Raw genomic sequence first — 60,948 nt, 5'->3', positions numbered from 1 at the left:
TCCACAGGTGTATGTGGTGCCTTTGAGATAATCACGAAGGGAAACGAAACGCGCATAACTTGCTCCCTGGGTCAGTGGACACCTCATTCGCACTTTAAACTACGTGGTCTGTAAAGAAAGTAGAAACAGTAGTAAAGAAAGTAGAAACAACAGTTCCTTGGGAAGAAACGCGAACCCGTGGAATAAATCAGACACAGACGGCAGCAGAAACTATGGCCATCTTGGAGACATCCGAACGGCAGCCCCCAAAAGACGATGGACCGAAGGACACCGAGAGCACTGCGCCCTTAATTGGCAGCGACACAGATGGGAGCCGGGCGGGCGACAACAAACGGCGCTTCGGCTCTGCAATGCAAGTCCGCGAGCGGTCCCTCTCCAGAACAGGAGATGCCGGCCACAGTGCAAGTGTGGGGTTGAGGGATCTGGCCACATATCCATTCGCACGTGCAAAGGGAGGAGAAAGGGCGTGTTGTGAACATTGTGGCCGAAAAGGCGGGTGGACGAGACCAGTGCGAAAAGAGGAGTCGTCGGGAGAAGACATGTAACGTTTCCTGCATACAGCCAATGTTATCGTTATTCAGTTTTTGTCCCCGTGTGATTTGTCTGCTATTATTCGAACCCTAAAGTTTAAAGTTCAAGTTGTAGTATTATCGTTAAATTCAGAAGCTACTACATGGTGCCGAAACCCGGGATGGGGAGACAGCGGTAAAATCCGAACAGATCGCCAGCAGAAGCCAGCAGGAAACAGCAGAAGCACTGCCGACAGCCGACGTTCAACAACTGACTGCTCTGCTGCACAGACTCTAAGTAAGCAATGAAGAGCTACGAAAATTAAACGACGACTTGGAGGACCATCTACCAGAGGAAGCATTCGAGACAGAATTCACCGAGGCCATCGAATACGACGACCGGGCCTTAAATACCATCGGTCCATTCAAGACTCGGATAGCAGCTTCGCAATCGACTACGCCTGCAGTACACAGCACCAAAGCGACGCAAGCGTCGCTGCCGACACCAAGGCACAGTGGCATAAAGCTCCCGAAACTGCATCTAGAATCATTCAACGGTGATCTTGCCAATAGGCAGACTTTTTGGGAATGCTTCTGCGAGACGATGCATGAAAATCGGAGCTTATCGAAAGCGGAGAAGTTTCATTACTTAAAGAGCCTCCTCACCGGGCCCGCCTAAGAGGATTACAAGCAACAGACTATTACAGGCAACAGGCTATTATTCGAACCCTAAAGTTTAAAGTTCAAAGTTGTAGTATTAGCGTTGAATTCAGAAGCTACTACATGGTGGTAGTGACAGAGAGATGTGCTCTGCACGCATCAGCAGAAACGCGGTACTGGAGCAACAGCCCCCCGTCGTTCTTTGGGTAAATTTGAAATGAGGATTTCGGCCTTAGCTCGGTTGGCGTTGACAACGTTCCAGACTTCGATTATTTTGAGGTCTACGTCGCACAACTGACTTCATGGGTACTTGGACACCTTAATCACGCTTTAAGGTACATGCCGATGGCGTCCGCATTAAAAAAAAAAAGTGCTTTCGAATAATATTCCTTGCTGACCTATACCAAACCGCTGAACAAGTTTTTTATGCTCAAACATAAAATCGACTGAGAATGAGTAACTTTGCCAGCCTCCGGATCTACTTTTTCAGAGTTCAGTAAGCGTCAACTGGTGATTCTCCCGCTGTGCTCGTTTGAAGCGTTTAGCCCGAAAAAGTTCCATCAACTTGAATAAGATTTGAATAAATAACTCAAATCGCTAAACAGCTAGAAGAAACTGGCAGTGGTTTTATGCGCACTGTGACATGCCACGCGATAGCACCTCACTGAGTTTTAGCGCGCGTCATGCACACAAGACGACCGCACGGCGGAAGCGTTCAGCAACTATGCCTTTGACCGCTGCACTCTTCTGTAGGGCGACACCTAGCGCACTTGATGGTGCAAATGAGAGAGCTCACACGCTGTAGTGGTTGTCGTTGTTGTTGCGACTGAAGGAAGGATGGAAAGGAAAGTGCGCGGGCCTGCCGACTGGCTCGAGCTGAGCCACAACCGCTGCCACGTGCAGGCAGGGGAGAGTTGGAAGCTATGAGAGGAAAGAGTGAAAGGCTGCAGTGGGAAATATGTGCAAGGTACATAGATGACGTCCTTGCCGTGGCCTCGAGCTTTCACGACCACTTGAAAAGGCTTCGGACAGTGCTAGAGGCAGTCAAGTCATGCGGTCTCATAATGAAACCACAGAAGTGCCACTCTACCTACAAGGAACTGCTGTTTCTGGAACAGGATTTAAACAAGGGTGGAATTTTCCCAGACCAACAGAAAACAGGTGCTACTGCACAGTTTCCGCACCTAGCCGACAAGATAGCTGTGTGCAGATTCCTCGGACTGTGTGCGCATTACCCATGTTTTTTCATTAGCTTTCTGCGCAACCCGAACCTCTCAGAGAGTGCTAAAGTGAGAGGTACCATTTAAATGAAACGTCGAAAGCGGTAGCCTTGTAGGAACTACGGCTTTGTTTGGAATCCACTGCGGTGCTCGGATATTTTCTCGAAAATTCTGAGACTAAAATTTACACCGTCGAAAGAAGCGTCGGCCTCCAAAACATCGTCGTTTAGAAAAGCGACGGGGCAGGAACATGTAATGGCGTAGCCTACCTGTTTCCAACTAAACGTTCTCATTACTGACTGCAGAACGGCGTTTACGGCCCAGCTCACTCAAGCAAACCTACAATACAACGAAACTATCCAACGGAAGATGACTGTGTAAAAGCCACAAAATAACGGGCAGACGTCGGGCTTGTACAAAGTGATCGCCAGTATGCCAACAGTGTGCAAGGACGCCAAACGCAAAACCTGGGATTACATTTCCCACTACGTCGTCTTTCCGCACAATACAGTGGTGCAGGACACCTCCCAGATGGCATCGCTAAGGTTCATCCACGGAAGGGAGGCTAACGACCGTGCTCTACGCCGTCTGCAAAACGTAACCCATCAAGACAACCTCATCTTGGCTGCCTACCGACAACGCGAAGAAGCTAGACGGCTTGCCGGCTACGAAAAGAAGGCGAGGACCATATGCCGCCCAACACTACACCCTACGACGACTCGACGCAGAATATAAGCCAGAGTGACGGCGTTATTTCGGGACTAACAATATACATACTTCGAAGAATAGTTGAACTTGTCTATGAATGCGTTCCCGATAGCGCGACAGCATCGCAGCGGGGCCGCGCACGCGCTGATTTTGTGCGTGTTCGGCACCTCAAAACTATTACGGGCCTCATGTACATTATGTTTGGGTTTCACTAAGTCTCCTTATCTTCAACATGTCCCCCTATCTGCGTCCCCGGTGCTGACAGAGATAGCCTCGTGCCAGAAAGACGGGAATAGATATAGCTTGAGTTATTGATTTTGATTTATTGGGGTTTAACGTCCCAAAGCAACTCAGGCTATGAGGGACGCCGTAGTGAAGGGCTCCGGAAATTTCGACCACCTGGGGTTCTTTAACGTGCACTGACATCGCACAGCACACGGGCCTCTAGAATTTCGCCTCCATCAAAATTCGGCCGCCGCGACCGGCATCGAACCCGCGTCTTTCGGGCCAGTAGCCGGGCGCCGTAACCACTGAGCCACCGCGACGGGGCGAATAGATATAGCAAAGAAGCAGAACGGTTTATCAGGTAACCACATTGTTGTCTCTCTTCTGTGCCCTGCAGAGTTGCACTTCAAATCACCCAAAATGAGACACCACCAAGTACCTGTGGATCGTACACTAGACGTTAAAGCACTGCCGATGAACTTTGATGGTGGCGTCGAATGGCAATGAACATAAATTATTCTCATGCATTATTTCACAGCACCGTAAATACTGCGCATCATCATTCATTCCTTTTGAAGCACCAGAAAATCAACAAAATTCACAATGAAACAGGCCTTTTCGTAAAAACTACCAAGCGATCTTCCGAAAGTCCCACCTGACGCCTCAAATACCGGAATTTTAAGACAAGTTCTTGGCTGAATTAGACACCTAGAAACAACTGTATACTACCGTAGCAAAGTGACTTTAACCCCCAACCTTCACAGTATGATGCCAGCAGAGCAGTTCTCAATTAGAAGCTTTCATACGGAGTATCAGTGCTTAGTGTACTCCCGGCTCTTCGTCTCAGAAGACATCGTCTTTCCGAGGGTAACAGAGGCAAAACCTTTGGATAGCACTATGGGTGGTATAGAAAAAAACAAGCGCGTCCATGTAGCCGTCGAGAACGTAGCATGAGAATAAAAAATAGCCAATAACATCTATTTAACGCTGCTATTGGACGATCAACCGTACGCAACCAAGTCCCGAGGTTAAGAGACCTGCACATTCCAGCTATGGGTCGCCAGCTGAAGGTACAATTGCCTCTGCAATGAGGGGTCACTAAAAAATAAAAACGGCTTTTCTGCGGCCTTGCTGGGCTCCCGTTTTGCAGAAAGTACGGCGTCGTCGGCGACGTACGTCAGCGGAACTCCAGCGCCATCATCGTCGGAGGCGTAAGCGGAACCTCTGGATTGGTCGAAAAGATGGTTACGTCAACTGTGGAGCTGGGGATTTGAAAATTGATTCAGTGCATTAGATAACTTGTGATTAGAAGGCCGGATCATGACGCAAACGTCATTGGAACATGTAAACATATAAAGTAGATGAACTGCATTAAAAAAAAATTTAACCCCCATCCTGGGATTTCGAGTAAGATGCGCTACTTCTAGGCCACGTCTTTATGGCGAGAAATATGCTGTTTTTCGAATTAGGTGTACCTGACTAAATGTTTTTGAAATAGAAGCATTCGGCAGTAGCAGCAGTAGCACATCGGCGACGCTTGTCTTGGAGGGCGCTTGACGCTTTTCTTCCACTTCGCAGTTTTACGGCTGGGCCTCCGTTCGAGCTCAACCTTTGGCGCATGGCTCCACTGCGGCTGCGCTGCATCTGAAGAATTTCCAGCCGACACCGACGTAGGGTTTCGAAGATTGCGGATCGTATCTCCTTGTATCATCCAAGCAACCTGGCCTGCTCCCATTGGCCCCAGCAACCACGTTCCAACTACCGAGGTTTCTTCGGCGATACTGGGAATCATTGCTCCGCATTTACATTCGGCAGTAGCAGCTGCAGCACATCGACGAACCTTGTCTTAGAGGGCGCTTGACGCTTTCCTTCCACTTCGCAGGTTGGTGGCTTTGCTTCCTTTATTATTTTTTTATTGCATCTTCTGCTGCTGCTGGCGGGTGTAACTGCTTAGTGATAGCCATCCCTAATCATACGGCTCAAGACGAGCCGGACGCTTGTCTTTCCTGCCATGCTGCTATCCCGCCCAATGACCCATTTGTAAGCTGCATAGCGTGCGAATTCAACGACCATGTTGGAAAAACATGTTTAGGTTTAACAGCCAGAAGCTACAAAAGCAAAAAGGCTGATAGCAGCATTGCGCAGTGGAAATGTCGGACATGTGTAGTGGCGTTAGAGCGCACTTCTCGGCCGTCCAGCAATCGATGTCGTTCAAGTGGCTTCTTCCCTAATGGCCATCGTGAGAGATATCAAGAAAAGCTGTGCCTTCTGATGCCTTTAGTTGAGGCGATGAATGCACTTCCTGAGTTAAAGAAAATAGTTACTGATGTACAAGTGTCTGTCCAACACATGTCAGATAAGTATTATGAAGTGCTAAAGCGCCTAACGAAGCAGGATCGTGACGTAACAGACATTAAGGAGCGTCTTACAACATTGGAAAACTCCGGCAGTGCGAAGGAGATTTCTTATTTAAAGGATCAAGTGAACGAACTTGAACAGTATGGTAGACGGCAGAATCTAGAGATTCATGGGGTGAAATGGGAAGAAAATGAAAACCTGTTGCCTAAAATCAAAGAGTTGGCTGCTTTCCTTGGTCTTCGTTCAATTGTTGAAGACGGCTTTGATGGCATTCACGGTCTTTTCACAAAAAAATGACGAAAGGCTCCCATTCTAGTGCGGTTCGTTTCTCGGAAAATAAAAGATAACTGGAGGAAGCAATTGGTTGATAGTGAATCAGAAGTCCGCTTCTACGATGACCTTACCAGTCGAAACAAGCATCTTTAGTGGCTGGCACGCACAAGGGCACAGAAAATGGGTTATTGCTTCATGTGATGGTTCGTAAGGGCCCAGGAGAACCAATTTTGCGGATTTCATGCGAGGGAGATTTGTGCAATATCCAGGAAACTAAGCAGGTTGAAAGCGATGATTCGAAGGCGTGAGCGTCCATCAACTGAGCGTTCTTGTATTTATTTTACCTCTTCTAGCAGAATGGATTACGAAGCATTTTCAGAAAACCACAGTTACTACGCGATACATGAATTTAATGGTGCAGTAATGGGATTACCTTCCCATCCAAATAAGATATTTTCTTTGTTTTGTTTAAGCTCACAAATTCTTTGAAGCAAAGGGGATGCCTTTGACAATATCTGAATTTACTTTAGCATAAATTTGATATTTTAGCATTTACAGAAACCTGGTTCACTGATTAATCTGACGTTGTTCAATTTGAAGACTATGCTGATGTGTCTTTGTTCGGGGACAGCAATAAAGGGGGCGGTGTCTCTCTGTATTTTCGTGATGGCCTATCACACGCCTCCCACAGTGATTTTCCGTTGTTGATTGTGATTTTGAGGTACGTTGCTAAATGTTGTGGTGTTATTATAATTCTTGTTCATAGACCCCCGTCTGGTAAAGTTGAACACTTTTTTTCCTACCTTGGCAGTGTACTTCACTCGCTTACAGGACAGAGCCAATCTGTTGTCCTGTTGGGTGATTTTAACATAGATAAAATAACAGAGAATAAAGTTTCTAAGAATTTTGTTGGTATGATGTCTACCTACTGCTGTACAAATGTTATAAACCTGCCAACAAAAATTACCATACTTACCGGGACTGCTCTTCATCTATGTTTCACTGACTTCTTACCAAATGATGTCCTGTCGGGTGTGATGGCCTGCGACGTTAGCGACCATCTTCCATTTTTCATCCTTGCGCCATTTGAGTAGAACTTTTTCTAGTAGCGCAGCTAACACTTCCTATCGAAAAATTAATGACAAAGCTATAAAACGCTTTCGATGCATGATTTCAGAGGTGGACTGGTCACTTGTTTTTAATGAAGAGGATCCTAGTCACTGTTACGATGTCTTTGAAAAAAAATTTCAAAATGCCTATTATGGCGCCTTTCCTCTCGTCTGTCGCTCTAGCTACAAAAAGTCTAAAACACCGTGGTTTTTTTTTTACTTTTTTTAAACTCTACAAAAGATTAAGGCAAAAACATAACCGCTTTGGTTATTTTTTGAAGCACAAAGACATGAATATACTAAACTTATATAAAGCTGTAAGGAATAAGCGCAACACTGATCTAAAAACCGCAAAACAGGAATATTACACAAAAGCGTTCGCTAATAAATTTGCGCCTAATTTTTTCCTAATCAAACAAACCCGGCCAACTCCAGTAGCGATTGCGGTAGATGACTTTCCTGTCAGAGGTCGTTCCTTATCTGATATGTTTAAAGTACACTTCAAGACGTATGTATAAATCAGAAAGCGCAAACAACATGCACTGATTCAATGTCATATCTTAAAGGCTGTCCAAAACCTTCGGTATTTCTCTCCCTAACAACTACAGTCGAAATCTCTTAGTATATAATGTGTCTAAAAAATAATTGTTCCGTTGGAGCTGGTAACATTAAGGATGAGGTGGTGAAAGCTGTATCTGAGAATATCGCAGCTTTCTTGTCCATATATGCAACCAAATGCTCTAAGAAGGAAGGTTTCCACGTAAATGAAAGATAGCAAGAGTTTGTGTGATACATAAGACAGGAAGCTATAACGATCCTAATAATTATCGCCCAATATCCGTTTTGCCGGTCTTCGCAAAGATTGCAAAACAAGTCATCAATACCCGCCTTACTTCGTACTTCATTAAGACCGGGGCTATTGCGAAAGAACAATATTGATTTCAGAAAGGTAAATGTACGAAAAAAGCTTTACGTCACATAAAGGACAAAATATTCAACAATATAGAAAACTGAATTTTTACACTTGGGCTTTTTTAGACTTTAGAAAAGCCTTCGACTCGGTCTGTCACGAAATTTTACTACGCAAATTACAATTCTATGGGTTGCGAGGCTCCGCGCTTAGTCTTATTCAGAGCTACTTATCATCCAGATTACAATTCACAATGATCAACGACATACCTTCTAGCTGCGGCCTTATACGCACTGGTGTGCCACAAGGCTCAATGCTGGTTCCCATTCTATTCCTAGTTTACATAAATGGTATTGTTAATATTCTTCCTTGGTCGGAAATAGGTTTATACGATGACGACTTAAATATTTTCTTTAATGACGGGAGTTTACAAGCAATAGAATGTAGAGCAAATCTCTGGTTAGAAAACCTTACTTTATGGTTGCGGGCAAACAGGTTAGAATTAAACATCACGAAGACGAAGTATGCAATATTCAGAACTAAAAAGAAACTCATAGATGATGAGCCAATCATATTATAAAATCCAAATGTATTACAGCGAGTACAGTGAATAAAATTCCCTGCAGTTATATTTAATGAATACCTGCTCGGACTGACCATATTAATCAAGAAAATATCGCGATCAGTGGTCCTTCTAAACAAATTTAGGCTTCTATTACCAGTATGGCTCAAAAATCAACTTTATTTCAGATTAATTCATTCACATCTTCACTATTGTTCGCTAATATGGGGAGACTCAACACAGACTAATTTAAATGCTTTGTTTTTGCTTCAGAAAAGGGCCATATGAGCAACTGCTAATCTAGGTTGCTTAGATAGCACGAACCCGTGGTGGAACAGCTTGAAGCTATTGACAATTTTTCATTTAAAAATTCTTCCGCTAGCGCTTGAGACGTATAACAGAATTCTTCTTGAACCTCAGTTTTTTTTTGCAACAACAGAGCTACCACAAAACCCATATCACCTTCGGCACATGGCAATAAGAGCACCAAAAGCAAGAACAAATTGCGGGTTCCAAACGATTAGATACCAAATCACTACCTTTTTGAAAGAAAACAAATTTTCATGACCTCTGTAAATGCAGAAGTCGAAAAATATACAAGAGGAAAGTGATTGCAGTGTTCACTGCACGCCTTTCCGGTACATCCTGTGATATACTGTAAATTGATAACAGTTAACCTGATCATATTTTTTTCCTTGTATACCTCCCTGTAATCCAGCAGCATGAATTTCAACAACTCTGAAGGTGCTGAAACACTGCTGTGCAGTTTTTTTTTAACATGGCAGCAAGTGTCACGGTGACGGCTACATTTATTGTATTTGTTTCTATTGTACGTATCTGCCGAATGTAATTTGCTTACCCAAGGGAGGAAGGCCCTAGTCAGGCACCACGCCCTTTGGCCTCCTTCCTGAAAGAACTGCATACTACTTCACTTCACTTCGCTTTAATAACTTAAAGACCCTCGTTAGAGGGTATTACATAAGGGATCGGGCACAAAGAAATGGAAAACAGAATAAGTAACAGATAAGTTGTAAGTTATACAAATATAAGATTTTCACTGAGCAAGTACACGCGTGATTCTTTCGAGGAACAAAGATTGGCATGTGATAGCAGCAAGTTCTCAGGGAAGGACGTTTCAGTCGTTCGCAGTCCGGGGGAAGAATGATGAAGAAAATGTTGTGCTGCAGGTGCGAGGTCGTGACACTTGCTGGTTATGGCCGGTGCGGAGGGAGATGCGTGGTGGTGTTTGCGCATATGTAGGGTTCCTGTCGTAGCTCAGAGTAAAAAAACTTGTGAAACAAACATAAATTAGCAATGTAGCGGCGATGAGCAAGGGTAGGTAGGCTGGACTGTGATTTGAGGGATGATATGCTGATATGAAAAGAATACGATGAATGAATGAATCTAGATGCTCGGTATTGAACTGCTTCGTTATAATTACAGAGATATGCTTGTTTCGGAGACCAGATGGGAGATGCGTATTCTAATTTTGATCTGACTAATGATTGGTGGCAGTAGCAAAGTGACTGTAACACTCAACCTTCCCAGTATGATGCCAGCAGAGCAGTTCTCAATTAGAAGCTTTCATACGGAGCATCAGTTCTTCGCGTACTCTTGGCTCTTCGCCTTCATGACTCGTGTCAAATCACTTTCGGAACGGTGCTGCGCCCCGCTGCATGGAGGGCCGGAAAAAGTTACTCCAGGAATATGCTGCGCCGAGAATGGCTGGAGCTTGTAATACAGCCCCTGCAATTATCCGAATACAACTATTTCAAACCAACAAGGTGAACGAACGCGTAAAACTGTTTTCAAGAAGGACGCCTCCAAGTAATTTCGCTAGCGCTGATGTGTCTCTGGAATCTGCTATTTGAAGCTGTTCGCTTCTTGTGCTCTCTTCAGCGTTTTGAAAAGCCCTTATATAAGTTGCAATGTTTGCACAATGACTTCTTCACCAGTGATTAAGTCAAAGGAAATTTAGTGGACATCTTGAAATTTGCAGTGTCATTATGCAGATATGTAAAGATCCTACAAAAATCTAAGTATTACATACCAGGGAGTATTGATTTTTTTATCTAAGAGAAAAGTTTTGTAACACAGACGTGATATTTTGATATTTTGAAAGTTTTGTTTCGTCAAGATCATAATTCGTGACAAAAGGTAGTGCGCTGAAACAATTTCTCTTATCACTTCTGTGCACTCAGTTCTTAATGGCTTTGCCGCTGCCAGATGAGGTCGCTGGCAATTGGTACAAGTCCATTTTCGAGCCTTGCCTTCATGACTCCTGTCAAATCACTTTCGAAACGGTGCTGGGCCCCGCTGCATGGAGGGCCCGAAAGAGTGACCCGCAGACGAAGAAATATAATGCACAGCTACCAAGATACAAGCGCTACGAAGCATTCCGTCTGTAATGGATTCCGTGGTAGTGGTTTTGCTTTAAACCAATTTTGCAGTCAGCGATGCATTATGGAGAGAGCATAGCGGGGGCTTATACCGGATTCCAGAGGAGACACGACACAAGGCTCTCGTGTCTTGTGTCGCTTCTCCTTCATGTGTGTTGTCCCTCACTGTCCATTATATTATAGCTATAAGCGAACCAGCGCAGAATCAGGTCATCCTGTAAATCGGATTATCGGAGGCCGGCTGCGCAAGACTATACCTGGTCATATCCGTGTCACTGCGTGTGCGCAGGAGACGTCCGGTAATCCGGTATACGTTTCGGCTATGCTAAAGCTCAATTTGTACACCACAGGACGGTGGAAGTTAGATGCGGGATAAAGCTATGTATTGTAGAAGCCGCAAAAGAAAGACGGAACAGCCATATGTTTTGAAGGGGCTGCACAGTCTTAACTTCGAAGAGTTTTGAAGGACTAAGTATACCATAACCATCACTTGAACCTTTTCGCGTATTTTAGCGGAAGGTCTCGACTGCCAAGAGTTTCATCAAAGCCTGCACTCGGTGGATAGGTGCCCCCCGTAACTTTGCGCAGAGGCGTACTTGCCTGGGCAAGGGGGCATGCCCGTATTTTCTTGCGCCTCCTAGCAGGCCATACAAACGACGGCGTCTGCAGCAGCCTAACAGTGCCAGGTCGTCGATTTACGCGGGAGCAAATCCCAGAAATTGCTGGCATGGCGTCTTTTAATTTATCTGCTCCCGCGAGCCGCAGGTGGCTTCCGCCCTATGTGCGGTGCCTTCGCTCGCGCATTTCGACTTTTGCGTCCCGACAGACATCCAGCAATGGTGTGACCGCATTCCCAGCGCTGTCACGCTATCACATGCCACGCGATTGAGGTGGGAGATAATGATAAACCTTTAGCGATACGTGCGAAATTGCAGCCATGATTTTAAATTGGCTCTTTTGGACGCATGATTTTTTGTTAAAAATTTCAGCTCCGAGAAATCTGTAAGCAACTGATATATTTGAAATATGTCGTGTTAGAAGAATCGCGTGTTGAGCTTCAGATATTCCCGCAAATCTTAGTAATGATTACATGTTCATGCTCAAAGTCCCTGACACGCGGCTTTATCAGTTGCGACGCGAGACACACACAGGTTTATCTCGAATGATCGCATATACGCGCAACTGCTCCTAAGTTATTCGAGGTGATAGTAGTTAGTTTTGGCGCCCTATTTTCATGGTTCTTTGACAGCTCTAAATTCAGCGCGGCTGAAACCAGCGGTGATTCTCTGCTTCGACGACCACTAAGCGCGCTTGTTGATATATCGCCACCGCCGATTTGTTCAGTACTTTGGGCCGCTAGCCAGCCCCGAAAGTAGTTTCTTTTGTTAGCCTTTAATCGAGTTTGTAAATGCCGGACTGCCCCATAACTACGTGACAAAATCACGTTTGGTACACTTCAGCCTGGCAGCGATTGAGGTTTGCGAAATGGAACTTTCTCTCACATAAATTACTGTACACTGGTTTGGGCCACAACCACACAAACAAATATTCAAACACTGCTCCTTCTTCAAAAGAAAGCACTTCGTTGCATTGCAAATGTGTCCTATTTACATTCATCTGCACCATTGTTCACACGGTATAACATAATAAGCGTCGAAAAAATTTACGAGTTCCGTCTACTGTACTCATACTTATTTTCCGATGAAAAGTTTAAGAGCCTCATAAAATTCCTTTCGCATTTGCAGAAACAGAAAAGTGATTGTCGCACCCGTGGATCTGAGACATGGCTGATACCACGCAGACGTACAAATTATATGCTACAGTCGCTCACGCACAACTTGCCGTGCTTGCTTAACAAATTACTGTCAGCAAATTTTGACTTAAGCGCATGTAATAGAAAACAGACACGTGAAATTTTTTTCTCATCCCAGTTTTTTTGCAGCTAATCGTATTCAATGTATTTTCATTGCCTTTATGTTTTTCGTACTGTATACTTTCTTGTGCTGTGTTTTGATGTGTTTGGAATGTGTTTCGATGAGTCAATTTATGTGAAAGTGTTCAGATTTTGTGTTGGCTATATGCTGCCGCCTTGTACGGGCATCAGGCACCCTCAAGCTGCCAATGGCAGCTTTTCTGCCTCATGACCCCCAACGAGTCGTTGGAAATAAAGTTTTGAATTGAACTTTAGAAGTGTTGATCTGCAGAGGCTTTTTTCAGCTCACTCAGCGATTTCTAGAAACACATCTTTCCGCATTCTCTGCTGAGCTGTGAACAAATGTTGGTTGGTCCACTACGATGTCGCGGTTGCAAACTTTTTCATTTATACAAAATAATTATCAGTGTCGTGATCGCTTCGAACTAAAAACTGTCTATTCACCGTTAATTCGTTTTTTCTGCAAAAACAAACACCTGTTGAAAAGAAGTTTTATGCTCTTTATTCCTACACCCCCGAATATTGCAGCCTGAATATAATGCTTTCTTGTCAATATGCTTTACCTATTTGTGTCTTTAGTGAGATTTTCCGGCTGATATTCAAGTGCTGGGTCCGTGGTTTCTTTTCTTTCTTTATAGATGAGGTTCAACGCCTTCACGGGTCGCTTGCCACGAAGCTTCGTATATCTTGTCTCCGCAGTAGGCTTCTTGATACTCTTCTATATCATTAGTACACAGAGGTCAGAAGGATCGCCAAAGTGCTGCCATTGCTCAGGGGCTGAGCACTCATCTCAAGCATTACAAGGTAACTAATCTATAAATCACACTTCATAATTAGGCAGCAGTGTTCATTGTTTTAACGGAGAGCACCGGTAAACATCACCGGCTTAAAAAAAACGAAATCAATGAAACTCAAACTGCCGATAACAATACATGTCAATGTTAGCCATGGGCCGGTTCGGCCAAAAATTTTACTTCTCCTTTCTTTCCAAGACAGTTAAATGCAGCAGCAGCCATTGAGAAATTATGTTATCAGCGCATAGATTTTCCAGGCTGTTCTTGAGCATCCGCTCCCCTCATTGGGTCTTGTGTGAGCCGCTATCCCCGGCAATCGCACAAATAAAGGTAATGAAATCTGGCAATATTATTTCCTCAAAACCAACCACGGTTACGCGCTCATTTTCCCTCTTCCAACAGGCAGGGCCCGTTCGAAATGGCAGCCACATCACGAGTTCAAAAGGCGGCAAGGTTAGCTGCGACCGATGTGTGGTGCCTGCTGCCAGTTGCCTAAACACACTTAATGTAACCAGCAACGAAAACGGGAACACAAGAAGTACACAGTAAAGCGATGTGTGTTCACATTTCATCTTGTGTCCACGTTTGCGTTGCTCGTTTCATTATGGTCGGCCCACACTCAGCAGCCCGCATGGCTACCTTGTTGCCATCCGTCTCTAGGCACCAACTCTAAAGCTGTCGACTAGAGCTGCGGTCGATCGTAGAGCGGTGGTCATTCAGCCAGTGGCACTTCGAGCACGTCACTAGCCGTGCGGACGCGCACACAAACACACAGCTTTCATTCCTTCAGTGTGAAGGGTTCACCCAACACTCGCGCTTGACAGACCCTTTGCTGTCTTCGCGGCGGCATTTCAGGTTCGCAATTCAAGATTTTGCTTAGCCGAATCAGAATATGATCAGGGGAGGGAGAATAAGGAATTATTCAAGTGATTATCCCAAGGAACACCCTAAATTAGGCACCTGTTCGAACTCATTAAGTGTTCTGCAAGTATTGCCACATCGCAGCGAGCGTAAAAGATGTAAACGTGGTCACCAGTATCCCAGAGCGTTTCTTATCGAAGCGCTATGACTGCTTCAAGAGGCATCGTCACGATGAATGCATATGTAGCCATGTTCGTAGAACTGTGTCTTTGTTTTGTCGCGACCTTGCAACAAAGGAATCGCAACAGCATTTTCAACGAGCAGTTGTTTCTACTTTACAAGAGACAGTATCCTTTTAGCCGTGGCTTCCCACGCGCCATACCCAAGCTTCGCGGAGGAAAACGTCACACAGGTCTTACAAAGAAAATATGATGCCAACGACGCTGTACATAATTCTGCAGAGCTCTCTGCATGGCCGGCATCCCCCTAAAGATGACGGATTGATCGTTTGCGGAGCTGATGTGCCGCGTAGGCCCCGCTTTTCATACGGAACCTTAAGGTAACATGATGTACCGCAAGCAATTACCCGGTGTTTTTTTTTTTTCTGGGAGGATCTGCCTGCAGTAAATTTTTTGTGTGCTAGCCATTTCCCTGAGCTTCTATGAGACAACATAGCTGCGCAGGTTGAAATCAACGCTGCAGATAACTTTAGCAAAACCCTTCGCAAGGCTTGCATCCATCTGAACTCTGACGAATCTTTCGGGGGGGCAGTTCCGCAGCATGGTCCCGGTGCCGCCACGAGGCCTTCTGTTAACGTGATGTACCGCAATTTTTTCCGGTCGTTTTCGCAAAGCATCTGTCTGCAACGAGCCACAAGAGCTGTGCTACCACTCTGGCAACTGTCGTACTGGTATCTATATTTTAACCTGAGGCTCTCTAACAAAACACTTTATAGTAGATCCCCAGGTGCTTCATCTGTGTAATGCGGTTCCAATTGATGCCCTTATGCAAGACGTTCATGGTAGGGTTTTTGTGATGCGTTCCTCCTTTTCCCGGACCCGAAATCATGAATGCGAAAAATGCATGCAGACCTTCGGAGGCTGAATACTGCTAGTTCAGCGGCCACAGCAAACAGCTATGGTCGTAGGAGGCCTAGACTAAAGGCCCCTTTCAGTTCGGAGGGTGCAAAGCTCTTTACTGTATAAAGTTTACCGCCACCAACAAGGTGCCAACGGTCGTCACAAGACGGGAAAATGTGCCTTGCTATCCTTACGGAAGAACACAAGGTAAATGTTCTTCTTGGGTGAAAGATGGCACAATGGAATAGCCCAAGGTAAATGCTAGGTCCATGCAGTGAACATATGTGCATAGTTTCTACTGCTCAAAAATTCGCGTCAGATACATGGCGCCTAGCCTTCAAGAGCTTGCGTGCAGGAAGGGTAACGCGGGAAAGGAACTCAAGCAAGCAGATCGACATCATCATAGATTTTTTCATTAGTAGGTTGATACTCACGTCCAGTGACGTATCCTTCTGCACGTATATTTCAGCACCAATTAGGAGCTCAGCGACCATAGTGGGCTGTGCGTTTGAACGCGACAGTGTTAAAGGCTTCGTTATCCAGAAAATCGGTCGTCCGCGTTGTCGGCGTTGTGAGCGAAAAACAGTGTGGCGTACAGTGGCCACCTGCGCTACCCTAGGTGGGCCACCTAGGTCAGGTGACTTTACGGCGTCGTCGCAACCTTCCCATCGTATTGTGAGGCAACTGACAACCGTAACAGGTGGCTGTTCAATTAATTATTGACCGTGAGAGGTTGCTCGGCAAAAGCAACTTGGGTAACAGAAGCCCCACCGGTGGCAGCGCCTGCCATCCCAGGGCAGTGGCGCGTCACTTAACCGCTGCACCATAGCAAAAGGAGTGGCGTGAAGACACCCAGCGACGTATGAATGTAAAGGACAGAATGACCAATTCCGCATATATGGGCATTTAAACAGTGACGCTATCACGTCATACCCATAAGGCGGGGCTTACGTGGCCTCCAATTTGTGTTGAATTTCTCCAAGATAAGTGATTCCTACCTGAATGCAGTGAATCTCTGATTATTATCGAAGATATGAGCCGTGTCTTAAAGCCTCACAGAAATCTCTTGCAGGATCCATCGCAACAACTGTCCTGTTGTTTTTTTTCTTCGCAGTTCCTACGCACGCTAAACGAGCAAAGTTTCTGGTTCAAAATGCTCAAAATAGAAGTGGCTCCAGGTCCTCGGCCAAAGAAACTTCTGAACCAAAGGGAGGCGCCGTTTTGGACTCATCACTAGACGGTCCACTGCCAGTCGCTTTCCAAAGGGCCCTGGAAACGTATCCTGTCGTCCCGACTACCAGCGTTAGGATAGTGCTCATTGTCACCTACTACAGATCAGGATCTTCATTCTTTGGCGAACTCCTTTCTTCGGGTCCGAAGACCTACTTTCACTTCGAACCCCTACAGCCATTCGACGAAGCGGGTGGCATTGGACCGGGCAGAGAACAGCTCGCCTTCGCCCTTCTTGACGAGCTCGTTCGGTGCCGGATGTACAATGCGCCTTTGTTCACGCTCTGGCAGGAGAGCCGTTCAGAGTACGTGCACAACCGGTTCCTGGCGGACGTTTGTAGATCTGGACCATCGTGCTCATCCCCAGGCCACATCAGCGCTCTGTGCTCAAGGGCTGAAACTCAAGTTTTCAAGTTCACACGACTCTCCATCGCACAGGTATTTGCGGCATTATTGCACTTATACGAGGGGCCTTGACAGGGAGCTTGAGAAAATGAGTGAAAAGAACTATGTGGTAGTTCTATCCTGTTAGTAAAAATCATTTCTGCCTAATAAAGAGTCTTGACCATAGGATAGAAGGTAATGATGCGACTAATTCTAAGAGACCGAATGACAAGACTATGACTCAGAGAATAGGTTCGAGTTATTGATATCGTGACGAATTCATGGCTGATCATTCAGTGTGATGTGGCAAATCGGCATCAGCGCAGTGTCAGCAGCCAGGCCTCTGCGGGCTCTTCGCATTATCTGCGCTTTGCTTCCAGTTCAGCTGATCGCACCGCAGATCCATGGCCAATTCTTCCTCTCGCTGCCGCTTTCACCGCACATCTTCTCTAGCCGAGGGACCGGAAGCATTCATGACAAAGGGAAGCTCGAACAAGACCAAACGCAGCACGACCCACTAGGAGCTGTGCTGGTGCACAACGTTGACAGTCCGATTCAACGAACAAATCTTGTTGGCGCTTCCCTTCGCGTCTTATGCTCGCATGCTTCTGGTGCGAGCGCCATGCTACATCCCAGTAGTTCCCCGCAGCACTACCAAAGCAGCCAACAGTGCGCAGCTGATGTTCTGACGCTGCGGAATGTAGTGCCAGCCCAAAATGCGCATACGAGCAGATGGGATAGCGCGATTTAAACTGTGCATGTGTCAAACGCTATTTCATATCAAGCCCTAACGTGCGCTCGCGTTTTCCGAGTTCCGTTTTCCCTACGCGATTTTCCGAGTTCAGCTTGCTCGACTAGTGCGTGCTCTAAAACAGTTTCGAAAAAGGCGGCGCCCTTCGAAACACGAGCCTCGCCTCTGACTAAATTCGCAGCTGTTTGACGCCGGTTCCGGTACGTTCACTGGCAATAAATTGCGACCGCGCTTTCGATTCGTCTTATCACGCCTATAACAAATCATATCAGCTATAAACTTGCTTTAGTTTTTATTTCAAGTGCCGGTTTAAGAAGCAGTATTGGTTTGTTGACAAAAATGCTTGCCATTCTAGCGACCAGATGTTGCCACTAGGTTGAGCGTATCGTTGCGTCTCCGTTTGTATAGACGCTTTACAGCGCCGTATCATGGGGGCTGCCATCTTTGATCACGTGATCACGCTGCCATTACGCGCCTCCTGACTGCATGCTCGGCATATGCCTCGTCGGGACGGCTGCTGCGTCTGATGGTTCGTCTCTGACAGGCAGTGTTTCGGATGATACGGTTGTAAAGGAGTAGGAAGACGACATTATAGTCTGACCAAGCTTCGAAGGACACGTGAGAACCCTAATTTGATCACTTGAGGCGTGAAAACATGATCGGGCCTCATATCGCCAAGAGCCACTCAGCTCTTCCTCTTCTAGCTAAGGGATGGATGCTTGTCTTTGCATCCGCTGAAGGCTTTCGCTGAGTGTTTTTATTAGTATCTAAAACGGCAAGGATTAATGCTACTGCGAAAGCGCAGGTCGTTGTCGTATTATGTACATGCATGAAGACCCCGCTCTAAAACGCTGACATGGACATCGTATGCATTCGTTTCTGCTTGGGAAATCTAAAATATTCTGTACTGGTTTGTTAAACACAGAAAGGCCACGACAGAGAAATGTTAACTATCATGGTAACAGTACCATGCATCAAGCAGCCTTTAAGAGCTGGCGTGCAATCGTTTTGAAGGAGCCCGCAATATATTCCTTATAACGCGCACATGGCAACGCGTTCATACTACAGGAAGTTTACAATTATGTCAGCCTCACATATAAAATTGTCGTACGCTCCACTTCGTACGCGCACATATAAAATTGTCGTGCGCTCACATATAAATTGTCGTACGCTCGATTTCCAAACATGAAAATCCTCGAGGTCTCTTCGGTCGTAAGTAATCAGCTTCACTCTAAGCGCTGGCCTGCCGAGTCACTTTTAGTGACTGTCTCGCTTGCATCGCGAGGAAGCGACAACAGCCCAGAACAGCAGCCGTAACGCAAATGCATTATTCCGAATATGCTTCACGAAAACCGCGCTACTTGGAACGAAGTAAACAGTAGCACAGAGACGTCATGTAATACACGGACTGATGATAAGCGTTGTCGGGTCGCATGGCTGTGCACGGCACAATCTACAGTAGCGGTCCGTTGGAGCGTAAGTCGTCCTTCTTCTCCCTTCCTAATTCGGCCTCGGGAGCTCCTTTTACTAATGGCAGAACACCTTAACTTGTGAGCAATGTGGTCTCGCTACACACGCAGATGCAACTGCACAGCAGCTGAAAGCAGGAAGTGACGGTTTCGGCGGCAGAGCGGCTTGTTCATGCGGCTACGTTGTGCACTTACCCTCGAAGATTTTCGAAGATCTAAACCTTTCTATCTATGTTTGCTATCAAGCGCTGGCGGACGTGTTTGTTGCGTTCACCCCTTCGGAAAGGGAAAACGTGCGCGAACAGGGGCAGTACGGTCTTGTGCAGTTCGGTTCCGGTGAAGCTCGCAAACAATCGCACCACGCACCTTTAACTCTCTGTCACAATTGTTACAATCCACAACACAGCACGTTTTCCCTTTGCCTTTCCACATCTTCTTAGAAAGAACCCATTCGAGAGCCACCCGCGAAATTTTCACTTCTGTGTCGAGGCGTAAACGTCGGCAACTTACGAGGCGAATAATGGCGCCGTGTTCCGAGAGCGCCTGTGGCGCCATCTGGTCTCAAACGGAGGCAAACGGTCTATAGGCATAACTAATTTGCGAGCGTGACCAATGGCGTAAGGTACCCAAAAATGCTTGCCTTTAGCGTACGCAAGCGTGCATACGCTTATGGTACGTATACAGCGTCGGTTTATACTCGTTTCTAACCACGTATCCGTACGCCGCGAGCAGACGACACCTATAGGGGCGATGGAAATAAACGCGAACATATCGAAGCCTAGGCGCTCCGCTGATCGCACTTCTTTCCAACAAGCTTTTACTTCGGCGGAGCGAAATGACGCGAGAGTCATCCGTGATGCATTCTAGGACGACTCAAATCTCTTTTTTATGCGAAGCATATTAACGTAGGTTTCGGGCCTTCGCGCGACGCCCGGCGGTGGCCACCACTGACCTTCAAGTGACCTTCAAGTAGGTCACGTGACATGACGTCACGTGATGACGTCACACCGGCTGCAGATGGGGCCTCATATCGCGCCGTCGGTCGCCTCCCGGCGGTGGCTACCATTGACCTTGAAGTGAGATCACATGATGTGACGTCACGTGATGAAGTCACACCGGCTGCAGATGGGGCCTCATATTGCGCCGTCGGACGTCGCCCGGCGGAGGCCTCCACGCTTTGGTTCGCGCCGTCGCGCGCGACGCGGTGGCGGCGCCACCGTCGCTGCATCACGTGATATGTGACGTCACGCCAGGGATAAGGCGGCGCGCGCCCGCCGTCGCGTCAGTCTCTGTGCCCGCAACCGCGCCAGCGTCTTTGCGCCGGGCGTGGATGCGGTCAAGATGCCTCCAAACGCTAAGGACATGCTACGCATCCACTGGGCTTAACCTTGATAAGCCTCCAATTTTTTTTACTACCGAGGTAAAAGGGCGATTAAAAGTAATTAGAACAGCGGAACGTGTAGATGCCGCGTTGTTCACGTTTGCTTCCATCGCGATAGTACACTAATAGCCGCGGAGGAACTCGTTTAACGCGCTCTCCTTGATTGGCTGGAGAGGTCTCGGTTTTTGGCAGCGCTTCAAGTTAGTTAAGGGGTGGAGTATTGCTGAACTGAGCCATGCTAGGGGTACTGAGGTAGTGGCTGCGCACTGACGCCTCAGCGCTTGTCTTTAGCTAAACGTGCCCATAATGTTTTTGCATTAAAATAATTTGAAACGTGCATGATCCTGATAGCACCTCCTCAGCCATTCTCGTACCCACTGAATTTGCTAACAGTAACAATGACCTTTCCTCCTGGTTCGTACAGTATGTATTCCTTAATACCCACCGTACTCATTAAATGAATGTGGTTATTTAGATTTCACACTCTCAAAAATTTTAGTCCTTTCAGCAAAATTTCTTACATTCTCGCACAGCTCTTGCCCCCTTGCTGTTGCATAACGACTATTGCATAAACACACTACGAAGTGACATCGCAATGCCTCGTTATCCCCTCGAATACTGCGTATCTCTGAATCATTTTAATGGCGCAGGTGGTGGCCTGGATAAACCGGAACTCGGATATTGCGCAGCAAGTACAAGTGGTTCACCTCGTGCGGGACCCACGGGCGATCTACGCTTCTCGTCGGAACATCATTTGGTGCATGGAGGTCGGGGAATGTGGACGCGCAAAGGCTCTGTGTAAACAAATGCGTCAGGACCTTGACGCGTTTGAAAATCTTTCAGGTGAAAGGTGGCTGAACCGAAAGCATAGGGTTCGCTTCGAAGACGTGGCTGCTGACCCCCTTAACGAAACACAGACACTATTTTCCCGCCTCGGTTTAGATTACGGACCTTCCGTGACGTCTTTCGTGAAGGACCACACCGTTGCTAACAAACAGGACATGGAGGATCTGTACTCTACCAAGAGAAACACGAAGGATACCATCAGGAGCTGGACCAAGAAGTTGTCGAAGGAGGCCATTCGCTCGGTCGAGAGGTTCTGCGGCGACGTATTGAAAAGGCTAGGTTACGCTGTCACTGCCCAAAAAGAGCGGAGGAGGGAGTAAGGAATGCTCTTGTTTGAACTGTGATATATCCCTGAGTCTATAGGCTTTTAGATGACATTGTCAAGGTTCGCTCCTGGACGTTTTATTTCATGACAGGAAAAATATGACTCAATCTATGCCATGTGCCCATTGTCCACCTATCGTCACGATGTTTCAAGGTGTCCAGCCTGAGTTCGTTGTTATTTAGAATGTTAAACTGGGAGTTGTTATTAGACTGCTGTCCTAGCATCCTGCTTCCTACTCACGTTGTAGAGCGTGACCTAGCCATCTGGTGCAATCATTTCCTGTGCAGGTGTAGAAATCTATTTATTTATATGTATTCGCCTGAATAGATGGCCTGCCTTGGCTTTCAGCCATAACGGCTATGAATAGGACACATAGGGTCTACTACGTACAATGGTGGTCAAAAGAAACCAGGCCAGCATGCTTGAAATCGCAACCGCTGCTTTCTGGTGCAGTGCGCTGGAATCTCAGGGGCGCCTGCGGCCTCTAGCGGCAAGTGCGTGCGTTCTTCTTCCTTTCTTCCGCTCATTTATGAAGGCGCACAAAACCTAGAGCGGCATTCACCATAACTGCTGACATTATCGAATCCGCTTGGTTAGGGCAAATTTTTCAAAATAGGTTTTTTGACTTGTAAGAACGTGTTTTTTTCCAGCGTGCAGTGCAGCAGAATACTTATAGCTGAGACGTGCTCTCAAGTATAGTCTTGTAAGCAAAAATTCCATATTTCACTTTAAACTTTTACTGTCAGTCTCCTTATTTATTGATTCGTGTAGCCCACCGTAAATAATACCCATATTATTTTTAGAATTTCGAAAAAGCAGTTCACCTTCGGCCCTGTGGGCCAAAAAACTTCGCAGCTTAGACAAGTTACGTGAACTGAAGGGATCGCTTAGGCTGCCAGCTTTTTCTAAGCTCAGGTATTTAGGCGCATTGTAGAAGTTTGTTGGGCCAAAGCGCCGAGAGTAACATCCTTTTGAGGCAACAACAACAACTGAGTTTTCGAAATTGTAAACATTGATATGGATATTACGGGCAGGGTGGTGAACCGAAATTTTTTCATGTTCGGTTCGGGTTAGGGTTCACGGCTTTTGAGTTTGGTTCCGTGTTCAGTTCCGGGTTGCCTTCTCTGTTGATGTGGAAGACCTGTTTTGTTCAGTGGCGCGTCCTGAACTCTTTGCTACTGTTAAAGTATGCATTGATGAAAGCGGCGCTGTCTCTTTCCAAAATGCTGCTGGTATCAAGGTAGATAATTTTTCAGCCCTTTTACAATTTTATCTTAGCAGCACTTTTATCTCTTTTGAAGAGCAACCTTACTTGCAAAATAAAGGCATCTGCATCGGCTCTTGCATAGCCCCATTACTTTGCAACATCTTTTTATCATTTATCGATCGCTCTTTAAACGATCGTTTTAACCATACTAACAATGACAAGGTCCTAAACGTGTTCCGTTATGTGGACGACTTTTTAATTGTTTTAAACAAGCATCGAACTCTGCCGACTGAGACAACGGTGAATAGTATTTCAGATGATTTTAGACAACTCGGTAAAAGGCTAACTTTTACTTTTGAACCACCTAATAATGACATGCTGCAGTTTTCAGGTTTACAGTTAAAGCTTTTAGATGGACATGTTTGCTGGGCTTATTCCCCTCGTGCTCAAAAGGGTCTCCTGGCGTATAATTCTGCCACTCAAAGGTTGTGAAGAGGTTCATCGCAACCCTCTGCTTGGAGTCCTCGCTCCAGAAATCGTGCGTGCATGAGATGCAAGCTAGTTTTTATAATCAATTGGACAGGCTTGCTGAAGCCGGCTTCCCTGAGTCGGTCTTGCTCCCTGTGGCGGAAACGCTCCTGTAGATGAAGGCTGGAGCGTTGCAGAAATAAACCAGCGGGAAATGAGAGGCGTGTAGTGGTACCTTAGATGCACAAAGTCGCTCACGGCCTGAAGAAAGTGGCAAATCGGTTTAAAGTAGCGGTTGCATTCTCTGCCCCCCCCGCAAGCTTGCGCAGCTCAGCCGTCGCATAACTTGCGAAAGCCAAAAGATCGGCTGCCAGAAGAGGCATGGCCAGCGTTTCGTTAAGTGTTCCACCAACGTTGTCTGCGAAATTCCGTTGCCCTGCGGAAAATCCTATATTGGACAGACGGGACGATGCGTGAATGACCGACTTAGGAAGCACGCAAGATATATTGAAAATAATGAAGGCCAGCGACTTGTTTGAGCACTGTAGGGCTTGCACCAATTGTAAACCACGGTTCTGCGAGGTGAGGATTTTGGGCAGGGGTAGACATCAGACGGCTCGTGAAATTCTGGAAGCCTTTCATATCAAAAATGCTGGTCTGAGCTGTGTTAGTGGCACTTCTGTTTTCCTATGTGAAGCTGAGCAAAAACTTTTGTCGCGCATACTGTGATAAGACATAACTTCACCAGCGAAAGAACGAGACACGAGGAGAAGAACACAGGACAACGCTGGACTAACAACTGAAGTTTAATCAGGAAATGGCCAACCTAGGTCACCAGAAGACGCATGCGTATCAGACACACACACATTAAAAGAGCCATAGCTAACCTTTGCCTAGGGAATGCCTTGCAGAAGAGCTGCCCACATGCAGTGAATGAGAGCCCTCATCAGCAAGTACGTCGCCTTAGCGATGCGGGTTATCCGGATGACGTGCTGACTGCAGTTGGTGAGTCGATGCTGCAGAAGATTAAAAACTAGAACGCACGGGGGTCCGGAAGTGCTAGACTGAATGGGAGGAAAGTTGAAGTAGTGCGCTATCTTCACGGTGTGTCGCATAACCTGAAGAAAGTGGCACAACGGCACGGAGGGGAAGAAGCCAAGAGCTGCACTGTTAAGCATGCTAACAAGTTCGTTGCTTGTTCGACTCGGGTCGTTTACAAGATACCCCTGTCATGTGGTAGAGTGTACACGGGCCAAACTGGCAGATGTGTGAATGACCGGGCACGCGAACATAATAATTCTCTGAAAAATTCGTCAGATCAAAATACTCTCCCACGTCACTGAAGGAGTTGTAAAAAATGTGTTCCAGGTTTTAACAACATTTCTGCTATCGGAAAAGGGAAAAACAGGGAGGAGAGGGAAATCCTTGAGGCCTTTCATATTAGGCTGCAAGGCAGTGACACATGCATCAGTGCACCGTCCTTGCATCTCACTAGCAAGGAAGTTGATTTCCTAAGCAGAAGTGTGCGCGTGCAAGATTGATAGGCATATTATCTGTATTTTGTTGTTTGCCAGTGTTGGAGCGCGTATCCACTCCTCGGTGATCTGCCACTTATGTATCTGTTTGTTTTGTTTGGTGTGTCTGATACGCATGCGTCTTCTGGTGACCTAGGTTGGCCATTTCCAGATTAAACTTCAGTTGTTAGTCCAACGTTGTCCTGTGTTCTTCTTCTCCTCGTGTCTCGTTCTTTCGCTGGTGAAGTTATGTCTGATGTACACCAACTAGCCCACATGAGTACCTTGATACTGTGATAAGAACGATGCATGGTGTGTCAGGGTGTCTTGTAAGCGTGCGCATACGCTGGGAGGGCTATATATTTCGTATGCTGTCTGTTGATTAAAAATTTGGAGTAAGCGCCCGTGTTGTCGTTCTTGTGTTGTGTCCCCGTTGCGCTAAAAATCATTTATTATGTCGCGTTCAGCTCCAGTGCGACATTCCGTACCGGCTTGAACCGGTTCGGGCTGGACCAAGCCGGTTCGAACAGGTTCAGACTAAAAAAATTCTGGATATAGATGAGTTTAATTAGCCTTATCATGCTGTTTACTTTTCTATGTGACTTTGATATATAAAATAAAAAATGTAAAATTTGCTCAGTGCGAGATGTTTTCGTTTGCTCACTTTAATTTACTGTCCGGTGCGAAAACAAATTTACGGCAAGAGCCGGAAAATCCAATGAACACAAAATTCATTTTGAACAGCTACGAATACATTATATGGAACCCATGATATACAGAAAGAGAAAAGCTGCTGAATTTTCTATCTACAAAACTCACCAGCGTCAACAGTTTCGGTGACCCGTCGTGCGAGTAATAGGACTCCGAAACACGTGAGGCAAGAATTTTTTCTATGCATGAGTACTTAAGCGGGCGCCGTCAGGGCCGCCGGAAGCGCCTTTAACGCTACAGCATTTTCAGTTGCATGAGGCCATCTTTCGACAGCAGCACCCACTTGAGTCTGGCCGATTTCTCCGCCATGCAGGCTGGGGTGGTCGCCGCTGCAATACAGGCAGTGAGTAATCGCCAAGCTGTTCAGCCTTATCCAAGAGCCGTTTCATGCATTATTTCGACCTCAAAAATTTTGCTCTCTCTGCACTGAGCAACTGTGAACAAAATGGCGCGTGCTTCGACGAGCGGCGACGCGGAAGGTGTCCTGCAAGTTCTGCTGAAAGTCGACATTGGAGGTGAGTGTTTCGATCCTGCATGCGCTTCTAAGCAAGTGTTTGCAGTTCATTTAACGGCTTTCTGGTATCCGTACTGCATACATTTATGAATGCGCGCATTAAACTTGCTGAGCGTTTCTTTCTTGTAGTTCTAGCATAAAAGAAAAACCGCTCCGTTCCGAGATAACAGCATAGAGGTGTTGCTATCAAGCGCTCCAGCGGTCTGCTATGCGTTGCGCTTCAGACACGAATCGATTGCAACTGCATTCGACTGCGCCTTTCAGTGCACTTTCCCCCTTATCTATCCTAAATAACGGTACTGTCTTAGTTGGGCTATGTGGAGAAGGCACCGCTCGAGCGCATGAGCGCACAGAAGGCTGTTTGCGCGTATTGGCTTTGCATAAATTTCTTGATTACTTCCTCCTTACGGTTAAATAACTGGTGAAGCCTACACACGTAGGGTCGTATCTCTCAGGGTGAACATGCGAGCGTGTGGCCGCGCTCTTCGGAGCACCAGTGGATCCATCGGCGCTGCGCATCGGAGCAAAGTGTCGCAATAGCACAAGAACCTGGACGTGGTGCCTCGCGTCGTCTGACATTTCGCTACTCTTGGAAAAAGATGTAGTAGAGAGGCATCTGGCTGTCGAACGCGATGCAATTTAAGCACTCGAAACTGATGCGCCTGCTGTGTAGTATCTGCGTAGTATAATTCCTGGGTCCCTCTCGGCCGCTGCTTAATGCCGAAAGAGGAAGAAAGTGCGTGCATGTGGCCAGGTGGGCACTGTATGCCTGCTGATTGAATTTTCCTAATAGGCATATTTTTTTAAAAACTGGGCACTTAACATTATGACGCCAGTTGCAGATAGTATTTGGTCGAAGAATGAGGTGTCACGATGCAAGGCGGACGCATCAGAGCTGCAGCTTTCGATTTTTTAAGTGCTGCTTGTTTATCGGACATTTATTTCCATCAAACAGGTGTGACATTTCTGCAGTGCATCAGGGCTTTCAAGTACTGTCGAATAGCTGCATTTACAGTGCCGTTGTCTTTATGCAATCACTCGTCAGTGTGAGAAGTTATAACAGAAATGTTTCACGTAACGTGAAGTGCTGCTGCATCATTTCACAAAATTATTACCGATGGTTATATTTCACAGGGGTCACGGACGAAACACATCTTAGCGACATCAGCAGCAGGTGCTCCTTTGCAAGGATATGTGAAAGGAAAGTGCACAGCGTTAATAGCAAGAATAGAAATAAAGACTTTGCAAATAAGAAAGCTATTTTAATATCAATAGGTCACACTAAGTCGAGCGGTTCCTTAATCCGTAAAGGCTTCTTCAGTTTCTTACCAGTTATAATTACACAAAGGTGACCTTTACAGTGCATAGCAGTGCGCTGCGACAGTCTGTAGAATGCTGTGCCCAGCAAGTAATCTTTCTAGTTGCCTCAAAAATACCTGCGTGGAACACTCACGCAGAAAAGTAAACACTCCTACTACTGGTTAATATGTACTTCAGAACAACGCTTCGGACTACTGGCTGTATACGCCTGAAGTGCTGTAATTTTATCTTGCTACAATATTCTGTTCAGTCACTGTTTTCCAGGAAGCGAAGAGTACCAGAATCCGAACGAAATTGAAGAATAGTACGATGACATGGAGTGGCCACAAGTACAGATGCCACCTATTGTGTATTACGTGGTGGAGCCAGACATGTCAGCCAAAAGAAATGAATCCATTCCGTTGCTCTGGAGGGTAGACTGTGCAGTGTCGGCTGGCCTAACACGAGAATCGGGCACCGACAGGTATGCTGCATGGAACAGAGGAGCCAAAGAAAATATGGAGCCAGAACCCCTTGTGAACATCAATTTTAAAACCCAGAAAGAAGAACTGATGACGGACCACCACCAAGAAACTGCCATCTGTACCAGACACTTTTGAGAATGGCGATGAACTGGCAGAGCTCTACAGGACATGCCCATATCAGGGATTGATAAATCTTTCTGGTGAGCAGCCTTTTGTTGCTGTTGTGCGTCGTACAATGCAAATTAATGTGTAGTAAGGCATAATTCAACCTTCTCTAAATGTGCAATTGGCTCTGCCTCATTAAAAATGTAGCGCACTGCGGAATCCCTAATGAACCCAGCAGAGTTCTTTAATAGTTTGCCAATAGAATTCTAAAGACGTTCAATGCGGCAGTACAGGTACCGTAGGCAGCACATGCCTGCTGTGACGCAAAAGGGCTGTTGTGGTGCGGTGATCATGGTGAGCTCATTGAAGCATAACTGTGCCTCCAAAACAACCCCCTTGAAGAGAGTGAACGTACCACGGAGGACTGGCCTACGAAAGGGCACACACTCAAGGAAAGGCACTTAGATGTTCATAATACGACAGAGGTGGTTAGCCATGCATTTCCCATGTGAAAGAAGAGCTGTAATGGTAATCGACCAAATGCTCGATAGCAGTGACAGCACTAAGATCATGAACAGCACCCGCACTAAAGAATGAATCGGCTATCGTACAGGTGTCATGAACTTCCTGTTTAGAGTCAATGCAGATGATGAATGCATTGTATCATGCTAGGAGTCAAGACAGCCAGACAAAGATAAACCTGTCATGAATAGCACTGAATTCTGCAGAACACATTGGTGTGGTGGCGCAGGCCATGTAGGAAAACTTTGATCTACCACTGGTAGGTCAGGCGTATCAGGGCAGTGCAGACCGTGCGGATGCTGTATGCTGTAAGTAGCGAGAGGTCTGCTACCAGTGCTATCAGCATTATGAAGCAGGAGGTCTATGTTGTGGGCAGGCAAGCAATGGAGTGATTAAGAAGTACAAAAGGCTGACTTTCTATCTGCGGCTAGAAATACATTTAGGAGAAGTTACGGCAAATAAACATTGAACAGTACGTGCCGTGATTTATATGGTACGAGGGGGTACCCAAAAGAAACCGGACTTATTTTTGTTTGAACTTATTTGTTCACATCTTAAGCACAGACCTTCAAACTCCTTGAAAGTATTCCCCACTTGCAATGATACGCTTGTCGAATCTTTCATTCCATTTTTCAAAACATTGTTTAAATTCATCTTTTGTGATGCTTGACAGTGCCTTCGTCGTTTTTTTTCTTCACCTCAGCAACATCGGCGAAACGCTTTCCATTCACCTATTTTTTAATTCTAGGAAACTACGAAAGTAGCACGGGGCAAGGTCGGGAGAGTATGAGGGTTGAGGAATAGGGGTCATGCCATTTTTGGTCCAGAACTGTCGCAGAGACAGGGCTGTGTGAGCAGGGGCATTGCCATGATGGAAAAACCAGACACCCGACCGCCACAAATCTGGCCGCTTCCACCGCACACTGTTGCCCAATCTTTTCAAAACATCCAAGTAGAAAGCCTGGCTAACTGTCTGACCCTGCGGAACAAATTCTCCTCTTACGTCGAAGAACAAATCAGCATTGTTTTCAGGTTTGGTTTCACATGACGAGCTTGAGGCGAGGTGAATTTGAAGTTTTCCATTGGCATGATTGTTTTTGCTTTGATTCAGGATTCGATTCAGGAACTCTTGAGTTGTCCCCAGAGCATCGCCCGTGTACGTATTTCTTAATATTTCAAGAGTTTCCAATTCAACTTTTTCCAAGCAAAAATCAGAATTTCACCGGCGCACGCTGTTCACGAAAATCAGTCATTGCAAAAACGACATTCACACAAAACAGTCGTCACTCTAAAACTCTGCCTAAACTAGTCTTACCTCCTTCAACGACGGCACTCGGCTTACTGACTCTGGAATGTTCGTTCTATGCGCTCCTAGTGGCAAAACGCGGTTCCACAGAAGCTTTGCCGACTAAAAAATTTAGTCCGGTTTCTTTTGGGTACCCCCTCGTATGTCTTCTGTCATTTGCGTTTTCAATTTCAGGCACATTGTTTCATGCAACGAAGGCGGCTCCAGCCCGACAACTTCGACCAAAAGTTGCCGCCACACCTGCTGTTCAACATGGATCCCATTCCAACACTGACACCTTGTTGGGAGTTTGCGGGACATGCAATACTTTCTATAAGAATTTTTGGAACTTACTGATAGCGCAGTGGCTGTACTTGAGGCAGCCACAAGGGAACCCAACTACCTGTAGCATATTTCAAGACGGCTTCGCATTACTGCGTCAAACACAAAAAGAATCCAAAAAGAGAATGAACACCAAGTATAAAAGCACTGCAGGCACCCGCATCCCCAAAGTTTCACGCTAATGCTACTAAACAGCATAGACAGCAGCATGAAAAAGTGGCTCGCTGCCAGTTCCCTGCAGGCTACTATTTAGCTTTTTCAATTCATGGGACAAATGTTTTGAAAAACAAGCCTTCGTTGCCTGCCACACCAGACGGTGCCACTGACACACGTGACGCAATTCAAAAAATCTAGTACCCATTTTTGGAAGACTGTACGCAGTTAATTCACAGTAGAAAGCACGACGCTATTAAAAAACGGTGCATATGTTCTCATTGAAAATGGACCTAATCTTTACTAAGCGCACACAAAGTTCACTATGCTTTGTGCTGTGCCTTTGGATCCTTTATATCTGGTCACTAAAATCAGATGAACTTATTAAGGTTCCTTTGAGTGAAGCTTATATAAAAAAAGAGATGTATGTCAATGCTTGGAAGTTATTTTTCATGCATGCTGCTACATCTTGAAGAACTGAACAGGAAAGGGAAACTTCATCTATCGCTCTACAGTAAGTGTATAGAAAAAAAAAACTTCACTGCAAATTTTTTTCACATAGAAAAGATTTGCTCTTTGCACACCCCTGCTAAATTATTTCAGAGGGTATATATAATTGTTTATGCTTCACGACCTAAAAAAAAACTAAAGTGCAATGCTAAGCTCAAATGTAACAAAGAAAACTTCCATAGCATTCCCAATTCAGGAAGGGAGCAAGAGTTTAAATAACTTGTGTAGTCATGCATTGGAAGCAGTAAAGCAATCCAAAAATCTGGGCCAAGTAGTGATGTAGATCCAGGCCATGAGAAACAGCTTGTTAGAATAACAAATTCTTCGAATGACTTTCCCACGTGCCCTCAAGCTATCAACCGCAGCTTACTTATATGCTTCAAAGGAAAAGTGACATTTGTACTCTGTCAGTGCTCAGCACTGGGGATGACCCCCAGATGCTAACAAACAAGACAAGTTGCAGTGTCGTGGATTACCGAAAAATAATAAGTCAATATTGACACGTGGATTAGAGGTAGAAGAAGAAAGAGAGCGCAATCAGTAGAGGTAGACGACGCTGTAGTGTAGGTCCGTTTTCTGGTGCCCTCGTTCCCTTGTTCAGCTCTCGGTGCCCTCGTTCAGCCGCTGCAGTTCCCTTTCAGTGTAACAACTGTTACAATAGATATCCTTCACGCGCTGGACGCACGTCCTCATTGGTCAGAAGTCGGGAGTGGCTTCGAGGAGCGTCTGGAACTTTCTGTCGTGGCGCCGCCACCGTCGCGCGAGTGAAGAGGTGGAGGGCATCTCTTAGCGCACGCAAGGCTGCGCCCTCTCCGTCAACATCGCGTAGAAACTACTCGGACAGTGTAGACTAATCTCATGGCAATCCCCCTGCGCGCCGCGTCGGCGTGTGGTGGGAGAGGGGGCAGCCACACAAAAAAGGCTAGTCGTTCTCCAGGGGTGCCTTCTCCCCCGTTTTACGACGCGCACCGGCGGGAGCCGTCCGCGCAGCGCTGTTTTTTTTTGTTTCTTGCTAACGAGGGGAGGAGGTTGAGTTTTTACCCTCTCCTGGTTACAACGGACAACGACGACGGCGACGCCGCGAAATGCAGAAACGGGCGCCTATGAGCTGCGCTCTAAAAGCTGTCTGGCGTGACGAACGCCCTCATATCTTACTGAACGTGGTATCTTCTGCCTCCAGACGGCCACATCCGAAAAGAACCTCACTCCACAGCAGAAAAGAGAGGATGAAATTAAATTGGAAAAGTCTGAAGGGCCACTCAGCAGCCACCTTTTCATCCTCCCCTCTAGCTGTGGGGTGGCCCACCAACCGACCGCCATCCTCGATCAACCTCTGCTGCCTTCAACCTCCAGAAAAATTCTGTTGCTCGAGCAAAGCTTCGGCTTAGAGCAAAACTATTCATATGGGAAAAATCGTCGCAGAGCAGCAATCACCTTGGTGTTCTGCTGGAAAAATCTGTCGAATCCTCCAAAGCTTTTTTACAGCGCAGCGACTTCCGTGCTCTGGGTGGTGAAGGTGGGATGCATGTAATCATGTTTATCTCAGAGATGCTCCGGTAATGTCTCAAATCCTGTGGTTAATTTATCATGCCGTTCAAGTATTTCTATAACGGTGCCATACGTGATGAGTTGAATCCGTTTGGCCCTGTCACTCTTGCGAACGCAAGAGCTGACTTGTCAAGCGCTGGTCCAATGTCTCACTGGCTGATGTGAGGTCTCGCAGGAGTTTTCGATGAGGGTTTTCACCATGTTGGTTTCGGAACACCAAGGAGGAAACTGCATGGGAGCAAGTAGCGGAAAATTCCGAACAAACCCACCAGCGCATTCCAAGAGATGCTTTTTTATTCACTACTGAGCACTTCCTCACTTTGAAATAACGACCAGAGTGACTGCAGCTGAGGACAGCGTTATCTACAAACGACTGTTGCCAGCAGGCAGAGAAAGCATGAGTTTTTATACATTTTAGGCTTTCTCAAAATCAGATAAGCACATAGACAGAAGTAAGGAGCGAAACAAGAGTGCAAAGCTTTCCAGCTCAAAGAGAGGAAATATCTCATGAAAGAATAAAATTGGCTGTGGTTTGACCAATGGCTATCCCGAGTAGAATTATGGAAGCAATAGCGCGGCAATCGCAGTGGCGGCGGCATCTCAGGGGGCACTTTGGCCGTCTTAAGTGCGTTGAGGCGAAAGCGTTTTCCACACAACTTTGACTGCCTCTGTGGCACTGGTGACGTCACACATAATTAAGTACTAATTACTAAGTCATGACACATTCTTAATTATTGGCTAATCACTGATTACTTACTGAATACTAATTAACTGCCAATTAATGACGCATAAGCTTCGCCTTTAGGAGTGGAACGCGAAAGCGTATTGTAGCACTGCCAGGGAGTCCACGGAACGCCACCACCCGTTCGGCGCGATGCCTTGCCCTTGGGACGCAATGTTTTTTGAGGAAAGGAAGGGGCGCAGTAATTCTCCGTCAGCTCGGTGGACACCTGAACCGCACCGTACAGGAAGGGAGGAAGTGGTAGTGAAAGAAGAAAGAGACAGAAGGGCCGTAATCAAGAAAATGAAAATTGTATTTGAGGAAAGGAAATTATGCACTAACTGTCTCACACTCGCTCCTCGTGAATACGCAGTTGGGGCTCTATGGGACTCTCCGAAATCACTCACACCTAGCGTAGTGTTGCTTCCGCAACAATAAACAAGTCATTGCGGGCGCTTACCGAGTGCGGCTGAGTACGCATGCGGTGCAGAGGCTAAGTACATAATGAAATAGAATAGAGTTTGTTTGCGGCACAATATTTTCACAGCTGTTCGTCCAGATCAGGTGAGGCGTGCAGCCGCACTCTGGAAAGAAGAAATCTACCGCTGGGGCTCGTCGCCTTGCGCCGCGAGTCGACAGGCTTTCAGGGGAGAAGAGGAGCAGCTATTACCCCTCACTTCGCACTACTGTCCTGGAGGAAACTGAGTTTAGTTTTATATTGAGCGCTGGAGTGATGTGATAGCTAGTGCGCCAGAGATGGCTCCTGTGTGCTTTTTAGATTACGACAATCTTATTTCGGAGTGTGCTAAGTAAGCTGATTTGTAGCTTGGTGTCCTTCTGATCACATTTAATGGCGTTCTGTTTTCTTCTAGATTCACTCTTCCGGGTTAGTGGTCGCTGGCATACAGAGTCCGTGCTTGCTTTTTTCTCGGGGTGCTTCTGGTAGCAAAGAGAGTGCAGAGAAAATGGCAACGACAGGGACACTAAACATCGATATGGCTTGCTCAGGATACCCACAGGAAAAATTCTTTCGGAATACGAGACACACACAACAGGCATCTCTTGCGTACTAGCAACCATACAGTTCGTGCACCTTATCTAGAAAAGAATGTGGGTAAACCCTTTGCCCTCCAGAGCAGAAATGTCAAGTGGGGAGTAGTATAGTTGCTATTGAGGGCCCTTCTTGAAGATATTCCTTTGTTCTGAAGCTGCTGCAAAACTGCGCTCTATGTGTTCCATCGAGGTATCTGAAATTAGGTGATTTACATCGACGCTTCATCGTCCATGGTTGGTCTGAGAGCCCAGGATTCAAGGGAAGCTCTACGCAGTTTTTGAAAAAATTGAGTTCCCTGCGGCATTTCATAGTTGTTAACCCGCTGAACAAGAATAGCTTGTTTAAAAAGGACGGAAATAAATGCAAACGAAGGTTTTTTTGCAATAAAATGCGCACCAGCACCTCAGTGGACTCAGCGAGCGCCGCTGTTGCCCGTGAATGGCAGGAACTGTCCTGACGCCATACACGGGATTTCCGGTCGGCGCCGACTTGTTGCTGCTTAGCGCGTTGCTACAAGCGGCTGTCAACTTCATTTTGAAAATTATAGAGTATTGAAGCAGTGTCGAACAGCTGCTTGGACTCTTACCGTACATGTTCATGCTGTCAGCGGCTACAGAAAACCGCGTAAATAACGACGCTGTAGAGTGCGTCGAGAGCGAGAGCAAAGTGGCCACTTTTTCACGTGCCGGAAATCTCAACTGGTACATACGTTTCTGATAGGTGCAATCTGCAAGTGGCAGTAGAAAAAGGAAGGAAATCGCGTCGAAACACTATTTGTGCACTCGCTGCTGCAAAAGAAGCCGGAGCACCAATGTGCTTACTTACACCCGAATGCCTTTACGAATTGCAATAGAATGCTAAATGGGTGAGTTGATGGAGGTTCAAGGCTGGACCGCGCAGCAACAGCGTACTACAGCACCGTCAAGTGTTTAATGCTTAACGGCGTTAGAATGCTTACGCCGTGACGTCGAAAAAAGACCGGTCCCTGGCGCATCATGAAACTAAAATAAGTTCACAACACTCGCAGCGCAAGATTTCCCGAGCTTACGGCAGTAGCGTTGCCAGCAAGCGCGGCGGACGAAGGCGCTCTGCCTGCGCGCTACTCTCTGATCGTCGCTAGGACTAGCTTGTTTTGCATCCAAGCCACAGCGGACGGCGGTTTAGAATTGGCCAGCGCTTTATTAATGACGTCGCCTTACTCAAAACTCTATTCTTCCATTATTTCATATTGAAACGAATATTGATTTCAGCGATGCCTCAGCACAGGAGTTAGAATGCGACCTAATCAGCCGCGCCGGCGGTCGCTGCTATGCAGCTAGGACGAGAAACTTGCTTTTATCTCAGCTATCACGCCTACCATTAACTCTGTATGGGTCAGCGATCCTCAAGAAGCTCTCATTTTTGACATTCCCTTATCAGGAGGCTTACTGTTTACGAGAACAAAACATTTTAGCAAGTTTTTCTGAAGCTAACACCAGGGATCCGATGTATAGAAGGTGTTAGCATGCTTTGAATTCTGCGCTGTTTAACGGTGGGCAGTTTTCACTGCACAGCTTTAAGGGCAGTCCATGAACAGCGAAATTTTCCGCACACCATGATTTGAGCAGTTTCGCTGTCACATGTTGGAATTCACGTACTTCTGGGAAGAATGAATAGAAGTCAACGATTATGGCGTACTGCCGGCCACCGTAAAAGAACAAGTCCATTCCCACGACTTACCATGGTAAGCTCGTGGCTCAAAAGTGGCATCTTCGCATTGCTTGGTTGATGCGTTTGGAAGATTTTGCAAGCTTTCGAGTACTGGTCGATCTCTGCACACATGCTTGGCCAAAACATGACACTTCTCACCCGCTCTTTCATTTTATCCGCCCCCGAATGTGCGGCGTTAAGAAGACGCTAAATTTCCGCTCTCTTCGAAAGTGATATGATTACCTTATTACTGCGAAGTAACAGGCCGTCCTGTTTGTGCATCTCCTCCCGGTATGACCGGTATGGAAGGACGGCTTCGGGGACATGACGCTTGTCGTTCGGCCAGCTTGGTTCCGCATATCCACGTAGATGGAGTACTATTGTACTTATGTACTATTGATACCATTGTTATTATTATTTGCTGTGTTGTTTAGCTCAGTGTGCTACTTGTGTTTACTTCGTTGATTGAATATGTGCCATCTTCAGTTGTCTCTTTGTTCTTATGTTTTTTTTTCTCTCTGTACAGCTATGAGTTTCGTGACATTTTTACATTACTGTCTCTGTTCTATGCTTTGTGTTTTTACCATTTATTGTTATAATATCATTTATAGTTACTGATGGATTAAAACTAGTTGTCACAGGCTGTGCGCTTTGCCTTGTATTGGTTTCCTGGACTTCGTCAAGCTGCGTGAGCAGCTTTTATCCAGGAAACCATCCAGAGATATCTGGTGAATAAAGTGAATTGAATTGAACAGGATCACCATTGGTTAAGTTCTTTGGAGCTGGCATTTGTAGTACATCTTGAACTCGTTGTGGGTCTACTCTCAGGCCTTCTGCAGTGAAGATGTAGCCCAGGTAACGTACTTGGGGCTTTGTTATGACGCCTTGATCTTCCATGCGCTGTAGTTCCGCCTTCACCTTATCTTGAAGGGCCACCGGAACTCTTCTAGCTGGCACAATGACACCCGCGGCACCAGGATTCAACTTCATGTTGTACTCGAAGTCTTTCAGCTGGCTGAGCCATTTGAAGACTTCCGCAGAACGCTGTGTTGGAGGGTAGAGCTGGTCATGCGGAATGCTGTGCAAGCGGCTGATAGGCCCCCAACGTTGGGCTGCTTTACCACTCAGTGTTACCAGCACGTCCTGCTCCAAACTGAAAAACGTTTCTTCATGAGCTTTGTCATTTGCAGAACGCAACAGCTGTACTTTCCCACGGGAAGTGGTTTTGTGCCCAAAAAATGCTCTAAGCGTGACCAGGCAGGTCTGTTCTGGCTTATATGACAGTTTTCTAATGTCCTTTCTTGAAATAACGGAGCAGTTTGCCCCCGTGTCTAATGTGCACTTCATTGGTGTGCCTTCAATGTCCACAATCGAACTCCAATTGTCTGCCGTCAGTGTGAGCACTGTCAAAGTTTACAAGAAGTAATCCTCGTCATCTTCTACCTGTAGCTCCCGCAAATCTTCTCTGAATCGCACCTCGTGAATGCGGCAACGACTTGCATACTTGTGCGAAGTGGTTCCGCCTGCCGCATTTCTTGCATGTTTTACCGTTCGCGGGGCATATTCCGCTACGGTGCATGTGATAACCGCATCTATTGCAGACGTCGTTTTTAGCCGCTACAGCACGAACTCTCGTTTCTTGGGTGGTTCCTACCGCTTCTCTTATCTCGCGGAGGTGTTCTTTCCCTTGTTCTAGGCGCGGCAGATTTCGACAATCTTCTGATAGGACGGGTTCTCAGCGACGAACCTTTGCTGCAAGTTTCTGTCCCGAATGCCCAAAATAATGGGGCTGCGCAGCATACGGTCTTCTAGCTCTCTAAATTCGCAGTTTTTTGTCAGTTTCCGTAGTTCTGTCAGCAGTTCACTGAAACTTTCGCCTTCCTTTTGGTTTCTTGAGCCGAATCAGAATTCGTGAAATGTTAGGTTGGTTTCGGGCTTATATAAATCCTCAAACTTTTGTAAAGAACGTAGAAACAGCTGTAAAGAACGTAGAAACAGCAGTTCCCGGGGAAGAAACGCGAACCTGTGGAATAAATCAGACACAGACGGCAGCAGAAACCATGGCCATCTTGGAGACATCCGAAAGGCGGCCCCCAAAAGGCGGCGGGCCGAAGTACACCGAGAGTACACTTAAGTACACTTAATTGGCAGCGACACAGATGGGAGCCAGGCGGGCGACAACAAACGGCGCTTTGGCTCTGCAATGCAAGCCCGTTAGCGGTCCCTCTCCCGAACAGCAGATGCCGGCCACAGTGCAAGCGTGGGGGTGGGAGACGTGGCCACCTAACCATTCGCACGTACAAAGGGTGGAGAAAGGGCATGTTGTGAACACTGTGGCCGAAGAGGTGGGTGGACGAGACCAGTGCGAAGAGAGGAGTCGTCGGAAGAAGACATGTAACGTTTCCTGAATACAACCAATGTTTTTGTTATCGTTATTCAGTTTTTTGTCCCCGTGTGATTTATCCGCTATTATTCGAACCCTAAAGTTTAAAGTTCAAAGTTGTAGTATTATTGTTAAATTCAGAAGCTGCTACACGGTGGTAGTGGCAGAGAGATGTCGGCGGTGGTGGTGAAAACATTTATTCAGAAGGGACAGGAGGTATGTTTGAATCAACCCGTAAGGGACCGATCGTTACAAACACTAGGTGGAGGTCCCTAGTTTGGGACCCCAGTGGCGGTGGCCGCGACCCGGGCGCGCCCGACTAAGGTTTGTTGGGGCTATAAGTCGTGGCAGCCGAGCAGGGTCGCCTCCCAGTCCTCCCGGGTTGGGTTGAGGATGGGGGGAATGGCCGGGTTGGAGGGGCAGGCCCACACCATGTGATAGGTGTCAAAGACACCGCATTACAGTGCGGGCAGTTGCCGCTAAAGGAGGGGTCGAAATGTTTTAGTGCTGTAGGGCACAGCAACCTATTGGTGAAGAGGCGGAGAAGAAGCTGCTCATCCGCCTTCTTGAGGCCTTTACATGGGCTAGGGTAAAGGCGATGGCTATCTTGATAGTAGGTTGTGATATCTTTGAACGTATAGACCGGATTAAAATCTGGTTCCTGATCAGTTGGGGAGGAGAAAACAGCCCGGTGAGAGAGCGCGCGGGCGGCTGCGTCTGCTGCCTCGTTTCCTGCCAACCCCTGATGAGCAGGGGCCCATATAAGGTAACGGTTTGCGGGGTCCGTATCCCGTATGCAATTTTGGTATATTCGATAGGCTAGGAAGGGAGTGCAGCCTTGTTCGACGTTCCGACAGGCCCCTCGCGAGTCGGTGATTATGTATTTTGAATCGGAATGTGAGGCCGTGAGAGCACTCGCGACCTCTTCTGCTTGTGTTGCACTGCGGGCTTTGAAAGTGAGGCCGTTAACTGTGTTGCTGTTGTGAACTACCGCGGCCGTGTACCATCCCCCGTGGTGAGGGCCGGAGGCGTCCCCGTAGTATACACCTGTTTTGTTGCCATAATGTCGGGCTAGCGCTTCCGCTCGTGCCAGGCGCCGACCATTATGGTCTTCATGTGACATGTTTGCTGGAAGAGGCCGCACGTGGAGGGCACGTCTCCACAGTTCCGGGATGCGAAACCTGTCTTCCATTGGAGGGGTGTGTTGGATATGGAGTCGAGCAAGAAGGCGGCGGCCCGACTCCGTTGGTTTGTAAGGTGCGCCTCCCGGAGCTCCCGGAAAGTATTCACCACCCCAAGAGCCATAAGCCGGCTGTTTGAAGTAGTGATGGGGAGGTCAAGGGCACGTTTAACAATTTTGCGAAGGATGACCTCAAGGGCGTCATTGTTTCCGTAGGTGGAGATAAGGAGCCGAATAGAGAATTCGACTAGAGATGTGCGCTGCATGCATCGGCAGAAACGCGGTACAGGAGCAACAGCCCTCAGGCGTTCTTTGGGTAAATTTGAAATGAGGATTTCGGCCTTAGCTCGGTTGGCGTTGAAAACGTTGCAGACTTGGATGCCTTAATCATGCTTTCAGGCACATGCAGATGGCGTCGACATTAAAAAAAGTGCTTTCGAAAAATATTCCGTGCTCACCTAAGCTAGACCGCGGTAAAAGTTTTTTATGCTCAAATATAAAAGCGACTGCGAATAAGTAAGTTTGCCAGCCTCCGTATCTACTTTTTCAGAGTTCGGTAAGCGTCAAATGGTGATTCTCCCGCTGTGCTTGTTTGAAGCGTTCAGCCCGAAAAAGTTCCTTCAACTCAAATTGCTAAACAGCTGGAAGAAACTGACAGTGGTGTTATGCGCGCTGTGACGTGCCACGCTATAGCACCTCATTGAATTTTAGCGCGCGTCATGCACACAAGACGCCCGCACGGCGTCAACGTTCACCACTTGGACTTTGACAGCTGAATTCATCTGTAGGGCGGCACCTAGCAGACATGATGGTACGAATGATAGAGCTCACACGCTGTAGTGGTTGACGTTGTTGTTGCGGCTGAAGGAAGGATAGAAAGGAAAGAGCACGGGCCTGCCTACTGGCTCGAGCTGAGCCACAACCGCTGCCATGTGCAGATAGAGGAGACTTGGATGATTTGAGAGGAAAGAGTGAAAAAACAGTCGTGCGTCGCAACAACCGCGTCCGTCGAAGCGGCGACGCCAACTGATACCTCAGTCCCTCCGCCTCTCAATCTGTTCCCGGTGCTGGTGGGAAATGCATGGTAGATAAAATGTGGTAGCGCAGCTTGCATGCAACTCCATACGTTTAAAAGATGACGGCCAACTGGGCAGAACTAGCGCCATCTCCGAGGTGAATGGACATATTCAACGAAACTAAAATTTCCTGGTATGAATTTTCTTCAAACATCTAACGTCGCCTCAAGCATTTTTTAGTGCAACACAAGAAAGACTCGAAAATGTACGTGCACGTAAAATACCCCGAAAGGAAAACACTACGGTCAGATGAGCGTGAGTTCTTGCCTTTCTCCGTTTTGCTTGGGCGAATATTCGCGCTTAGTTTATTTTAAATGAGATTTTTCAGCAAGCACACGAAGGAAGCCAAAAGTAACTGGAACCAAGGAGAGCATACGGCAACATTTCTTCTTTCTTTTTAATTTCCGGCGTTAATAAATAGAGACTGATAGTGTGACCATTTCATAGTTAAAAATAATTTATTAGAAAGCAGATTAATGAAAGCAACCTTATGCATCTGGTCGAATCCAAACCCGCGACCTTCGAATTTTGCGTCCGGTCCCCCACGAATTAAGCTACAGTGGCGGCGGTTCAATCTTTACTTTCGAGGGTATTTATGCTCTTTGTAGCCTAACCTCGGGCGTGTTCACTTGCTCCACCCTCGTCCATAACGGTGGAAGCAGTACGACCAGTATTAACACGATTGTGAAGGGGATCGATATCAAATCGTGAATAAGGGAGCTTTGTGACGGCTCTTATGTATGCCACCAGATTCGGTGCCCTCGTTAAGCTATTCTGTGGTAGTTGGCCCGGATTCCACTTTCGGCTAGTGGTTGTTTTTCTTCTAATTTATAATCGCTTATCTTTGAGCCATGAAATGTTTACACTTATAACTTTCCAACAATTACCACATCAAAGTAAAAAATGAAGGATTTCAGTCTGCTTTCCTTGATTTCAATAAGTGTTATAACGAGCTTCCCAATTTCCTGCCGTATATGCAAACGTATTTTTTAAATTTCATCGTAGAGTGCGCGAAGGAAGAGCATTCTAAGACTCGAAACCTTCAGCTTTTACTTCGGTTTTTCCTTTATGACTAAGCAGAAAAGAAAGGGATAAAGAAGATGAAGACGACAGGTGGTGTGTGTCAATGGCGTGTAGATGTCTTTTGAGTATTGAACATCGGACATCAAATGAACCAAATTAGAATTGAGAACACAAAAAGTGCGCATTGACAAGCAGGGAACAAAGAAGTGCTTCAACAGGAGTGCCACTGCTGGAAATCATCTGCAAAACAAAATCCATGCTCTGCATGATTCGTAGGGATCAGAAATAAACGAAAGTGTTGTTGAAGGGAGGGATCAGTCTAAAAAAAGTGCTCGGAATTTCAGAACACTAAGTAAAAGACATCACTATTTCCATCGAAACAAACAATACATAATTCACATCCCAATAACGCATACCAAACAGAGAATGCGAGGTAACTTAGGGTTTGCTAGGATGAACCAGATCATCATAATTTTTTTTTATTCTGTGAAGAAAGCAATTGTCATGCGTATCACCTGGCGTTGTGCACATTCAGTGCCCACCCATTCATTCAGGCCGACGGTTGGCCGAAATAATGAAAGCATTATATATATAGTGCCTAAATTCTCGTAGCTGCACCCCGGCTTCAATAGTGATCATAGTGGATGTCCCCAGATTTTTAAGAACTGGGGACAAAAACATGTAAATGTGTGACTGACGGACTCCAAAATCAACAGCATCCACCGGAACGAGTTAACGCAGTCGATATAGCAGAGAAATGCCTGAGATGCACCGGTGGAGACATGAGTGAATGAAGCACTCTTTTCTGTTCTAAGTGGCATCTTGCCTGTTCTAGATGAAATCGAAACCTTTGTCTGTCCACTGAAGCCCGCACGTGTGCTCACTCGCACAATTTCACATGCTGTGGCAGCCAATTTTTCTTACACTAAACTGTTACACTTAGAAAGCGAAGCCGGCGCCTTTTACTTGTGGTTGCACCTAGAAAAGTCCATACTATCTCTACCATAGGTGCTTTTCTCATATAGAACACTATGTTCGAGTTTCGGGCAACCACTCTCACAAAATACGCGCCGTTCCGCTTCGCACAACAGCGTCTAATTCAGTGGCAGGAAGCATCGCTACAATGTCGCCACATTCGTAATAAAAGACACGATAAGAACATAATGTTACATGGATAACTTAGGAAACGCTTGTCATTAATGCCACTAGAAGGCAAACAGAAACATGCTTGTGAAAGTATTTAAAAAACAAGTACTTCTAACAGCGAAGGTGAATGCCCGCGACGCAGCGATTTAGTACAAGAACATTTGTTGTGTGGGGACACTAAAGATATGAAAAAAGTATAACGAGCTAGCAAAGAAGGTGACAATAAGAGACAACAGCGAGAAGAGGATGGCGAGAGAATAGAACTAAGGTGTGGTACAGTATATGGTGTTAAGGTCTCAAAGCTACATGGAGTGCATTATATGGAATAGCTTGAACTAAAGAATACGCTCGTTTTTACTGGCTGTCAAGCGAACATTTGAAGCGCAGATCCGAAACCTTTATGTTTATTAAAGTTACCCAACGACAATGGCATTATAGTAACTTTAACAAAGTGACTACAATGCCGAGGCGCCCCGGAGTGATGGCAGAGAAGCAGTTCTCAGTTTGACACTTTCCAAGGAAGCACCATTTCTTCATATGTTGTGCTCTCTTAGTCCCGAAGCACATCTAGCTGTTCCGAGGGCAGCAGCATTTGTTTCTGCTTTAAGCCGCCGCAACGTGGCTTCATCACTTTTTGTTTGGAACACGAGGTACAACAAAATTTCTCTGGAATCACTGAAGATGCGCTGTAATACTTTTACGTAATGAATGTTGTTATAGGTGATTTCCACGTCTTATCTGGAACTTATTTTTTCACCTTTAAAATCGACTTCAGCCGAGGGCAGCAGTGATTTCGTTTTCCGACTATCGCAAAACGCTCTTAATACGACCTCTGCTGCCGAGTAGTTGTCTTGTGGGTGCAAGTCATCCCAATAAAGAGCTTGCTCGAGTGTAGCGTGCACCACCTTATTCTTATGTCGTCACCACTGCGTCGCCACCACGTGATACCTAGCAAAGGTGCAAGACCATAAGTCCATTAGGCTCCCGAAGATGGAGAGCGAAGAGAGAAGTCATCACAGCTAGTTCTTCAGCAACCCCTGACCCCCAAACCTTCAGTGGACTGCCGCAGGAAGACACCCAGCAACAGTTGGAGCCAGTTTGAGCAAGCGCGACTTTCAACCGATGGGAAGACCAAACAATACTCTGGTACTTATTCGTTCTGGATGGCCCAACTAAAATGTTGCTCGAAAACTCCGATGCCTGCTTGACGAGGTGTTGTCATAAAAGGGTGAGTTTAAGACATTTACAAGCATTTTAACGAGGAAAGGGCGGAGATAGTGCTCCATTTAACGACTGACTACGCCCACTGCAGGCCCATGCATTTCCATATAACCTTGTATTTTGCCAGCTAGGGCCAAACTCCTCAATCTCATCCGCCGAAATAACTTTCTGCCGCCCCCTGCAACGCTTGCCTTCTCTTGGAATCCACTCTTTTACCTTACATAACCAGCGGTTATCTTACCTTCGCACTACATGCCATTCCCAAGCCCACCTATTCCTCTTGATTTCAAGTAGGATGTCATTCATGGTGGAACAACAGCGCAAACTAAGACAGAGAACACAGAACAAGAGGGGAGACACTACAAGTGCTGACTCGCAACTAAGGTTTATTAGAAAAACGGAAAAAAATATATACAGTAACCACCTAAGAGTGCTTACGTCATAACGTGGTTACTGTATGTATTCTGTCCCGGTTTTCTAATAAACCTTAGTTGCGAGTCAGCGCTTGTAGTGTCTCCCCTCTTGTTCTGTGGTCTCTGTCTTATTTTGCAGTCCACTGCGGTGCTGGGACATTTTCTCGAAAATACTATTCACACCGACAAAAGAAGCGTCGGCCTCCAAAACATCGCCGTTTAGAAAAGCGACGACGGGGCAGGAGCATGTAATGGCGTACGCTACCCGTTTCCAACTAAACGTTCTAATTACTGACTGGAGAACGGCATTTACGGCTCAGCTCACTCAAGCAAACCTGCAATACAACGAAACTCTCCATCTGAAGATGACAGCGTAAAAGTCACAAACTAACGGGCAGACGGTAGGCTGGTGCAGAACTATCGCCAGTATGCTAACAGCGTGCGAGGTCGCCAAACGCAAAACATGGGATTCCATTTTCCACTACGTCGTCTTTCCGCACAATACAGTGGTGCAGGACATCTTCCAGATGGCATCGCTAAGGTTCATCCACGGAAGGGAGGCTAACTACCGCGCTCTACGCCATCTTCAAAGCGTACCCCATCAAGACTGCCTCAGCTTCACTGCCTACCAACAACGCGAAGAAGCTAGACGGCTTGCCGGCTACGAAAAGAACGCAAGCACCATACGCCACCCAACACTACAACCTACGACGACTCGACGCAGAATATAAGCCAGGTAGCAAAGTGTTGCTATGCACGCGAGCTCTCCTTCGAATACTTAGTGCAAAAAAGTCACGCCGTTGTTTTGGGGACTTAAATATACATACTTCGAAGAATAGTTGAATTTGTCTATGAATTCGTTGCCGATAGCGCGACAGCTTCGTAGCGGGGCCGCGCACGCGCTGAAATTGTGCATGTTCTGCACCTCAAAACTATTACGGGCCTCAATGTAGTACATTCCTGTTTGGGTTTTCACTACGTCTCTTTATCTTCAACATGTCCCCCTATCTGCGCCCCCGGAGCTGACAGATATAGCCTCGTGCCAGAAAGACGGGAATAGATATAGCTTGATTTATTGATTTTGATTTATTCGGGTTTAACGTCCCAAAGCAACTCAAGCTATGAAGGACGCCGTAGTGAAGGGCTTTGGAAATTTCGACCACCTGAGGTTCATTAACGTGCACTGACATCGCAGAGTACACGGGCCTCTAGAATTTCGCCTCCATCAAAATTCGGCCGCCGCGGCCGGTATCTTTCGGGCCAGTAGCCGAGCGCCGTAACCACTGAGCCACCGCTACGGGGCGAATAGATATAGCAAAGAAGCAGAACGGTTTGTCAGGTAACCACATTGTTGTCTCTCTTCTGTGCCCTGCAGAGATAGAGTTATAGATTTCGCCAAAGCGTTCGCCGGAGCACTTATAGATATATAAAGGGAAGTTACACTTCAGATCACCCAAAATGACACACCACCAAGTACCTGTGAATCGTACACTAGACTTTAAAGCACTGCCGATGAACTTTGATGGTGGCGTAGAATGGCAATGCACAAAAATTATTCTCATGCATTATTTCACAGCACCGTAAATACTGCGCATCATCATTCAGTCCTTTTGAAGCACCAGGAAACCAACAAAATTCACAATGAAACTGGCCTTTTCGTAAAAACTACCACGCGATCTTCCGAAAGTCCCACCTGACGCCTCAAATACTGGAACTTTAAGAGTAGTTCTTCGCCGATATAGGCACCCAGAAACAACTGCATACTACAGTAGCAAAGTTACTGTAACACCCAACCTTCGCAGTATTATGCCAGCAGAGCAGTTCTCAATTAGAAGCTTTCATACGGAGCATCAGGTCTTCGCGTACTCTGGGCTCCTCGTCTCAGAACACATCGTCTTTCCGAGGGTAGCAGCGGCAATACCTTTGGATAGAACTGTGGGTGGTATAGAAAAAAACAAGCGCGCCCATGTAGCGTCGAGAACGTAGCATGAGAATAGAAAATAGCCAAGGACATCTATTTAACGCTGCTATTGGACGATCAACCGTACGCAACCAAGTCCCGGGGTAACGAGACTTGCACATTCCAGCGATGGATCGCCAGCTGAAGGTACAACTGCCTGTGCAATGAGGGTGTGCTAAAAAATAAAAACGGCTTTCCTGCGGCCTTGCTGGGCGCCCATTTTGCAGAAAGTACGGCGTCGTCGGCGGTGTACGTCAGTGGGAACTCCAGCGCCATCTTCGTAGGAAGCGAGCCCTTTGGATTGGTTGAAAAGGTGGTTACGTCAACTGTGGAGCTAAAGATTTGAAAATTGATTCAATACATTAGATAACTTGTGATTAGAAGCTCGGAGCATGACGCAAACGTCACTGGAACATGTAAACATGTAAAGTAGGTGAACTGCATTGCAAAAAAAATTTAACCCCCATCCTGAGATTGCGAATAAAATGCGCTACTTCTAGGCAACGTTTTTATGGGGAGAAATGCGTTGTTTTTCGAATTAGGTGTACGTGACTAAAAGTTTTTGAAATAGGAGCATTCGGCAGTAGCAGTAGTAGCAGCACATCGACGACGCTTGTCTTGGAGGGCGCTTGACGCTTTTCTTCCACTTCGCAGTTTTACAGTTGGGCCTCCGTTCGAGTTCAACCTTTGGCGCATGGCTCTACTGCGGCTGCGCTGCATCGGAAGAATTTCCTGCCGACACCGACGTAGGGATTCGAAGATTGCGGATCGTATCTCCTTGTATCATCCAGGCAACCTGGTCTGCTCCCATTGGCCCCAGCAACCACGCTCGAACTACCGAGGTTTCTTCGGCGATACTGGGAATCGTTGCTCCGCATTTGCATTCGGCAGTAGCAGGAGTAGCACATCGACGACTCTTGTCTTGGAGGGCGCTTGACGCTTTCCTTCCACTTCGCAGGTAGGTGGCTTTGCTTCCTTTATTATTTTTATTGCATATACTTGTGCTACCGGGTGCAACTGCTTAGTGATAGCCATGCCTAAACATACAGCTGAAGACGAGCCTGACCCTTGTCTTCCCTGCCATGCTGCTATCCCGCCCAATGACCCATTTGTAACCTATGTAGCGTGCGAATTCAACTACCACGTTGGAAAAGCATGTTCAGGTCTAATAGCCCGAAGCTACAAAAGCAAAAAGGCTGATAGCAGCATTGCGCACCGGAGATGTCGGGCATGTGTAGCGGCGTCAGATCGCACTTCTCGACCGTCCAGCAATCAATTTCGTTCAAGTGGCTCCTCCCCTGCGCATAGCTGTTCAAATAACGAACACCAGGAGCTCTCTCAACAGGGACTAATGGCCATCATGACAGATATGCAAGAAAAGCTATGGCTTTAGTTGAGACGATGAATGCACTTCCTGAGGTAAAGAAAATAGTAACTGATGTACAAGTGTCTGTCCAACACATGTCGGATAACTATTATGAAGTGCTACAGCGCCTACCGAAGCAGGACCGTGAACTAACAGACATTAAGGAGCGTCTTACAGCAGTGGAAAACTCCGGCAGTGCGAAGGAGATTTCTGATTTAAAGGATCAAGTTAACGATCTTGAACAGCGTGGTAGACGGCAGAATCGCGTGATTCATGGGGTCAAATGGGAAGAGAATGAAAACCTGTTGCATACAATCAATGCGTTGGCTGCTTTCCTTGGACTTCGTTCGCTTTTTGAAGACGACATTGATGGCATTCACCGTCTTTCCACCAAAAAAAAGAAGGGCGAAAGGCTCCCATTCTAGGGCGGTTCGTTTCTCGAAAAACAAAAGAGAACTGGAAGAATAAGAGTAAGCAACTGGTTGATAGTGAATCAGAAGTCCGATTCTACGATAACCTTACCAGTCGAAACAAGCGTCTTTTGGGGCTCGCACGCACAAGAGCACAGAAAATGGAATATTGCTTCACATGGCAGAAGAATGGAAAGGTGATGGTTCGCAAGGGCCTAGGAGAACCAATTCTGCGGATTTCATGCGAGGCAGATCTGTGCAATATCAAGGAAACTAAACAGGCTGAAACCGATGATCCGAAGGCGTGCGCGTCCGTAAACTGAGTTTTCTTCTGTTTTTTTACCCCTTCTAGCAGTATGAATTACGGAGCATTTTCAGAAAACCAGTTACTACGCGATACATGAATTTAATGACGGAGTGATGGGATTACCCTCCTATCAAAATAAGACTTTTTCTTTGTTTTGATTAAACGCACAAAGTCTTTGAAACAAAGAAGACGCCATTGGCGCTTATCTGAATTTACTTCACAATAAATTTGATGTTTAAGCATTTACAGAAACCTGGTTCACTGATTCATCAGACGTTGTTCAATTTGAAGACTACTGGTGGCTACGGTGGGGGGTGGGGCGGGGGGGTACGGTCGCATTTACACTCATATAAGCAAAAAAGGGGGCGGTGTATCTCTGTATTTTCGTGATGGCGTATCACATGCCTCGCTACAGTCATTTTCCGTGGTTGATTGTGATTTTGGGGTACTTGCTGCTGAATCTTGTGATGTTATTATAATTCTTGTTTATAGACACCGTCTGGTAAAGTTGAACATTTTTTTCCTACCTTGGCACTGTACTTCACTCACTTACATGACATAGCTAATCTTTTGTCGTGCTGTGTGATTTTAACATATATGTATTAACTGAGAATACAGTTTATAAGAATTTTATGGGTATGATGTCTACCTGCTGCTGTAAAAATGTTATAAACCTGCCAACAAGAATTACCACACGTACCGGAACTGCCCTTGATCTATATTTCACTGACTTCTTACCAAATTATGTCCTGTTGGGTGTGATGGCCTGCGACGTAAGCGACCATCTTCCATTTTTCTTTTTTTTTGCCCGTTCGAGGAAAACTTTTTCTAGTAGCGCAGCCAACACTTCCTATCGAAAAATTAATGACCTAACTATAAATCGCTTTTGATGCATGATTTCAGAGGTGGTCTGGTCACTTGTTTTTAATGAAGACGATCCTAGTCGCTGTTACGATGTCTTTGAAAAAAAAATTTCAAGATGCCTATTATGGCGCCTTTCCTTTTATCCGCCGCTCTAGATACAAAAAGTCTAAAAAACCGTGGGTTACGAAAGAACTGTACAAAACAATAAGGAAAAACATAAGCTCTTTGCTGATTTTTTGAAGCATAAGAACATGAATATACTAAACTTCTGCCGCCGCGGTGGCTCAGTGGCTATGGTGCTCGGCTGCTGACCCAAAAGACGCGGGTTCGATCCCGCCGCGGCGGCTAGAATTTTTTTGGAGGAGAAATTCTAGAGGCCCGTGTACTGTGCGATGTCAGTGCACGTTAAAGAACCCCAGGTGGTCGAAATTTCCGGAGCCCTTCACTACGGCGTCTCTCATGGCCTTAGTCGCTTTGGGACGTTAAACCCCACAAAACCAAACCAAACTAAACTTCTATAAAGCTGTAAGGAATAAGCGCAACACGTATCTAAAAACCTCAAAACAGGAATATTACGCAAAAGGGTTCGCTAATAAACTTGCCCCTAATCAAACAAGGAGGTCATACAACAATTTAGTATCAAAACGAACCCAGCCAGCTCCAGTAGAGATTGTGGCAGTTGACGCTCTGGTCAGAGGTCGTCCCGTATCAGACATGTTTAACGAACACTTCCTGACGGTTGGTGAAAATCAGCCTGCGCAAAAAACATGTCCTGATCCAATGTCACATCTTAAAGGCAATCCAAAACCTTCGATATTTATCTCCCTAACGACTAGAGCCGAAATCTCTCGGTATATAATGTGCCTAAAAAATAAATATTCTGTTGGAGCTGATGGAGCTGGGTGATGTAGTGAAAGCTGTATCTGTTATTATCGCACCTTTGTTGTCCCATATATGCCACGAAATGCTCTAAGAAGGCAGGTTTCCAGATAAATTAAAGATAGCAAGAGTTTGTGTGATACATAAGACAGGAAGCTATAACGATCTCAACAATTATCGCCCAATATTCGTTTTGCCGGTCTTCACAAAAATTGCTGAACAAGTCATCAACACCCGCCTTACTTCGTAGTTCATTAAGACCGAAGCAATTGCGAAAGAACAATATGAATTTCAGAAAGGTCAATCCACGGAAAAAGCTTTCCTTCACATAAAAGACAAATATTCAACAATATATAAAAGTGAATTTTTACACTTCGGCTATATTTAGACTTTACAAAAGCCTTCGACTTGGTCTGTTAGGAAATTTTACTACGCAAATTACAATTCTATGGGATACGAGGCTGCGCGCTTAGTCTTATTCAGAGCTATTTATCATCCAGAGTACAATTCACAGTGATCAACGACATACCTTCTAGCTACGGCCTTATACGCACTGGTGTGCCACAGGGCTCAATACTGGGTCCCGTTCTTTTCCTAGTTCACATAAATGATATTGCTAATATTCTTCCTTGCTCCGAAACAGTTTTATACGCTGACGACACAAATATTTTTTATAATGACGCGAGTTTACAAGCAATAGAATGTAGAGCAATTCTCTGGTTAGAAAACCTTACTTTATTGTTGCGGGCAAACAGATTAGAATTTAACATCACGAAGACGAAGTATGTTATATTCAGAGCTAAAAATAAACTCATAGATGATTAGCCAATTATATTATACACTTCAAATGTTTTACAACGAGTACAGTCAATAAAATTCCTTGGAGTTATATTTAATGAATACCGGCTGTGGACTGACCATATTAATCAAGTAAGAAAAAAAATTCGCGATCAGTTGTCCTAAAAAAATTTAGGCTTCTATTACCAATATGGCTAAAAAGAAACTTTACTTCAGTTTAATACATTCGCATCTTCGCTATTGTTTGCTGATATTGGGTGACTCAACACAGACTAATTTAAATGCTTTGTTTTTGCTACAGAAAAAGGCCACACGAGCAACTGCTAATTTAGATAACTTAGACAGCACGAACCCGTGGTGGAACAGCTTGGGGCTATTGACAGTTTTTGCATGAAAAACTCTTCGGCTAGCGCTGGAGACGTATAACAATTCACCTTGAATCTCAGTTTTTGTTCAACAGCAAAGCTACCACAAAACCCCTATCACCTTCGGCACATGGCAATAAGAGCAATAAAAGCAAGAACAAATTACGGGTTCCAAACGATTAGATTCTAGATTACTACGTTTTTGAATGAAAACAAATTTTCATGACCTGCTCTATAAACGCAGAAGTCCAAAAATATACAAGAGGAAAGTGATTGCAGTGTTGACAGATTGACTTTCCGGTATATCCTCTGATATACTGTAAATTGCTAACAGCTAACATGATATTTTTTTTCCTTTTATACCTGCCTGTAATCCAGCAGCATGCATTTCAACAACTCTGAAGAAACTGTAACATTGCTGTACAGTTTTTTTTAACATGGCAGCAAGTGTCACGGGGACGGCTACATTTATTGCATTTGTTTCTTTTGTATGTATGTGCTGAATGTAATTTGCTTACCCCAAGGAGGAAGGCCCTCGTCAGGCACCAGGCCCTTTGGCCTCCTTCTTGAAGTGTATGTAGAGACACTTCAAATAAATATTTTATTATTTCTTTTCTTCTTCTAGTACACGGTTTGTGTTTTTGAACCTCAAATATAAGCGATCTTCCGAAAGTGCCTACCTGACGCCTCAAATACAGGAATTCTAAGACTAGTTCATGGCTGATATAGGTACCCAGAAACAACTGCATACTACTTCACTTCACTTTAATACCTTCAAGACCCTTGTTGGAGGATATTACATAATGGGTGGGGTACACACAAATTAAAAACAGAATAAGTAAGAGGTAAGTTGAAGGAAGCTATACAAGATTTTCACTGAGCAAGTACACGCGTGATTCTTTCGAGGAACAAAGATTGGCATGTGAAGCAGCAAGCTCTCGGGGAAGGCCGTTTCAGTCGTTCGCAGTCCGGGGGAAGAATGACGAAAATTTAGTGGTGCGGGCGTGAGGTCGTGACACTTGCTGGTGATGGCCGGTGCGGAGGAAGATGCGTGGTGATGGTGCGCAGATGTAGGGTTCCTGTCGTAGCTCAGAGCAAAAAAACTTATAAAACAAACATAAACTAGCAATGTAGCGGCGATGAGCAAGGGTAGGTAGGCTGGACTGGGATTTGAGGGATGAATGCTGATATCAAAAGAATACGATGAATGAATGTATCTAGTTGCTCGGTTTTGACCTGCTTCAATAGAATTAGATATGCTTGTTTCGGAAACCAGATGGGAGATGCGTATTCCAACTTTGATTTGACTAATGATTTGTAGCAGTAGCGAAGTGATTGTAGCACCCAACCTTAAAGTATGATGCCAGCTCAGTATGATGCCAGCAGATCAGTTCTCAATTAGAATCTTTCATACGGAGCATCAGTTGTTCGCGTACTCGGGTCTCTTCGCCTTCATGACTCGTGTCAAATCACTTTCGGAAGAGTGGTGCTCCCCGCTGCACGGAGGCCCGGAAAGAGTTACTCCAGGAGTATGCGGCGCCGCGAATGGCTGGAGCCTATATTACAACCCTTCCAATTATCCTAATACAACTATTTCAAACCAGCAATGTGAACGAAAGAGGAAAATTGTTTTTAAGACGCACGCCTCCGCGTTTTTCGCTCGCGCTGATGTGTGTCCGGAATCTCCTATTTGAAGCTGTTTGCTTCTTGTGCACTCTTTAGCGTTTTGAAAAACCCTTATATAAGTTGGATTGTTTGCATAATGGCTTCTTCACAGGTGATTAAGTCAAAGAAAATTTAGTTGACATCTTGAAATTTTCATGACATCTTGAAATTTGTAATGTCATTATGTAGAGATGTAAAGATCCTACAAAAATCTAAGTGTTATATACCAGGAAGGATTGATTTTTTTTATCTATGAGATAATTTTTTAACACCAATTTGATATTTTGATATTTTGAAAGTTTTCTTTCGTCAGGACCACAATTCGTGACAAAAGGAAACACGCTGAAACAGTATCTCTTATCACTTCTGTGCACTCAGTTCTTAATGGCTCTGCCGCTGACAGCTGATGTCGCTGGCAATTGGTATGTCTTTTCTCGAGCCTTGCCTTCATGACTCCTATCATATCACTTAGGAAAAGGCGATGCGCCCCGCCACACGGAAGGCCCGAAACAGTGACCCGCAGACGATGAATAAATATAATGCACAGCTACAAAGATACAAGCGCTACGAAGCACTCCGTCTGTAATGGATTCCGTAGTTGCGGTTTTGCTTTAAACAAATTTCGAAGTCGGCGGTGCATTATGGAGAGAGCATAGCGGGGACTTATACCTGATTCCAGAGGAGACACGACACAAGGTCCTCGGGTACTCGTTTCTTATGTCGCTTCACCTTCATGTGTGTTGTCCCTCACTGTCCATTATATTTTCGCTATAAGCGAACCAGCGCAGAATCAGGTCATCCTGTAAATCGGATTATCGGAGGCCGGCTGCGCAAGACTATACCTGGTCATATCCGTGTCACTGCGCGTGCGCAGGAGACGTCCGGTAATCCGGTATACGTTTCGGCTATGCTAAAGCTCAATTTGTACACCACAGGACGGTGGAAGTTAGATGCGGGATAAAGCTATGTATTGTAGAAGCCGCAAAAGAAAGACGGAACAGCCATATGTTTTGAAGGGGCTGCACAGTCTTAACTTCGAAGAGTTTTGAAGGACTAAGTATACCATAACCATCACTTGAACCTTTTCGCGTATTTGAGCGGAAGGTCTCGACTGCCAAGAGTTTCATCAAAGCCTGCACTCGGTGGATAGGTGCCCCCCGTAACTTTGCGCAGAGGCGTACTTGCCTGGGCAAGGGGGCATGCCCGTATTTTCTTGCGCCTCCTAGCAGGCCATACAAACGATGGCGTCTGCAGCAGCATAACAGTGCCAGGTCGTCGATTTACGCGGGAGCAAATCGCAGAAATTGCTGGCATGGCGTCCTTTAATTTATCTGCTCCCGCGAGCCGCAGGTGGCTTCCGCCCTATGTGCGGTGCCTTCGCTCGCGCATTTCGACTTTTGCGTCCCGACAGACATCCAGCAATGGTGTGACCGCATTCCCAGCGCTGTCACGCTATCACATGCCACGCGGTTGAGGTGGGAGATAATGATAAACCTTTAGCGACACGTGCGAAATTGCAGCCATGATTTTAAATTGGCTCTTTTGGACGCATGATTTTTTGTTAAAAATTTCGGCTCCGAGAAATCTGTAAGCAACTGATATATTTGAAATATGTCGTGTTAGAAGAATCGCGTGTTGAGCTTCAGATATTCCCGCAAATCTTAGTAATGATTACATGTTCATGCTCAAAGTCCCTGACACGCGGCTTTATCAGTTGCGACGCGAGACACACACAGGTTTATCTCGAATGATCGCATATACGCGCAACTGCTCCTAAGTTATTCGAGGTGATAGTAGTTAGTTTTGGCGCCCTATTTTCATGGTTCTTTGACAGCTCTAAATTCAGCGCGGCTGAAACCAGCGGTGATTCTGTGCTTCGACGACCACTAAGCGCGCTTGTTGATATATCGCCACCGCCGATTTGTTCAGTACTTTGGGCCGCTAGCCAGCCCCGAAAGTAGTTTCTTTTGTTAGCCTTTAATCGAGTTTGTAAATGCCGGACTGCCCCATAACTACGTGACAAAATCACGTTTGGTACACTTCAGCCTGGTAGCGATTGAGGTTTGCGAAATGGAACTTTCTCTCACATAAATTACTGTACACTGGTTTGGGCCACAACCACACAAACAAATATTCAAACACTGCTCCTTCTTCAAAAGAAAGCACTTCGTTGCATTGCAAATGTGTCCTATTTACATTCATCTGCACCATTGTTCACACGGTATAACATAATAAGCGTCGAAAAAATTTACGAGTTCCGTTTACTGTACTCATACTTATTTTCCGATGAAAAGTTTAAGAGCCTCATAAAATTCCTTTCGCATTTGCAGAAACAGAAAAGTTATTGTCGCACCCGTGGATCTGAGACATGGCTGATACCACGCAGACGTACAAATTATATGCTACAGTCGCTCACGCACAACTTGCCGTGCTTGCTTAACAAATTACTGTCAGCAAATTTTGACTTAAGCGCATGTAATAGAAAACAGACACGTGAAATTTTTTTTCTCATCCCAGTTTTTGTGCAGCTAATCGTATTCAATGTATTTTCATTGCCTTTATGTTTTTCGTACTGTATACTTTCTTGTGCTGTGTTTTGATGTGTTTGGAATGTGTTTCGATGAGTCAATTTATGTGAAAGTGTTCAGATTTTGTGTTGGCTATATGCTGCCGCCTTGCACGGGCATCAGGCACCCTCAAGCTGCCAATGGCAGCTTTTTTGCCTCATGACCCCCAACGAGTCGTTGGAAATAAAGTTTTGAATTGAACTTTAGAAGTGTTGATCTGCCGAGGCTTTTTTCAGCTCACTCAGCGATTTCTAGAAACACCTTTCCGCATTCTCTGCTGAGCTGTGAACAAATGTTGGTTGGTCCACTACGATGTCGCGGTTGCAAACTTTTTCATTTATACAAAATAATTATCAGTGTCGTGATCGCTTCGAACTAAAAACTGTCTATTCACCGTTAATTCGTTTTTTCTGCAAAAACAAACACCTGTTGAAAAGAAGTTTTATGCTCTTTATTCCTACACCCCCGAATATTGCAGCCTGAATATAATGCTTTCTTGTCAATATGCTTTACCTATTTGTGTCTTTAGTGAGATTTTCCGGCTGATATTCAAGTGCTGGGTCCGTGGTTTCTTTTCTTTCTTTATAGATGAGGTTCAACGCCTTCACGGGTCGCTTGCCACGAAGCTTCGTATATCTTGTCTCCGCAGTAGGCTTCTTGATACTCTTCTATATCATTAGTACACAGAGGTCAGAAGGATCGCCAAAGTGCTGCCATTGCTCAGGGGCTGAGCACTCATCTCAAGCATTACAAGGTAACTAATCTATAAATCACACTTCATAATTAGGCAGCAGTGTTCATTGTTTTAACGGAGAGCACCGGTAAACATCACCGGCTTAAAAAAAACGAAATCAATGAAACTCAAACTGCCGATAACAATACATGTCAATGTTAGCCATGGGCCGGTTCGGCCAAAAATTTTACTTCTCCTTTCTTTCCAAGACAGTTAAATGCAGCAGCAGCCATTGAGAAAATATGTTATCAGCGCATAGATTTTCCAGGCTGTTCTTGAGCATCCGCTCCCCTCATTGGGTCTTGTGTGAGCCGCTATCCCCGGCAATCGCACAAATAAAGGTAATGAAATCTGGCAATATTATTTCCTCAAAACCAACCACGGTTACGCGCTCATCTTCCCTCTTCCAACAGGCAGGGCCCGTTCGAAATGGCAGCCACATCACGAGTTCAAAAGGCGGCAAGGTTAGCTGCGACCGATGTGTGGTGCCTGCTGCCAGTTGCCTAAACACACTTAATGTAACCAGCAACGAAAACGGGAACACAAGAAGTACACAGTAAAGCGATGTGTGTTCACATTTCATCTTGTGTCCACGTTTGCGTTGCTCGTTTCATTATGGTCGGCCCACACTCAGCAGCCCGCATGGCTACCTTGTTGCCATCCGTCTCTAGGCACCAACTCTAAAGCTGTCGACTAGAGCTGCGGTCGATCGTAGAGCGGTGGTCATTCAGCCAGTGGCACTTCGAGCACGTCACTAGCCGTGCGCACGCGCACACAAACACACAGCTTTCATTCCTTCAGTGTGAAGGGTTCACCCAACACTAGCGCTTGACAGACCCTTTGCTGTCTTCGCGGCGGCATTTCAGGTTCGCAATTCAAGATTTTGCTTAGCCGAATCAGAATATGATCAGGGGAGGGAGAATAAGGAATTATTCAAGTGATTATCCCAAGGAACACCCTAAATTAGGCACCTGTTCGAACTCATTAAGTGTTCTGCAAGTATTGCCACATCGCAGCGAGCGTAAAAGATGTAAACGTGGTCACCAGTATCCCAGAGCGTTTCTTATCGAAGCGCTATGACTGCTTCAAGAGGCATCGTCACGATGAATGCATGTGCAGCCATGTTCGTAGAACTGTGTCTTTGTTTTGTCGCGACCTTGCAACAAAGGAATCGCAACAGCATTTTCAACGAGCAGTTGTTTCTACTTTACAAGAGACAGTATCCTTTTAGCCGTGGCTTCCCACGCGCCATACCCAAGCTTCGCGGAGGAAAACGTCACACAGGTCTTACAAAGAAAATATGATGCCAACGACGCTGTACATAATTCTGCAGAGCTCTCTGCATGGCCGGCATCCCCCTAAAGATGACGGATTGATCGTTTGCGGAGCTGATGTGCCGCGTAGGCCCCGCTTTTCATACGGCACCTTAAGGTAACATGATGTACCGCAAGCAATTACCCGGTGTTTTTTTTTCTGGGAGGATCTGCCTGCAGTAAATTTTTTGTGTGCTAGCCATTTCCCTGAGCTTCTATGAGACAACATAGCTGCGCAGGTTGAAATCAACGCTGCAGATAACTTTAGCAAAACCCTTCGCAAGGCTTGCATCCATCTGAACTCTGACGAATCTTTCGGGGGGGGCAGTTCCGCAGCATAGTCCCGGTGCCGCCACGAGGCCTTCTGTTAACGTGATGTACCGCAATTTTTTCCGGTCGTTTTCGCAAAGCATCTGTCTACAACGAGCCACAAGAGCTGTGCTACCACTCTGGCAACTGTCGTACTGGTATCTATATTTTAACCTGAGGCTCTCTAACAAAACACTTTATAGTAGATCCCCAGGTGCTTCATCTCTGTAATGCGGTTCCAATTGATGCCCTTATGCAAGACGTTCATGGTAGGGTTTTTGTGATGCGTTCCTCCTTTTCCCGGACCCGAAATCATGAATGCGAAAAATGCATGCAGACCTTCGGAGGCTGAATACTGCTAGTTCAGCGGCCACAGCAAACAGCTATGGTCGTAGGAGGCCTAGACTAAAGGTCCCTTTCAGTTTGGAGGGTGCAAAGCTCTTTACTGTATAAAGTTTACCGCCACCAACAAGGTGCCAACGGTCGTCACAAGACGGGAAAATGTGCCTTGCTATCCTTACGGAAGAACACAAGGTAAATGTTCTTCTTGGGTGAAAGATGGCACAATGGAATAGCCCAAGGTAAATTCTAGGTCCATGCAGTGAACATATGTGCATAGTTTCTACTGCTCAAAAATTCGCGTCAGATACATGGCGCCTAGCCTTCAAGAGCTTGCGTGCAGGAAGGGTAACGCGGGAAAGGAACTCAAGCAAGCAGATCGACATCATCATAGATTTTTTCATTAGTAGGTTGATACTCACGTCCAGTGACGTATCCTTCTGCACGTATATTTCAGCACCAATTAGGAGCTCAGCGACCATAGTGGGCTGTGCGTTTGAACGCGACAGTGTTAAAGGCTTCGTTATCCAGAAAATCTGGCGTCCGCGTTGTCGGCGTTGTGAGCGAAAAACAGTGTGGCGTACGGTGGCCACCTGCGCTACCCTAGGTGGGCCACCTAGGTCAGGTGACTTTACGGCGTCGTCGCAGCCTTCCCATCGGATTGTGAGCCAACTGACAACCGTAACAGGTGGCTGTTCAATTAATTATTGACCGTGAGAGGTGGCTCGGCAAGAGCATCTTGGGTAACACAAGCCCCACCGGTGGCAGCGCCTGCCATCCCAGGGCAGTGGCGCGTCACTTAAACACGGCACCATAGCAGAAGGAGTGGCGTGAAGACACCCAGCGACGTGTGAACGTAAAGCCGAGAATGACCAATTCCGCATATATGACATTTAAACATTAACGCTATAGCGTCATGCCCATAAGGCGGGGCTTACGTGTCCTCCAATTTGTTTAGAATTTCTCCAAGATAAGTGATTCCTACCTGAATGTAGTGAATCTCTGATTATTATCGAATATATGAACGTGTCTTAAAGCTTCAGAGATTCTTGCAGGATCCATCACAACAACTGTCCTGTTGCTTTTTTTTCTTCGCAGTTCCTACGCACACTAAACGAGCAAAGTTTCTGGTTCAAAATGCTCAAAATAGAAGTGGCTCCAGGTCCTCGGCCAAAGAAACTTCTGAACCAAAGGGAGGCGCCGTTTTGGACTCATCACTAGACGGTCCACTGCCAGTCGCTTTCCAAAGGGCCCTGGAAACGTATCCTGTCGTCCCGACTACCAGCGTTAGGATAGTGCTCATTGTCACCTACTACAGATCAGGATCTTCATTCTTTGGCGAACTCCTTTCCTCGGGTCCGAAGACCTACTTTCACTTCGAACCCCTACAGCCATTCGACGAAGCGGGTGGCATTCGACCGGGCAGAGAACAGCTCGCCTTCGCCCTTCTTGACGAGCTCGTTCGGTGCCGGATGTACAATGCGCCTTTGTTCACGCTCTGGCAGGAGAGCCGTTCAGAGTACGTGCACAACCGGTTCCTGGCGGACGTTTGTAGATCTGGACCATCGTGCTCATCCCCAGGCCACATCAGCGCTCTGTGCTCAAGGGCTGAAACTCAAGTTTTCAAGTTCACACGACTCTCCATCGCACAGGTATTTGCGGCATTATTGCACTTATACGAGGGACCTTGACAGGGAGCTTGAGAAAATGAGTGAAAAGAACTATGTGGTAGTTCTATCCTGTTAGTAAAAATCATATCTGCCTAATAAAGAGTCTTGAGCATAGGATAGAAGGTAATGATGCGACTAATTCTAAGAGACCGAATGACAAGACTATGACTCAGAGAATAGGTTCGAGTTATTGATATCGTGACGAATTCATGGCTGATCATTCAGTGTGATGTGGCAAATCGGCATCAGCGCAGTGTCAGCAGCCAGGCCTCTGCGGGCTCTTCGCTTTATCTGCGCTTTGCTTCCAGTTCAGCTGATCGCACCGCAGATCCATGGCCAATTCTTCCTCTCGCTGCCGCTTTCACCGCACATCTTCTCTAGCCGAGGGCCCGGAAGCATTCATGACAAAGGGAAGCTCGAACAAGACTAAACGCAGCACGACCTACTAGGAGTTGTGCTGGTGTACAACGTTGACAGTCCGATTCAACGAACAAATCTTGTTGGCGCTTCCCTTCGCGTCTTATGCTCGCATGCTTCTGGTGCGAGCGCCATGCTACATCCCAGTAGTTCCCCGCAGCACTACCAAAGCAGCCAACAGTGCGCAGCTGATGTTCTGACGCTGCGGAATGTAGTGCCAGCCCAAAATGCGCATACGAGCAGATGGGATAGCGCGATTTAAACTGTGCATGTGTCAAACGCTATTTCATATCAAGCCCTAACGTGCGCTCGCGTTTTCCGAGTTCCGTTTTCCCTACGCGATTTTCCGAGTTCAGCTTGCTCGACTAGTGCGTGCTCTAAAACAGTTTCGAAAATGGCGGCGCCCTTCGAAACACGAGCCTCACCTCTGA

At 46.1% G+C, this 60,948-nt stretch overlaps 2 protein-coding genes across 2 annotated transcripts in view; both read left to right on the top strand.

Annotated features, from left to right (window-relative positions):
- The first annotated feature begins 212 nt into the window (after positions 1-212).
- Positions 213-28,018, top strand: LOC149362744 (carbohydrate sulfotransferase 5-like). The gene is made up of 5 exons (XM_089568369.1): positions 213-407; positions 13,505-13,670; positions 16,715-17,268; positions 21,466-21,945; positions 27,989-28,018. Exons 1-5 carry the CDS (start codon positions 213-215, stop codon positions 28,016-28,018), a joined length of 1,425 nt encoding a protein of 474 aa, XP_089424495.1.
- A 28,306-nt stretch (positions 28,019-56,324) lies between these two features.
- The window catches only part of LOC149362743 (carbohydrate sulfotransferase 5-like), a 9,449-nt gene continuing 4,825 nt past the window's right edge, over positions 56,325-60,948 (top strand). The window contains exons 1-2 of the mRNA XM_089568368.1: positions 56,325-56,490; positions 59,529-60,082. Of these exons, the coding sequence (XP_089424494.1) occupies positions 56,325-56,490; positions 59,529-60,082 (720 nt within the window). The remainder of the gene's footprint in view (positions 56,491-59,528; positions 60,083-60,948) is intronic.

This window comes from Amblyomma mixtum, chromosome 2, assembly GCF_055824585.1.
Source record: "Amblyomma mixtum isolate Tamu chromosome 2, ASM5582458v1, whole genome shotgun sequence".
NCBI lineage: Eukaryota > Metazoa > Arthropoda > Arachnida > Ixodida > Ixodidae > Amblyomma > Amblyomma mixtum.
This window is presented reverse-complemented; position numbering and strand designations above follow the sequence as displayed.

Coding starts and splice junctions, on each gene's coding strand:
- LOC149362744 (XM_089568369.1), top strand. CDS start 213: ATGGCCATCTTGGAGACATCCGAACGGCAGCCCCCAAAAGACGATGGA. Junction 408..13,504: donor ATGCCGGCCACAGTGCAAGT/GTGGGGTTGAGG, acceptor CTTTCTTTATAG/ATGAGGTTCAACGCCTTCAC. Junction 13,671..16,714: donor CTCATCTCAAGCATTACAAG/GTAACTAATCTA, acceptor TTTTCTTCGCAG/TTCCTACGCACGCTAAACGA.